This window comes from Nyctereutes procyonoides, unplaced genomic scaffold (assembly GCF_905146905.1).
Source record: "Nyctereutes procyonoides isolate TBG_1078 unplaced genomic scaffold, NYPRO_anot_genome, whole genome shotgun sequence".
In the NCBI taxonomy this organism is placed as follows: Eukaryota; Metazoa; Chordata; class Mammalia; order Carnivora; family Canidae; genus Nyctereutes; species Nyctereutes procyonoides.
The window spans coordinates 67,318,144-67,390,047 of NW_026575126.1; the positions used below are offsets into that span (position 1 = coordinate 67,318,144).

General features: G+C 46.6%; 1 protein-coding gene across 1 annotated transcript; it reads left to right on the forward strand.

Moving 5' to 3' along the window:
* Window positions 1-30,363: 30,363 nt before the first annotated feature.
* On the forward strand, window positions 30,364-41,519 carry NPTX2 (neuronal pentraxin 2). Its single transcript, XM_055341208.1, has 5 exons — window positions 30,364-30,920; window positions 32,515-32,731; window positions 37,286-37,530; window positions 38,966-39,145; window positions 40,071-41,519. Exons 1-5 carry the CDS (start codon window positions 30,486-30,488, stop codon window positions 40,296-40,298), a joined length of 1,305 nt encoding a protein of 434 aa, XP_055197183.1. The 5' UTR covers window positions 30,364-30,485; the 3' UTR covers window positions 40,299-41,519.
* The last annotated feature ends 30,385 nt before the right edge of the window (window positions 41,520-71,904 follow it).

Sequence of the window (71,904 nt, forward strand, 5' to 3'; positions counted from 1 at the left end):
CAGGTCAAGAAGTACAGGTGACCCTGACTTGTCATTCTGCCTCTACTCTTCAGCTGAAGAATGAAGTATGTTGGGGAAGAGCATGCAGAGGAAAAGATCAAGTGTTCTCATTTTTATTTTCAAGTTTAAGTTGTTTTAGGGTCATCATATAACCTTTATAGAACCTTCCCATAAAGTAGAGAGGGCCTAAATTAGATGAGCAACTGCAGGTTCTAGACAGAGGAGAGGTCATTACTTGGGAACTGGGCCCATTTCCTAGTCTGCCACATGACCTCATGGCCCAGGGGTCCCCTGAGTCATCTCTTTACCACTCAGTTGGCAGATGCCTATTGTCTGCTCTGTGTGTTTGGCAATGTGCCATAATCTTGGAAAAACAGTTTGGGGATTTTTGCACTCTTTCTGTATCAGTCTGCTCTAGCTGCCATAATAAAATACTACAAACTAGGCTTAATTGACAGAAATTTGTTTTCTCGAAGTTCCAGAAGCTAAATCTAAGATAAGGTGCCATTAGGGTTGGTTTCTGTTGAGACCTTTCCCTCCTGGCTTGTAGACAGTCACTATCCTGCTGTGTCCCCACATGGCCCCTCTCCTGTGCACATGTGGAAAGAGAGAGATCTACGGTGTCTCTTCCTCTTCTTATAAAAAACACTGGTTCTATCAGATTAGGGTCCTACCCTTATGACCTCATTTAACTTTAATTGCCTTTCCAAAGGCCTAATCTCCAAATAGTCATATTGGGGGTTAGAGCTTCAACAAATGAATTCTGGGGGACACAATCTTATCTGTAACACTTCACTTCTGGAATTTTAAGATTTTTATTAGAAGTTTGAATCACAAACATATTTGGTCTAAGTGAGATTTTACCTATTGGATTACACATCTACCCTCACCTAAAATATTTTACCCTCACCAGATGCCTGGGCAGACTAGATTTAAGGACTCTTAACCTTCCAAATAATTGGGTGTAAGCAATGAGATGGATCCACACAGTTATCACACCCTAGGGCCAGACATAACTTATAGGGTAGAGAGTCATTTCCACAGTCCTGCCAGAGATCGTGTATGCTCCCAGCATGGCATCCTGCACACAGTGGGCACTCCATTCAAATGGGCTGAGTGAATAAATGAACAAATAAGTGAACAATGATGATTTCCACTGAATATGGGAAATGTCAGAGATAGAGGGTTTTAGTAAAAGGAGGCTGCCTATCTCCCTTCTGTCTGTCATTCACACAATTCTGAGTTTGAGTCTTGAGCATCTTATCTTTAGCTCTGGGTTTATTTTACTTCATGTGCTTCAGGAAGGGCAGGGCTCCCTCCAAGTCTTTGTGAAGTGAGCCTTAGATAAACTGCAGAGGTGTGAAAAGCACCTGTCTAAGAAGATCTATATGATGTCTCCTGTAGGTCTTTAATCTGATTCCTCCAGGGTGCGTGGCATTGGCGGTTCATGGAGGTTCAATCAAATGCAGACAGGTGGGAATGGATTTCCTCTTTACGCAGCTGGCTAGATGGTGAATCTCTTTCTTTTTTTTCTTTTGCTTCGCAATGCTCACAAACTTATTTTGAGCTCTAAGATGGCTGGGACTCCAAAGGATCTGAACTACTGCCGTCTGATAACCAAGGAGAAGGTTATTTTAAAAATCTGCTTAAGGAGTCTGCCAATTTAAACTACATATGAGCTGCACTGCAGAGGAGAAACATTCAGCCTAGGTCTATTTCATGATGATTACATTAATGACAAAATATTTCATAATTTTTCGAGCTATTTGGGGTAAATTAAGCAAATTAAGTCTACCTTGCAAAACTGGAATTGGAATAAAGCTATTAGAGTACTATTCCTACTCTAGCAAAACTATATAATTAAATGTAGAAGAGTTAATAAATATTTGATAAACTTAATACAACTTAACATCCACTGAGTGCCTACTATGTATGTATAAGGCATAATGCTTGATGCTACAAGGTCTGCAAGAAAAGAATAAAATAATTTCTCAAGTAGCCTTAGCTTCCTAGTATTTTATGTCACAATAATATGAAAATACATAATGTCTTTTTAAAAATCAGCTTGTGCATTATATCTTTAAGGACTCAGCACCCCCTATAAACAATTTTAATCCTACTGTACCTTAGAGGAGTTCTGTGGACACAAACAATTATAAAAAGTTCTGACCTTAAGAATAGCTTATAAAATGGTACAGCTTACATAATGCTGTTAAAAACATTAATTTAAACAGGGTATTCTAGCTGAGAGCCAAAACAAAGGCACGAAATTCATTTATGGGCTTCTCTGCCAGGGGTACACATACACTGTCATTTGCTGATCTAATTCTCTTTTCGTCTTGAAATGTTTTCCCTAAGCTCACACAGAGAAATCTACCAAGAGAGAAGAGAGTTCTCTCACCTACAAAACTCAATCTGGATTCAAGAGCGGATGGATAACACTGGTTCCTCTCAAAAAGGCTCTTATTACTGATAGTATTCTTTCCCCACCCCCTTCCTGCACTCACCAGAAGGCTCTATAGAAAGTCTCCATAATTTGCTCCTTTGTGTTTCTCATTAGGGCTTGAGAGGAACCCTATTGAGCTTCCCTGACATTATCTCGGTCCACCTGATGCCTGGGTGTTTTGAAATGTCATATTGTTTGAGGGATAATACCAGCCCTGATTATGTCAGTCATAGAGCTGGGCATGGAATAAGTAAGTGAAGAGGGACCACAAGGAAGAAAGTCAAGGTCATTCATACACGTTGAAGACTTTGGGCCCTTGGTACTCTCCAGGACCTTTCAGGGCCAAACTGGCATTGGTATTGCAATCCCAGGGTGAATTCTATGTATGCAATTGGCAACATGCTCCTTGGCCCCAGAAGTAAGTTTGAGCCCCTTCATCACAAACGGGGAATCGGGGGGCACTGAAGCCTCATAACTATGACAACCACAGACAGCAAAAGAGAGCAGTGAACTGGATCTGTCAAGGTTGACACCAGCACAGTCAAGGCTAATCTGCTCCCGGGAGAATGGGGTTGAAGACCACAGGTAGCTCCCACTTGCCCAGTGTGGTAACTGTAACTGTAGACTTGGCCAAAAAGCATAGGCACTAGCTTCTGCTGGTTACTGATGAGTAAATGAACAAATGAGTAAGTGAACAATGATTATTTCCACTGAATATGGGAAAGTCTCCTTCTCATTGTGGGCATGCCGACCATTGCTCACAGTCATAATGAGAGCAGAACCTCGCACCCATCTCCATTTTCCCAATCAGAACACATCGCTGCCTCCCTCTCCCTGGCACTGTGCAGTGGGCAGTCCTGGGCAAGGCCAGCCAAGTGTCTATGATCCCAGGACACTAAGAACATGCAGAACCAGCAAACCGCTCTAGTTCCCTCCTCCACTCTGCCCTCCTAGGGTCTCGCATCTCCTCAGGGGAGTCCAGGGGGAAGTAAACACAAGTGACATGGGTCTCAGAGACAACTTAACGCCAAATCCACAAATTCAAAGCCTGCTGAGATATGTGCCAGGTGAGCACATACATGGATAAATCAGGCTTATGGCAATAAGGAGGTGTGGGCCCAGTGTCTGAGCTGACTCTCTTAAACAAATGCAAAATTACAACACCCTGAAAAACCAGATCAATACAAAACAAGGCCTTATAGCCTCAATAAAACACACCTGCGGGCTTCTAGGGTCCCATAGCCCACTACTATGCAATTCCTGATCTGGTTTATGCCCTCTTCTTATGGACGGGGAGACTGAGTCCCAGGGGGGAAAGTTACTTGTTCCTGGGTAGGGCTAGAATCTGGGCTACCTAAATTTCCACATATGGCTGGTGACCTCACAAAACCTGCCTCATTATTTATTGGGGGCTGGCAATGGATATTGCTAGACTTCTAAGTCCCAAACCTTCAGGTGTGTGGACACCAAGCCCCACCTGACCAGGACTGCCTGGGAAAGGTTGAGCCACCCATTGTGGGCATGGTTCCCAGATAGACTGGATAGCCTCTGGCTCAGTTTCTACATCTTTAACCTGGAGTTGAAGCTTCCCAATCTGTCTACCTTCTGTCATGAGAGGTTCCTTCCTTGCCTGGAGGATCAGGGTTCTACATTCAAGGCTGCTGACCATGGAAAGTCCTGAAAACAGTGCCTGATACACAATGATTGCTCATTAAGTGTCTGTTAACATTGTGGGGTTCTTGTATTGGTGTTATTATTTGATATGGCTAAAACACCATTGGTAGGTGAATGAATAAAGAAGATATGGTAATTATATACAATGGATTATTATTCAGCCATAAAAAGAATGAAATCTTGCCTTTTGCAATGACATGGATGGATCTAGAGGGTATAATGTTAAGTGAAATCAGTCAGAGAAAGATAGATACCATATGATTTCACTCATATGTGGAATTTAAGAAACAAAACAAATGAGCAAAGGAAAAAAAGAGAGTCAAACCAAGAAAGAGACTCTTACCTATAGAGAACACAGTGATGGTGACCAGACAGGAGGTGGGAGGATGGGGGAAATAAGTGATGGGAATCAAGAAGTGTACTTGTGATGAGCACTGAAGAATGTACAGAATTGCTGAATCACTGTATTGTATACCTGAAACCAATTTAACACTGTATGTTCACTATACTGGAATTAAAACTGAGAAATAAATAAAATAGAAGATACAATACCATTGATAAAATTAAAATGTTACCTGGAAGCCTAACTAATAGGAAATGACTCAAAAGATGCTTAGTGTGTGATTCACACAGCTACTAAGGAAAATTACAAGGAGAGGAATTACGTGGCCCAGCTAGGAAAACAGAAAAATGAAAACCAAGCAGCAATGCTATCCAGGGTAAACCTTTTCACCAGCCAGGAAGATAAGAATTAAGCAAATTTGTTCTCAAGAAAGATATAGCAGAGAACTTTTTCTGAAAAAGAAAAATTGAACAATCTGCTTACTAAGTCCTCTTAGGAAAGAAAATTTCTTTTAGTAAATACTCCATGTTCAGAATGATCATGAGCCACAAAAGTCATTTTTCCTCAAGTGAACTAAGATAGAGTTTCTTGTAAATTGAAAACTTTCCCCCCAAAAAAAATTGGAAGTGGAGGCAAATTCATCTTGAGCTATTAAAATGAACATACCTTCCTGGCCATTTTAAGTTGTTTTTTGAAGCTGAGTTTCGGTACGCAGTTAGCATACTGGGGAATGTGCACCTCCAAGCCTTTGACCCTTGCTTCCTCATCTGCCACAGTGGCACTGAAATTTCTGCGTCATCTAATGTGCACCACTGCTGTCTCCAAGCTTCCAAGATCTATCTTTGCAGCACTTTGGCACTTTCTCCAGGGGTCACATGTGGTATATGGATATAGAAGTGCTTCCACATCAACAAACTCTCCCTTGTGCAATCTTGTGCCCCTATCCCTGGGTGGTCCATACCCCCCAGGATCCAGGCCCTATGGACTCTTCTCCTGGGGACAGTCACTTCCATCCTTTGGCAGGTGTCTTACACTTCTCCAGCTGTGTTGTTATGTTAAGACTTGACCCCTGATTTTGGTCTGGTGCTGGGAGGAGAGGCAGGTGTACATCCTGAGAGGAGTATATAGGGCTTTAAAAGGCAACCACTTCTGTCTGCATGGTCTTCCAGCTAACCTCTAGCTGGAGGGGTGGCCCACCATAGCAGGGTCATGGGGTTTCGAGGGATCTGGGGCTTCAAGGTTGTCAAGTGCATCCACCAGAATGACACCATCTCAGTCCTCAGGGTGCCTCCTTCCCACCTCAGCTCCTGAATTGATACAGCAGACCTGCGGGGGTTAAGAACTCAATCCATTTTGGAGGATTGGGGCCACTCCCACGACAAAGTCCTGGGCCTGACTTTTCCCACCTCGTGGATGCAGCAGATAGGAGTCTCTTTATATGCTGTTGAGGAGGCCCTCCAAATTTCATACTCTGCTTTTTATGGTCTTTCTCTAAGGCATCAATGACACCCATTAAAAAGCATCTCATTTCATTGGGATCATTCATTTCATTATAATATTATTCTAGGCCCGTCACATCTCAAGAGCTGGAGATATTTCCCCTGCCAGGACTCATATCCCCAACCAAGCCCCATTCACCTTCATGAATGTCTCCCAGTTTTACCCTCGGCACCTCAGAACCAGCAGAGCTCCACCTTTCACTGGTTCAGCCTTAGGCCATCCCACTGGTGGGTGATTAAGGGCCAACATCCCACTTCAGAGTCTTCTTCCTTGGATCTGATCCCAGTGTCTTAGGCACAGTGTCCCAGGGAACAGGCTCTGAGAGTCTGAGATTTGTGGTCAGGAAGTTTACTGGGGAGCCTAGAACCCCACACATGTGGGGGACTGCAGGCTGAAGGCGCTGAGTTGTGATGTGGCCTCAGGCTACTCCATTGCAGCTCTAGAGCTGGATAGCCTTTCATAGTCATTCAACCTGCCTTGAGACAACCAGGCCCAAACCCTGAGACTGATCCATTGACCTGTCATTGAATGTGGCTGCCCTGGGGAACAGTGTGACTTTTGCTGAGGCAGCTGAGGACAGTTCCCAGAGAGGTTCTCAGCTGAAAACTGAGGAAGGTCACCTCCCTGAGCAGTAGAGGAACAAGTGTCTTGGCCCGAAAGGTACATGCATGGCACACTCTTCTTTGGTTAATGCAGATGATGCCTCATTACCTCCCTTCTCCCTGGGCCCCTCCACACTGCAGCTAGGGACGTTTCCAAAATGCAAATCTGATCACATGATGGCCAACCTACCTAAAACCCCCTTATGGCCTCCCAATGTCCTCAGAATAATGTTCAGTTGCCTTAACAAGGCTCATAAAATTTTGCATGATCTGGCCTCTGCTTACCTTTGTGGCCTCATTTTTCAACGCTTGTCTTGAATGTCTTGTTTCTGACCTTAGGAAAGTCCTTTAATTTTATAGCTGTACCAGGCCTGTGCATGTGGTATGCGTTCATGTGTGCCTAGGGTCGGGGGAAGTGAAGGGTGTCTGCCTGGGACACTCCTTCTGCCCCCACCTCGTCCCTTCCCATGACCACTCCCTCAAACACCTCCGACTGACTCACTTCTTTATCCTTTACTTCCTACTTTTTACTTTCTCTTAGAAGTCTTCCCTGATTCTCCAGTGTTAGCTGGTGTTCCTCTTCTATGGTTCTCATACTTACTGTACTTCTGCCACCATGCTGTTCATAATGTGTTTTAATTGTTTGCTATTCAGTCTCCCTGAGAGGACAATGACCATGGCTGTCTTGTTCACTGTTGTATTTCTAGATCCTTGTGGGGTGCCTGGTGCATAGTCTCCTAAACAAATGAATAAATATATGGCCACTGGGGTGGGGGGCACATGTCGACAATTTAAGAGAAAGAAAATATGGAAATAAACCACTGAAGGTAATTACACTTTTGGTCAAACAGGCTTAGACAGAGAGTGGAACTAGTTTTCAAGGGCAGATCCTCTCTGAGCACAAAGGCCAGTGGTATCTATCAAGCATGTGACAAAGGTGAACTCACCCAGCGGAAATGGGATTCAACACTGACCTTTACAGAAGAGCCACTCTGGATGCAGGAACTCCAGGGTGAAAAGGCCAGATATCTGGAAGGAATCTCAAAGAAAGCCAACCAAGTAGTCAGGGAATTGAAGTGATTCCTGAGGAAGGAGAGAGAGATTGGACAGGTTAGGACCCTGGCTTAGAAGGTTTAGGCCAAAGGGCACAGGTTGAAGTCTCCAGCAGAATTCAGGATATGAACCAGACTAATGCACGGAGGCTGAAACACTGGAATTAGAGGTATTCTGGAAGCCTACATGACACTGATACACAGATGTAAGGAAAGTTCCTTACAGAAAGCAGATATGTAGATTTCACTTCCCAAAAATGACAGAGGCAAAAATGGGGATGCTCATCACTTTGAGAAAACCTCGGTAGTCACAGCACTATCTCGTCTCTCCGACCACGTGGGAGGACTAGAATAGAGGGATCACCCTTCTCTCACTGGACCTGCTCCTCACAATAGCTCCACACTGTCAGGGCTGCATCCAGAGTAGGCATCTAGGTGGTGTTTGCTAACAAGTCCTTCAGTTAGTAAAAAGACATAAATAATTTGGCAGAATACTTTGGTTTTTAGTAGGAAAAAAAAAATGAACTCAAAGTAGGATCCTTTAGAGCACAGAATGCCTTCTGAATGTAACATGACCTCTCTGGGCAGCCATCTATTGTTTTGTGCCCCAGTTTCCTTCTCTGTAGAATTGGACTGTCACGAGGATTAAAGAATTTACTATACGTAAGAATGCAGTCTTGGCCAGCCATTTACTGCTCTGGCATCTTTATATACAAGAAAGAAAGAGGTGATGCCCCATGCAGGGTTGTTATGGGTATCAAATGACAAAGCACCTAAGAAATTTCTGCAGATGTTTTAAAGTGCCGTCTGTAAATTAGAAGATCAGAATATGGGATCCCTGGGTGGCGCAGCGGTTTGGCGCCTGCCTTTGGCCCAGGGCGCGATCCTGGAGACCCGGGATCGAATCCCACGTCGGGCTCCCGGTGCATGGAGCCTGTATCTCCCTCTGCCTGTGTCTCTGCCTCTCTCTCTCTCTCACTGTGTGCCTATCATAAATAAATAAAAAAAAATTAAAAAAAAAAAAAAAGAAGATCAGAATATGTGTGTGGGTGTGTTTGTGGTTAGGTGTGTGTGTGGGGGGGGGGCGTGTTCCTGTAAGCAATTATGTTGTAGGTCTGTGTTTTTCAAGCATAATCTCTCAACACTTGAGTGGTGTCTGGTATGTGTTTCCTGAGGGGATGAGTGGGTGGTGGAGATGCCAAACTGACATGGACAAGCCCATGCGCAGACCCGGGTGGGGGGTGGGGGAGGAAGACAGCGTTTCCGCCCCCTCTGTGGATCAAGGGCATAGAAATCCATTAAAAGAGGAGAGATAACACCTCTCTTGTCTGTTGCCATTCCCAGGCTCACAGGCCCTCAGTGACCCCCACTCGAGGACAACAGCTGTGCCCTGCCATGTGCTGGTTGATGAGGAATCCTTCTCTTCTTACACCAAGGTGCCAGATGCCAAGCAAACACAAAATCACATGTCAGATGTGTTCACTCTTATTTGGAGTGTTTTTGTTACCTTTTTTTTTTTTTTTTAGATTTTATTTATTTGCTCATGAGACACACACACACAGAGACGTAGAGACATAGGCAGAGGGAGAAGCAGGTTCCCTGCAGGGAACCTGATGTGGGAATCCCAGGACCCCGGGATCACAACCTGAACCAAAGGCAGATGCTCAACCACTGAACTACCCAGGAGCCCTGCTTTTGCTACCTCTTGACAGCAGATGTTTGTATCTGAATTGCTTCCAGACATTAACCAGGTATTTTGCCTGATATGTTTACAGTGTTGCAATGCAGTAAAGGACAAACTCTAAAGCCATGAATTGCCATGAATTAGTATAGGATCATCTCCTAACTCATGCTCCCTCTCTGTTCTTCTCTTAATATATACACCTGGTATAGACAAATCACACCTATAAACTGGGTACTTGAATCTTTTCGAGATGCTCTAAGTATGATGTTAACAATGAGAAATAGAAAGAGAAGGCTTTCAAACCTTGAAGCTGTGTTTCAGAAATAGTTACAGATAGAGATAGAAGCTATTAGGCCTTTTCCTAAAAGAACATGAGTAGAATGAAAAATCTATCTCAATATGGATGAAAAAATATATATAGGTTGTTTTTGTTTGTTTTTGTTTTCGACAGAATATTGGTATAATAAGGGGCAAACTGAACCCTAAGCATGTACACATCTTTGGCATTTGTGAGCTACCAAATCCAAATTGCTCAATGACATCACTTTATTAGACATCTTCATTTTATTGCTACCACTACTAGCACTAAGATTACTATTACTACTAGTAACTAATGAGTGTGGCTTTGTACCAGGCACCATGCCCTCAATTTAACAAACATAGTATTTCATCTAATCCTCACAAGAACCTCATGAAAAGAGAGTATCCATCCCATTTTAGGGGAGAGGAAATTAAATCTCAGTGGTTAGGTAACTGGCCCCAAGTTACAAGAAGATAGTGATGCCATGAGGATTTGAACACAGGCTCTGTAATCTAAAACTGGGATTTTTAAACTCTATACAATGCCACTTCTGGCTGGGGGCTTTCTTTCTCAGGATCATATTCATAATTTAACACAGTTTTTTTTTTTTTTAAGATTTTTATTTACTTGACAGAGAGAAAGAGTGCAGGGGGAGGAGGAGCAGAGGGAGAGGGAGATAATTTCCAGCAGACTCTGTGCTGAGCACAGAAGCAGACTCAGGGCTTGATCCCAGGACTTTGAGATGGTGGCCTAAGCTGAAACCAAGAGTCGGACACTTCACTTAACCGACTGAGCCATCCAGGTGCCCAAACACAGTTATTTTTCACATGATGAGAGGTACTGGATTCATGGAGATAGAAAACAGAGCTCCCCCTGAGAACTGACTGGCCTCTCCAGCTAGCAGGCTGCAGTGTACCTGCTTCAATGTGAGCATCAGTCACACTTTTGCCTGAACAAAACGAAATGTATAACGTCATGGACTTTCAGAATAAAGTCTGTGTCTCCTCATTCACTTGGGCATTAGCCAATGGGTTTCAGACATTCTCCATCCTTTGTTAGGTAGAGTTCCGGGCTGGAAATAATGTTTCTACAGAATTCTGAAGGTGATGCTGCACTGCCTTATAGAGTTAAGTGTCACAGCTGAGAAGTATGCTGCCATTCCAATTCCCGAACCTTTGTGTGTGAATTGCCTGTTTCCTCGGGAGTTTTGCTTCTAGGGATTTCTCTTTGTCTCCAGTATTCTGAAATTACATGATTATGTGCCTTAGTGTAGGTCTCTTTGGGCACTCTTTTCTTGCTGGTCTCCCCAATCTGAGCACTAAGATTTCTTGGAACATTTAGAAAAATAGCTTTATTAAGGGGATCCCGGGGTGGCTCAGCGGTTTAGTCCCTTGCCTTTCGCCCAGGTCATGATCCTGGAGTCCTGGGATCGAGTCCCATATCAGGCTCCCTGCATGGAGCCTGCTTCTCCCTCTGTCCGTGTCTCTGCCTCTCTCTCTCTCTGTGTCTCTCATGAATAAATAAATAAAATATTTTTTAAAAAAGAAAAATAGCTTTATTGAGATATAATCTACATACCATAAAATTCGCCCATTGAAAAGATACAGTTCAATAGTTTTTAGTATATTTACGGAGTTGTGCAGCTATCTCATAATCTAATTTTGGAACATTTCCATCACCTCCAAGACAAACCTTGTGCCCATTTGCAATCATTCCCTGGTCTCCCCCACAGCTCTAAGTAACCACCCATCTACTCTGGGGGCCATTCTTTTGAATTATTACTTTAATAACCCTCCCTCAATTGTCTTTGTTCTCTCTTTCTGGAACATCTACTACTTAGGTTTTGGGTATCTCTGATTGAGGTCTTATTTCTTCGCTTTCCATCTTTCTTTTCTGGTTCTGTTCAAGGAATATTTCTTCAACTAAACCACGACACCTTTTATGGAAAATTGTATTTCAATCAGAATATTTTTAATTTGCAAAAGCTCTTTTTTATTCTCTGAACATTTTTTGGTAATATCCTGTTCTTTTTTTCATGAATGGAATGTCTTCTTTTATCTTTGAAGATATAATTTACAGCTTTTTAAAAACTCTTCTTCTGCTCTTTGCATTACTTACTTCCTCTAAGTTTTTTCCTTCTATTGTCTCAGTTTCTGACTTTCATAGTACAGATTCCTCAGACATTTGGTGACTGCCAACTCATACTTAGGAGTGAAGCACTCAGACGTGTTTCTGTGTGTGTGGCTATAGCTTATTGACTGCTGATCTGCACTAGAAGTGGTTCTCACCCTGGGCTGTACATTCACATCACCTGGGGGCCTTTAAAATCAATACAAATGCCAAATTCCCACCCCTGAAGCATCTGATTTAATTGGTTGGGGCCTTGTCATTCATATTTTTAAATGCTTTCCAAATGATTTTTTAAAAAATATTTTATCTATTCATGAGAGACACACACACAGAGAGACAGAGACATAGGCAGAGAGAGAAGCAGACTCCATGCAGGGAGCCTGATGTGGGACTCGATCCCAGGACCCTGGAATCATGCCCTGAGCCAAAGGAAGGTGCTCAACCACTGAGCCCCAGGTCTCCCTTTCCAGATGATTCTATTGTACAGGGGGGAGAACCTCTGCAGAGGGAGGGTGGGAGTGGGGGGACCATCTCCTTCACTGGGGAGTCCACAACTACCAATGTAGGATATATTTTTCCTCTGGAGTAATCAGATTCCTCAGAAAGGACACTCCATCTCCCAGTTTGGAGGGTAGGCATCTGGCTACTCACATCCTGAGACCCTCCTGGAAGAAAGGGCTGAGGGTCTCCCAGTCAGTATGTCAGTACTCATATGACCCTTGTTTTCTGTAGGCTGGCTGCACCCTTAACTTTGCCCTGCATGCCCATGTCTGGAATCAGAAAGGAAATCTCTAGCCCAGTGGTTCTCATTGTATAGTGTCTAGTAGCAACATGGCCTGGAAATATGTTAGAAATGCAAATTGCCAGGCCCCAGGCTGACCCACTGCACCAGAAATCCTGGAAGTGGCGCAAAAATATCCAGGGGATTCTGATGCCTGCTCACACTTGAGAACTAGTCCTCCCAGCTTCTGCTGGGGCCCAGGGGTGGGGGGCACACGGTTGTTCAGAGTGGGACAGGGCTCTACTGATCAGGAGCTCATGTGCAGGCTCTCATCCCGTCTCTGGCATCTCCTGCACATCCACTTTCTAGAAGCACCTGGCCCATGACCTCCACAGCCTGAGATTTTGAATTGGAAAGCAGCGATTTGGAGACTTTCTCCAATCTTCTGTTTTCATTTCTCCAGGTTCCTAAGACATTTTCGGCTCTTCCATTTTGCTTTCCAGGTCCCAGATTTTATTGTTCTCTTCCCCTTTGCTGTGCTCTTTATCCTTGCAGCTCATGTCCTTTTCAGTCCCTTGGCTGCCATTTTAAGTGAGGTTGCAGGAGGGTATTTAATCCAGCAGGCTTAACTGAAATCTCATGATACAGATTAAGTGAATAAAGCACATTGAGGGTGGAAAAAAACCCCTAGTTTCAGTATCAACAAAGGAAGAAAGGAAAAGAAGAACAAAACCATGATATATGACTTCATATATTTGCATGTGCTTGTATATGTATTTTATTTTTTTTAAAGATTTTATTTATTTATTCACGAGAGACACACAGAGAGAGGCAGAGACATAGCAGAGGGAGAAGCAGACTCCCTGAGGGGAGCCCAATGCAGGAGGCTCGATCCCAGGACCCAGGATCACATCTGAGCCGAAGGCAGATGCTCAACTACTGAGCCACCCAGGTGCCCCTTGTACATGTATTTTAATATATGGTGTGGAAGGGATCCCTGGGTGGCGCAGTGGTTTGGCGCCTGCCTTTGGCCCAGGGCGTGATCCTGGAGACCCGGGATCGAATCCCACGTCGGGCTCCCGGTGCATGGAGCCTGCATCTCCCTCTGCCTGTGTCTCTGCCTCTCTCTCTGTGTGTGTGTGTGCCTATCATAAATAAATAAAAATTTTTAAAAAAAATATATATATATGGTGTGGATGGATATACTTCCAGCTGTTAATTATTACCTGAGGGGAATTGTGTTAGGGAGGTGGGGAAGGGGGGGGGAATAGGGAGGGACACTATTACATTTTTACTTACTCCTGAATTATTTGAATTATTACAAAGAGCAAATATTACTTGTAAGAAATTTGTTTTTAAATGTTGAAGATGTATTTGCTTTGCACTAACTGACCTTTTATAATTTACACAGAGACCTGTATAACCCATCCAGGGGTTGGAGGGCCTAAGGTTTCAGGGAAGAAATCACCCTAACCTCCAGATGTCCTCTTAGATTTAGGCTGGACCTGAACAAAGCCAGAAAGATCCAAATATTCAAGTGCCTGCTTCTATCCTTATATTAGGCATGGAATAAAAGAAGCGTTCTCACCCCTCACTGATTTGCCTGGAGTGCTGAAGCAGCAACAGAAACAACAGAACAGGGCAGCCCCAGTGGCTCAGCAGTTTAGCGCTGCCTTTAGCCCTGGGCGTGATCCTGGAGACCCGGGAGACACAGGATTGAGTCCCACATTGGGCTCCCTGCATGGAGCCTGCTTCTCCCTCTGCCTGTGTCTCTGCCTCTCTCTCTCTCTGTGTCTCATGAATAAATACATAAATATTAAAAAAAAAAGAAACAACAGAACACCCCACTGCCCCATCTTTGCAATAACTAAATCCCAAGTGATTCTAATGTATAGCAAGGCTTGAGACTCACTTAAGGAGATATTATTTTAATCCCTTTTTAAAATCAGAAAGATCAGCTCTCTGATATCACTCAGATCTTAAAAACAGGTTGCTTTACTAGATTTTAAAAACTCTTCAACTTTTTGACATCACACAGCACAACACTAGGGAAGCTTTTTAGTCTGTCTTAAAATATTGCCTACTTTTGGCTTTGCTAGAACCACAGTGATCAATTGAGCAGTATATCTCATTGCATTTGCAAGCTGGATGCTCTCTCATGGGCCTTAGAGATAATGCAACTCTTCATTTTACAGATGAAGAAATGTTGCCCAGAGGTATTCCTTTACAAATTTACTGGGGGGCAGGGGGTGGGGCGGGGAGAGAGATGTGTGTGTGTGTGTGTGTGTGTGTGTGTGTGTGAGAGAGAGAGAGAGAGAGAGAGAGAGAACTTTTACAAGTTTATGTAACTGGTTTATTCTGTATTATGTCAGGAATGTTCTCTAAGGATCAGTTTTACTTAACCTTGAAAAAAATCAGTCAAGGTCCAAATGAATTGAGCATTGATCATCTATTCTTCCTTGTGGGTTTATACTAACTCAAGTCCTGGCCTTGGCCTCTTGCAGAAAACAAAGAATTATTTTCTTTAAAAAAAATTCTGTATCTTTACCCAATGTGCTTCTCTAAGCTGCTTCTTTGCAGCTTTACTGAAAGTATTTTGTTTCAGAGAGAAATCCTCTTCGCTTAACCTGCAATGTCCCAGAACAAATGGTGTACTATGTGAACAAGGCATTAGATTGTCAGCCTCCGTGTCTGAGAACCAGGGAAGGCTCGAGGTCAAGGTGTTTTCCTTATTGAGATCAAAGTGAGGAATAAGACAAGGTAGTTCACAGTAGGAAACAAGTTACTCATGTCATGAGCCAGGACCCTAAGTTCAAGAGGGAGGAAGGAAATTCATGCTTACTGGATGAAAATTTGTTCTTGAGTTTTCCTCTGTTAAAATCACGTGTTTCTGTGATGGGCCATTACAGATGTCCTATCATGTGATATGCGATCTCAAATGTATATTTATGGCTTCTCAAGCATGTCTGTTAACCTATATGTACATATCAGATGCTTACATTACTTAGATGTACATATTCCCGTATATATGAAAGTATGATCTCATACGTACATTTATTTGTATTGCATCACATGTATACATGATCACTGGCATATTTATTTTTAAAGATTTTATTTATTTATTTGAGAGAGAGAGCATGAAAGAGAGCAAGAGAGAGCATGATGTGAAGGAGAGGCAGATGGAGAGGGAGAGACATAATCTCTGCTGAGCAGAGAGTCTGATGTGGGGTTCGATCCGAGGACCATCATGACCTGAGCCAAAGGCAGATGTTTAACGGACTGAGCCACTCAGTCACCCCAGCATATTTATTTTTTATTAAGCTTTATCGCAGTATAATTTACATGAAATAAGCCTCACGTTATTTGAACTGTACAATTGGGTAAGGTTTTGTTTTGTTTTATTGGGGGGGGGGCAGGGGGAGAGGAAGAGAGAGTCTCAAGCAGACTCCATGTCTAGCACAGAGCCTGACTCAGGGCTCCATCTCATGACCCTAAGATCATGACTTGAGCTAAATCAAGAGTTGGACACTTAAGTGACACTGAACCACTCAGGTGCTCCTGGTAAGTTTTTCATATGTATATACAAATGAAACCATTACCACAATCAAGATAATGAATACACTCATTATTCCCAAGTTTCCTTTTGACCATCTGTAATCCCTCTTAGCCCCTCCCCATTCTTCAGTTCCCCCTGCTGACCTGTTTTAATTTTGTGTTTTGTAGAATTTTATATAAATGATCATGAGTATTACTCTTCTTTCTCTGTCTCCTTTCAGCCAGCATAATTATTTTGAGATTCATTCATATTGTTACACATATGGATAATTCATTCCGTCTTGTTGCTGAGTATTTACCACTATTTATTTATTCAACCACTTATTGATGAACTTTTGGATCGTTTCCACTTTCTGTTAGACACAAAGCTGTTATAGATATTCACATATAAGTCTTTGTATGAACACAGCTTTCATCTCTGTGGTAAATACCTTGAATTAGAGTTGCTGGTTCATACATTAGGCATAAGTTTAACTTTTTAAGAAACTGTCAAACTTTTCCACAGTGGTTGTACCATTTTACACTCCTACACCAGTACACAAGAGTTCACCCTTAAAAAAAAAAAAAGATTTATTTATTCATGAGAGACAAAGAGAGAGAGAGGCAGAGACACAGGCAGAGGGAGAAGCAGGCTCCATGCAGGGAGCCCGATATGGGACTCAATCCCCGGACCCCAGGGTCACAACCTGAGCCAAAGGCAGATGCTTAACCACTGAGCCACCCAGGTGTCCCACGAGAGTTCACCCTTGCCAACACTTGGTGTGGTCAGTCTTTTTTAATTTTAGACATTTCAGTGGATGTGTAGAGGCATCCTGTGGTTTAAATTTGCATTTCCTCAATGACTAATGATGTTGTCTATCTTTTCATGTGCTTATTAGCCATCTGTATATCCTCTTTGGTGAAGCATCTGCTTAAATCTTTTGCTATTTATTAATTAGGTTGTTTGTTTTCTTATTAAGTTTTAAGAATTTTTATATATTCTGGATATAAGGACTTGGTCAGATCTCTAATTTGAAAAATATTTTCTCCAATTCTATGACTTTAAAAAAATTCTTTTAACAGTGTCTTTTAAAGAGCAGAAATTCCTAATTTTTGTGAAATCCAAAGTATTACTGTTAAAAAATGGATTGTGCTATTGGAGTCATATCTAAATCTATTGGAGTCATATCTAAATCTTTGCCTAATCCAAGATCACAAAGATTTTGTCCTATGTTTCTCCTAGAAGTTTGATAGCTTTAGGCTTTATATTTAGACCTATGGTCCATTTTGAATTATTATTTTAATATGATGTGAGATACAGGTCAAAGTTCATTTGCTTTTGGCATTAGATATAAAATATTTAAGAAAAAACTTTCCTGAGATGCCTGGGTGGCACAGTTAAACATCAGACTCTTGATTACAGCTCAGGTGGTCATCTCTCCTAGTAAGATCAAGCCCTGTGATCAAGCTGAAGTTTCTCTCTCCCTCTGCCCCTCCCCTCTCCTCACGTGCCTCGCGCGCGTGCGCGCTCTCTCTCTCTCTCAAATAAATAAATCTTAAAGAAAAAAACAACTTCTCCACTGAACTTATTAGCCCCTTTGTGTAAAATCAATTGACAATAGATGTGGTTTCTGTTTCTGGATTATTCTGTTCCATTGATCTTTTTGCTTATTACTCCAAAACATTATCCTGATTACTGTTGCTTTAAAATAAGACCTGAGGGATGCCTGGGTCGCTCAGCGGGAAGCATCTGCCTTTGGCTCAAGGTGTGATCCACAGGTCTGGAATTAAGTCTCCAATCAGGCTCCTTATAGGGAGCCTGCTTCTCCCTCTGCCTATGTTTTTGTCTCTCTCTGTATGTCTCTCATGAATTAAAAGAAAGACCTGAAATCACATAATGGAAGTCCTCCAACTTTATTCTTTTTTTCAGAAGTGTTTTAGTCGTTCTCTAGGTCCTCTGAATTCTCATATTAAATTTAGAAGTAGATTATCAATTTCCACAAAATAGCATGCTAGAGTTTTTATTAGGATTGCATTGAATCTATAGGTCAATTTGGGGAGAACTGACATCTTAACAATGGTGAGTCTTCCAATCCACAAACATGGCATATTTCTCCATTTATTTAGGTTTTAATTCTTCTCAGCAGTGTTTCACAGTTTTTAATGTACTACTCTTGCACATCTTTTGATGCATATATTTCTAAGCAATAGTTTTGTTGCTATCATAGATTTTTAAATTTCTCTAACTGCTGCTAGTATATAGAAATATCACACACTTGGATCTGTTGCTCTTGAATCCTAAAGTCTTCTTAAATTCACTTACTCGTTCTAGTAGCTCTTTCACAGATTCCGCAAGATTTTCTCTGTAGGCAATCACATAGTCTCCAGTTACCATTTCTGGTGTTCATTATTCTTTCATTACCCATATTATCACTTGGAATAATTTTTCTTATGACTGAAGATTACCTTTAATATTTCTTATACTGTGGATCATCTGGTGACAACTTTTTTTTCCTCTTTCCTTTTTTTGGTTTTTGTATGTCTGAAATGTTATATTTTGCTTTCGATTTTGAAAGATATTTTCACTGGATTGTAGAATTCTACATTGACAGATTTTCTTTCAGTAATTAAAGATATTCCAGCTGCTTGTATGATATCTCATCAGAGATTTTTTTTTTTAAGATTTTATTTATTCATAGAGACACAGCTAGAGAGAGAGGCAGAGACACAGGCAGAGGGAGAAGCAGGCTCCATGCAGGGAGCCCCACATGGGACTCGATCCCGGGTCTCCAGGATCATGCCCTGGGCTGAAGGCAGCACTAAACCGCTAAGCCACCGGGGCTGCCCCCTCATCAGAGATTTTAAGAAATTTAAGTATGATGTATCTTAGTATAGTTTCATTTATGTTTATTGTGCTTGGGGTTCATTGAACTTCGTAAATCTATGAATTTACCATTTTCATCAATTTTGGAAATTTTTAAGCCATTATTTCTCCAAGCATTTTTTCTGTTCCCTTTCTCTGTCTTCTCCTTTGTTTTTTTTTTTTAATTTTTTTTAAATTTATTTATGATAGTCACAGAGAGAGAGAGAGAGAGAGAGAGAGAGAGAGAGAGAGGCAGAGACACAGGCAGAGGGAGAAGCAGGCCCCATGCACCGGGAACCCGATATGGGATTCGATCCCGGGTCTCCAGGATCGCGCCCTGAGCCAAAGGCAGGCGCCAAACTGCTGCGCCACCCAGGGATCCCTGTTTTTTTTTTATATATATTTTATTTATTTATTCATGAAGACAGAGAGAGAGGCAGAGACATAGGCAGAGGGAGAAGCAGGCTCCTCTCAGGGAGCCTGATGTGGGACTCAATCCCAGGACCCCAAGATCATGTCCTGAGCCAAAAGCAGATGCTGAGCCACCCAGCTGTCCCATGTCTTCTCTTTTTGGACTCCAATGACCTCAATGGCTTATTTTAGATTACCTAAAAAATAAATAACTGTAGCCCACAGATGGAACATAGAAAAGGTAATATAATTGATCTTTGATATATCCTTGAAGATGAGATGGAGAGAGAAGTAATCAAGGTGAGATGGTTATTATGCTGGGTGAGAAGTCAGAAGTTTTTGTTTGAACTGTACCAAAGTTAACTATGCAACTTTAGGTTAGCTTCTTTATTTTTTTTTGGACCTCAATATTTTCAATAGTGAAATCTGGGAGTTGTTCTAAAGGACACCTGAAGTTCTCTTTAACTATCACCTTTTTTGATTCTGGGTAAATTTTGGTGACAGGAAAGGGAAAAGAAAGGATGCATTCATTATCAGATCCTCACATATGCCTAGTATCCATTCATCTTCTCCCTTCTTAGTGTAACGAGTGTGAGCAATCTGAGCTCAACAGAGTTAGGTAACTTGGTTATTTGGACCAATCCTCTCATTGAAAACAACTAAAAGTTGGATTTTTAAAAATTCCTTAAAAACACCAAAGACCCTGACAAGGCTGTATGGAATTACTAGGTAAATCAAGAACTTAGAAAAATAAGAAGTAGACTGAGGCCACACTTGCCTGTCCAGGGAGTTGATTTATTATTGGCCTAGATCCCAAAAGATAGGGATGTTCCAGTGACTGAGAATTTGATGACATAATTTATCTTCATCCAATGTATGGGATAATGACCTAAGGAACAGGATCCATTTCCACAATGAATTTCTTATTTAATATTAGTTATGTTCAAGGATTGGATGTTCTGTCTGGAACAAAAACTGTCATTATATAACAGGGCTCAAGCTGAGCTTTTAGATCATCAAACTGCTTGACATGACCTCTAAGTTCTTGTTTCACAGCCAGAAATTCTTAAACCATATTCCCTAGTCTTTCCACAGGTACTAGAAAAGACGCAATTTCTCTAGCCAGGCCATTCCCATCATTCTGCCATTTACTTTCCCAGTTGCTTTCATTTCTTCCAACAATAAGGCATATTGTGAAACTGAGTTTCAGTATCATTCTTTTCCAAACCGTCAGCTCAGATACTAATCATGAAACAGATCAATGTGCTAGTTCTTCACAAAGCATTTGTTTTAGATTTGATAAAATAGCCTCCTAAAGGCATGAGCTTATGATGATGATGAATGATTCAACAAAACTTCCTTGGCATCACTTCTATCTTCCAATTGTCAATATTGGCCCACAGGGGTAGGGAGGTCATATGAATAACTCCCAGGTCAACCCAAAGATTGTCTAAGTGTTGTGCCTAGAGTAAACCTTATAGCTCTAGAATTATGGTGACCAGGATATAAGCAATGCTGGAGGTAAATGTTCTTATTCTTTTGCTTTGTGTTTCCAAGATTTCATTTACAATGTCTGTTACACGTACATCTATGTGTCTTGGATGGTAACTGAGGTTCGATAAGGTGTGTTAATTGCAATGATGTAGAAAGAATAGTTGAGGCTTATTCTAGTGGGAAAGCCTTTTTAGGCCTGTTCTGTTTTCTGCTCCTTCTCCTCAAAGGATGCCCTTTTAAAGTTTTTATTCTCTGGATCGAGGCTATTTTTCCATTCTCTAATTCCCCAAGAGGGAGTCAAAGTTGCGAGGACTTCAGTTTCTGTTGTTTTTCTTGGACTCAAATATTTCCAATATATAGTTAAAACTGCAATATAGTAGTCTCACCTATAGTTTTCAGAAGCAAATTAAGCTATCAATAAACCTTCTAGATCAAGAAATTAGGAATCTTTTACTCCAAATCGGTATGCTACCTATTTATGGGAATGATGTTTTGTGAGGCATATAGCCCCTCTACCACAACACGTTTCTTTTTTTTTTTTAAGATTTTATTTATTCATTAATGAAAGACACACACACACACACACAGAGAGAGAGAATGAGAGAGAGAGAGGAGAGAGAGGAGAGAGGCAGAGACATAGGCAGAGGGAGAGACGCAGGGAGCCCCACGTGGGACTCTATCCTGGGACTCCAGGATCACGCCCTGAGCCAAAGATAGATGCTTAATGCTGAGCCATCCAGGCATCCCCCAACAACACATCTTTCACAGTAAATACTGAGCATTTACAATCTGCCAGGCACTATTCTAGAGTTGGAGACAGAAGTAAATAAAAACAAACAAAAAAAGAAGTAAATAAAAACAAAGTATTTATCCCTTATCATTATCAGTTGAGATAATATTTCCTGGCCAGTTTACTCTGTGAGTATAATCTTCAAGACGTGAAGCATTGTGAATTATATTCATGTAATAATTTGAGGATTAACAGTGATCTCAATTTTAGAGGAAATTGTAGTCTCCACACCTCACTACCGACCCTACCATATCACCTAGTAAACACATATATTCTTTATATTTCTTGTCTTAGGTGCTTTCCAAACCAGGACTCATGCTACTTTTTATTTGTTTAAAAATAAATATTAAACATCAAAACATGAGCTGCAGTTTCAAGTAGCATACTCAATGCATATTTATTTTGTTATAGGGTTTGGAAATAGAATTCTTTTTAGTGCCAAAATAGCAAACAAAAATATAAAACACAGTAAAAAGAATGAAGTCTAAGTTTTGACCTAAAATGCTACACATTGACTCCGATTCTTTTTGCTTTCATATGCCATGAGAGGTTTTTTCTTTTGGCATTAAATTGACCTTATCTGTCAAATCCAAAGACTCAAGGCTGCAATACAGCATTACGCCTTTGTTCTCATAACCCTTTTACTACCTTATGTAGTTTTCAGGAAGCTAGACTTAAAAACCAATCATAGCACAATAGCTTTCCACCAAAGATTTTTCCTTCATTTTAAGAGTTTTTATTTTTTATTATTTTTTTAAAGATTTATTTATTTATTTATTCATAGAGACACAGAGAGAAAGAGAGGCAGAGACATAGGCAGAGGGAGAAGCAGGCTCCGTTCAGGGAGCCTGACGTGGGACTCGATCCTGGGCCTCCAAGATCACACCCCAGGCTGCAGGCGGCGCTAAACCGCTGTGCCACAGGGGCTGCCCCATTTTAAGAGTTTTTAAATATTTTGTAATGAATTCCAACTGGGATTCATTTGAGTTGGGCAGTGAAATAAAGATCACTTAACTGGATCTTCTTGAAGAGGAAAAAAAAAAACCTTCGTAGAATTTATTTATTTAGGCTGCTATGCTTTTTTGTTTTTGTTTTTGTTTTTTTTTAGGCTGCTATGTTTAAGGGAAATATTCTCCATCTCCTTCCACTCAGATGGGCTATTCATTAGCTAGACTGAATCACATAGCAAAAGAAGAAAGAATCTGGTTGGAATAAGCTGCCACCTCTGCAACAAAAGCAGCCAATGTACATGAAGGGTTCAATTCACTTCATGTGGTCTAGGGCTGAGTGGAGATGGCAATGGGATATCTGGAACATGGATGAACATATTTTCTGATAGAGGGTGGTAATAGTACAGTTCCTCTCTGATTAGCAATCTAAAACATGCAGTCTCTTTGCACCTTTCATTTAGCAAAGGAGAGGCTGTTCCAGGTATGAACATCAAGATTCCAGGGGGAATAAATAATTCAGCTGAAATGAAAGAGGCAATAAGAATTTTAGCTCAAAGCTCAAGGAAGCACTGCACCTAGCATGTTGAGAATCAACAACACTGGAGAACTTGTTTTAGCTCTGACCTCCTATTATCAATTGCTCTTAGGGCTCAGAACATCTGATAGTGCCAGGAGAGAGGTTCATTCTTTTAAATTTCACCTTAACCCCCACCAAGTGGTGTTATACAGCCAGCAGAAAAAAATGCTAACCCTCCCTCCACCATTTCTGTAACACTTCCATCTGGGTATCCATCTGGGAGAATTTCAGAAAGTCTGGAATGTGTAGACATTTCAGATACAAATTCCCACTTTCCTTTTGCTCAATTAAAAACTGAACATTGTTACTACTTACACTTTGTTCATTCTTGCAAGTAGCTACTCTGGTCACCTGGCCAAAATAATGACCCTGTCTTTCCCTATGGAGGCTACGTGAATGATATCTACCAGAAACAAGATAAATTTATCCTAAGGTATCCTTGGAAACAGAGAACAGATTTGAACAAAGGACTAAAAGTCAGACATTACTAACTTATGTTTTTCTCCAATGGCTTTGACTTTTCCTTCTCTTGTCTGCTCCTTCAGATACCCAACACTTCCTATCAAGTACACCTTCCACATGGGATCCCTGGGTGGCACAGCGGTTTGGCGCCTGCCTTTGGCCCAGGGCGCGATCCTGGAGGCCCAGGATCGAATCCCACATCGGGCTCCCGGTGCATGGAGCCTGCTTCTCCCTCTGCCTGTGTCTCTGCAACCCCCCCCCCTCTCTGTGACTATCATAAATAAATAAATTTATAAAAAAAAGTACACCTTCCACGATATCTTCTAAGGGCCAATTTGATTCCCAACTTCTCCATGAAGATGTCCCCTGCCAATCTAACACAGTGACTTTCTTCCTGCAAAATCGTAAAACAAACCACACATTGAGCAAAATCTTGTTTCTCTCCCACAGCACTATCACTGTTGTGCATATCCAACAAGATATTTTTTGAAAAGAGAATGTATATTAGACCTAGGTGTTGTTCTCAAGGAGCTTGTAGTCCAGCAGAGAAAATAATTATAATACAGACAAAAATAGTAAAAGAAATAAAGAATGCAAAGATAAACTACTGTTCTTCACTATTTCACTTTGGATTGAGCAAAATCAGAGTAAACTTCATGAAGAAGGTAATGTGTGCACAGCTGTGAAGGATGAATGGGTTATGTGGTTCTAGAATTGGCAGAAAGGTCATCTGACATAGGAAACCATGTGGGCTCCAAATCTAGAGAATGGAAAGTGTGGATAGTGTGTGAAAAGCACCAAATAGTTTCCTGGGATTAGCATGAAGTGATCAAGGAAGATAGCAGAAAATGAGGTTGGATAGGAAACTGGGGGGCACATAATGGAGACTGAAGAGTTTACAAATTTGCGTTCGGAAACACAGAGGTCTTCTGAGTAGAGAAGCTAAATGCTTCACGACTGTGCTTCAGGAAAGGTGACCTGGCAACACAATGTATGCTGAAATGGAGATGAAAGAGTTGGAGGATCTAGCTAGGAAGCCGTTGTATAGTTTAGAACAGGAGCGATGAGGTTGTAGCAGTGAATGTAGAGCTGACATACTGTAGAAGGACACCTGGAACTTAGACACTGACTAGAATTTGAATGGACTTGGAGGGTGGGAGAGGAGACATAGGTAACTCCAAAGTTTTCACTTCGGATGACTTGGAAAGCACTGATACATCACAACAGGGAATACAGGAGGAAGGAAAGAGGGATGATGAAGAGAACACTGAATTTAGTTGAGGACATGTTGAGTTAGAAGTGGTGGTAGTATTTTCTTGACATGTCCAGCATGCAATTGATTTTGTTCTGGAGCTCTGTACAGATCAGAGACAGAGTTACTAACCTAGAGATCATAGCTAAAAGCATAAAACTTGTTAAGGTAGAGAGAATAGTGAGAGAAAGGAGAGAGAGAAGACAACTCAACTTTGGGCACATGTATTGAGGGAGTAGGTAATGGAAAAAGACCCAGGGAAGAAAGGAAGGAAGGAAGGAAGGAAGGAAAGAAAGAAGGAAGGAAAGAAGGCGGGAAGAAAGGAAGGAAGGAAGGAAGAAGGAAAGAAGGAAGGAAAGAAGGCAGGCAGGCACGCTCTGAAAACAAAGAAGAAATCCAGAAAAACACAATATTATAGAAACCTACAATGGAAAAGTTTTAATAATTAAAAAAAAAAGCCGTAGCTGAGCAGCCCAGGTGGCTCAGTGGTTTCGTGCCACCTTCAGCCCCGGGCGTGATTCTGGAGACCTGGGATCGAGTCCCACATTGGGTTCCCTGCATGGAGCCTGCTTCTCCCTCTGCCTGTGTGTGTCTCTGTGTCTCTCTCTCATGAATAAATAAATAAAATCTTAAAAAAAAAAAAAGCCGTAGCCAACAATGTTGAAAGCTGTAATGAGTTCCAGGAGTATTATAGAAAAATGGATGTTGGATCTGGTGTGGCAAATTATTAATTTTTAAGAAAGTTGTTTTTGAAGAAGTCAAGCATTTTAAAGGGTTAATGAGTAAAGTAGGGAGTAGTACAGAAGAAAGACCCCTTGATTAGGAACCCAAGAACCTGAGTTCCAGCTTGGTCCTGCTGTTAGGTAGCCATATGACCTTTTACCATCTCATAAGCTGTTTCCTAGTCTTCAAAATTCTATAAAGTCTCTTCTGACTCTCACTGTCAAAGATTTAAGCAAGCTAACCGTGTGCCTAAACTATACGGAAGAGTGAGCTACAAATCTTAATCAGATATAGGTCAATTTCACTACTTGTGAAATTTGTGTAAAAGTGAGGCACTTTCTAAGTATTTCCTAATACAGAATAATTCAAACTATATTCTTCAAGTATTTTCTCCAAGTAAACCTTCCTCTACCCTCCTTCCATCACCAGTCTACTATCCTTTACTTTTAAAAACTGAGCTAAGATAATATCCCTAGTTTATCCAGCAACTTGTTCTATCACTTGAAATCAGAGGGTACCACCAAAAGCCTTTTCTGTTTGTTGAAATCTGTTGGGTAGTATTCACAATCATCTCCAAATCATGGCTTTCCAGCCATGTGATCATATACTTGTACAAGAACACTGCTGGAAACTCAATGTCTCATATCACACATTCCCCAAATTAAACCAGAAATATGTTATTCAAGAAGAACCCAGATGCACTGAAGAAAGAACATTTGCTGCATCTGGGGGCCTCAACTCTATTGAGATCCCATAACAATACAAACTCAGAGTCACTGAAATGTTGACCACAAATCTTTTAGTTGGGTTCAGGCACATGGTCTAGTGATATAAATTATCACTATGATATTGACTGAATCTTATGATTAAAGTTTAAAAATACAAAGCTTTATTTTAATACACACACAGGCACACACACATACACACACAATAGGATAGGATAACTTTCTCTGAGACACCAGCAAATTTTCCTAGAGTTCTCATCCCTTGCCTTTCCTCCAAACAGGTATTCCATTCTTTCTCAAGAGTTCTTGCTTTATTTAATTCCAAATGAATATTGTAGAAAATAAAGGAAAAATTTAAACTTTGTTTCCAAAAGAACTTACACAATTCAGCTCTGAATACAGTGGGGAAAAGGAGAAGAAAAGGACAATTAGCATCTCTTGTGCACCTGCTATATGCCAAACATGTTCACATACATTATCTCACTAAGCTTGACAATAATACTTTGTAGTAAACTTAGCTTTGGAGTTAGAGATAAGAAAAATGAGGCTCAGAGAGGTTAAGCTATCCTCTCAAGGTCAAATGGCAAGTTATAAAACTAGGATTGAAACAAGAGCTGAAACAAGACTCCCAAGCCCAAGCATTTTCCACTCTACCACGCAGTGAGTTCAGTTTAGTGAAAAATTCACTCTTGAAAAGGTCTTAGCATTTTAGGCATTAAAGAGTATTTGTTACAATTCACTAGAGCCTCCAAATTCTGTTGTATCTGCACTGAATCCTACAAAAAAAGAAAAAGAAAAAAACAAACAAAAACACCCCCAAAACATCACATTCTTAGTTCTCCTCCCAATTGAAATTCAGCAGTGAGGCCAGTTCCTGAGTCATGTTCGCAAAAAGCTGTCCTTGGATTCTGTTACTGAGCTCACACCCCCATTCTTGACTTCCCAAGTGGCACTGAGAAAGAGGAGGAAGAAATGTAAGAAAGTATAAGATGGGATCCTCTGACACCATGGTGGAAATTAGCACATTTCCCAGAAGACCAAGATAAAAATGCATGTGAGAAGAACAAGGGAACCAAACAGATGGGGCAATAAAATGGAGGCGGAATGAGCTCATCAGGATTTCCAGCACACGGCTGAAGTCCATACTGGGCTCGCAGCTGACCTGAGAGCCAGGAGACATAGTGAATGAGTGGGTGGTTACTATGCTGCAGCATCAGTTACACTAAAGAGATTAGGTGGAGCTGATTCACTGCTGCAGATCTGCACGACTTTTCAAGTGGAGGAAAATCTGTGGGCCCTGGTCTCTGCCACTCATAGAACAGTCCTTATGGATAGTGTGAGTCAGATATATAGCATCCTTCAGGTAGGCAATGTTGTGCTGTGAGTAAACCGAGGGCAAGCTTTCCTGTCTCAGGAGCAGGTCTCAACCACAGCTACCGGGCATATTTGTGTGAAGGTTTACCTTCACAAACACCCTACCTTCCCAAACTCATCCTTGGCTACAGGTGGTTCATTAACACAAAGGACAAGGCTCCAGAATATTCGTCACATGGAACAGTGCTTTTTTTTTTTCAAGCTATCAGCTCTTGAGCATAACCAGAAGGGGTCTTTGAAGAGTCTAGTCTATGCTCCTTATGTCATACACAGGAAACTGAAGTCCAAGGAAGAGAAATGACTTGCCCCAAATCACCCGGCTAGTGACAGAGTTGGCACTAAGACTCAGTCCCTCTGTTTCTAAGCCAACAGACTTTTCCCCTGTGCTAGGAAAACAAAATCAAACCCTAAATAGCATATAATACCCTTGTGAACTAAGCCCTCTAATTATACTGCCTCCAAAGGAAATAACATCTTTTAAAATGCCTCGGTCTCTCCATCTTGGGCAATTTCACTGATCATTTCTCATATTAGAATCTCTTTTGAGCAATTTAAGAGTAATTATTTTGGGATATCTGCTTTGTTATTTTTATATCTTCTTATATGCTTTCTTTGTTCAGGAGAAAATTAGAATTCTGGAAATACACTTGACTATTTATTAAAGGAAGGAGCATCTATTTCAAGTGGTTGCAAGTATCAATGTATCAGTCTGCGTCAAGAATGGATATTTGGAAGAACGTAGGCTATGCTACTCTGTTTCTATATCCAGTTAAGAGCCACCTAGGTAAAAAAAAAAAAAAAAAAGATCCACCTAGGTCTCAGTTAAAAAATAAAAAACAAAAAACAAACAAAAACAAACTACATCAACCTATGAGTGAAAACTGAAAAGTCAAATCTTCATCTGGGTAAATCTGAACATGTCTGGATTTAGTGCCTTACGGGATCATCAAAAATGCAATATTTTATAACATACTCTGCAACCTTACTGCCTTCATTATTTTGCAATCTGTGGATATATGGGCTCATGGGAACTTTTGGAGTTTTCAAGGAGCTGAAATGAGGTAGGAGGAATGAGCCTGTTCAAGGTCATACATACTACGCAAAGCTGATATATTTCCTGGTGATAGGGACCAACAGTGGCCTTAGCCCATTACCCACTCCCCCTCATCCCCACCTCATACCTTTCCTGAACAAATATTCGAATATTCTTACCTGAACCACCATCACTTCCATTGTCCTCTGCCTTGGGTGTTGTGTAGACCGGATTTTCTATCTCTAATGTTTATCCACGGGGAGATTTTTCACGAATAGAACTTTTCTTCTAATTTAGTAAACGTTGTCCTTGAAAACCCCACAAGTATTTACATAACAGTAGCTATTGTTTTGAAGTGCAAACAGGTCAAAATTTGGTTTCTGGAGATTAATCACTGTGGTCTATTTTATATTATCATAATAATTTCATTTATTTTGATACGATTTGTTTTCAGAATCAACCTCGGCTTCTGTGCTCAAGCGACAAATCCATTTGTTCCTGGGATAATGGATAAGGTGATTAATGACCTTGCAAACAGGATTTCTGAAAAACACAGAGGGGAAAAAAAAAAATAAAGTTTCCATTTAGAATGTGCAAGTCAACCAGCTCAGTCTGTAGCTGTGCATCAAAATCTCTCCGAACTTGTTGGCAAGCCACCGCCAAGATTTTTCACGCAAACCTGCCCCTGCCTTTCGGGGTTTCCGTCCATATCTGGGCTCTCCAAGAACGTGGGGACAGGGGCCTCGCCTTGGGAAACCGGACCTTCGAGCGGCGAGCTCTCGAGGGTGGGGCCCTGCTTTACAGCGCGGGAGCACAGCGAGGGCCGCGCTCAAGGAGCCCCCGGGGCACAGGGCTCGCAGGGCAAGGTCAGCACCTGCCGGGCTGCCGGCCGCCCAGCCCTGGACAGCTCCGCGGGCGTCCGCGTGACTTGGGCCGCCCCGCCCCGCCCCGCCCCGCCCAAGTCTCCCCAGGTGGGGGCGGTGTGCGCGCGAGGCAGTGCGGGCGCCCCCTCCGCGCGTTTCCGGTCCCGCCGCCCCCGGCCGCCGGGGAGGGCTTCTCAGGGCGGCGGGAGACCGGGAGGCGGACGTGCACGCGGCGGGCGCGCCCCGGGGCGGGGGCGGGGGGCGGGGGGGGCGGCCGTCGTGCGTCCCCTTCCCGCCTTCGCGGCGAGGCGGCGGGCGCGGTCCTGCCAAGGAGGCCCGCGCGGCCCGCGGGGGGCTCTCGACGGCAGCCGCGAGTTCGAGGTCCTCTGGGCTGCCCCCCACTCTTCTCACTCGGGAGTGAGTGAAGCGAGGCCTGGCGCCGCTCCAGACGCCGCTCCGGGAAAGCCGCCGCTTCTCCTCAGACCGCGACGCTCGCGTCCTCGGGGGGGTCCGAGGGACACCTGGACACGCCGGCCGAGGCTCGAGAAGGCACCCGGGGCGGCTCCGCTAGCATTATTATTTTTTTCTTTTTCCCTCCGTGCTCTCTTCCTGGGGAGCCCGGGGAGCCGGGACCCCGCGCTCGCGCCCCCGGCTCCGGCCCACACACGCGCCCGCCCGCCCGCCAGCCGAGAGAGGGCGCCCCCGCCCCGCCCCCTCGCTGACGCGCGCCCAGCCGGGCCAATCAGAGCTCGCGGCGCTGCGCCCCACGCGCCGGCCCCCCCCACCCCCAGCTTAAGAAAGGGCGCGCGGGCCCGTTCGGACCGGAGCGCTGCGCCGGGCGGGCTACGTGAGGGCGGCGGCTCCCGCGCTGGGGCTGCCCTCGAGCTGCGCGCCCCGCCGCAGCCCGCAGAGGAGCCGCCTACGCCGCGCGCCCCGACGGCACCCGCCGGCCGATGCTGGAGTGAGCGCTGCGGCGGGGGGATGCTGGTGCTGCTGGCCGCCGGCGTGGCGCTCGCCGTGGCCGTGGCCGCCGCCGCCGCCCAGGACGGCCCGGCGCCCGGCAGCCGCTTCGTGTGCACCGCGCTGCCCCCGGAGGCGGCGCGCGCCGGCTGCCCGTTGCCCGCGATGCCCATGCAGGGCGGCGCGCTGAGCCCCGAGGAGGAGCTGCGGGCCGCGGTGTTGCAGCTGCGCGAAACCGTCGTGCAGCAGAAGGAGACGCTGGGCGCGCAGCGCGAGGCCATCCGCGAGCTCACGGGCAAGCTGGCGCGCTGCGAGGGGCTGGCGGGCGGCAAGGCGCCGGGGCGGGCGGCCACGGGCAAGGACACCATGGGCGATCTGCCGCGGGACCCGGGCCACGTCGTGGAGCAGCTCAGCCGCTCGCTGCAGACCCTCAAGGACCGCCTGGAGAGCCTCGAGGTAGCCGGGTGCGGGGATGGGAGGTGGGGAGGGTCCGAGGCGCGGGGCGGAGATGGGGCGCGTGGTCCTGCCCGCCAGGCGGTGCCGGCCACAGGCGAGCCGGTCTTGGGGTCAGGCGGTTTCTCGGCCGGGCTCCAGAACTCACTGGCGGGGCTCACATCCCGCCCCCACCGTGCCTCTTGCTGGACGGAAAGGGTTAAGCGTGCCCCCACCCCCGGACTGGCCGCCGAGTGGCCGGTCGCTCCCCGAGGTCCGGGTGAGCGGACCGGGACGGCCTCTTCTCCCTTCGGGGAAATCTCCCCGTCCCCCGGGGCCGGACGCGCTCCCGGAGGCTGTGCCGGGTGACCAGAGGCCGCCGCGTGCGGTCAGCTGCCCCCGGCGTCCCGTGTTTCCTTTAATAAATCAGGTCGGGCTGGACCCGAGGCGGCTGAGACCAGAGGGTCTCGGCGGGAAGGCGAGCGCGGGCGGGTCCCGGGCCACACACTGGTGGGCGCCTTGATGGGAAGCTGGTTTTAACTTCAAAGCCTCTCTGTCCGCCAGTCGCGCGGTTCTTAAGGTGCCCTTACAGGCTGCTTTGGGGGAAGGGACCTCATTCCGTTTCCCTCTTGGAAGGTGTATGCAGTTTGGAACTTTGCAAGAGAAATCCTCATTTAACTTCCATCTGTACTTTCGAGCCCTTTTTAAGAAGCGGGGACGTTTCTGTCAAAAACGTTTACCAAAATGCTTCATTAGCAAAACTAGGTTTCAATTACAGGTGGTGATTATTGCGAAATTATTTGAGGATTTCCTGTGGCATGAAGGCTAAATACAGTATTTCCAGCATCTGTATATTGCTTGAATCCTCATGATTAATAGCAGCTAACATTTCTAGTTTACTAAATATACAGCAGGCGTGTTATCTAATTTTAACCCTTGCAGCAGTCTTTTGAGGCAGATCCTCTTAACTGCACTTTACAATTTGGAATGCTTAGGGGGGGGGGGGGGGTGTGAATAGCTTGCCAAGGATTCATGGTGAGGCAGTGGCAGACTGCCTCCAGAGCCAGCATGATGGTCGAGGAGTAAAAGACATAGGAAGTGAGGATTTAGAAACAGCATTCAAAGCAGAGATTCCTGGAATTCAGAACTGTCGTGTTTTAGGTCTCTCATTTCTCAGTAACATCTCTGCAAGCGTAGTTATTCACCTTTGTGCCATATCAGGGCTCGGGGGCTGTTTTCACATCTAGATGGAAGCTTTGAGTACCATTTGGTTAACTGTTTTGTTGTTGTTGTTGTTGTTTTTTAATCTCAACTGTGTTGTCTTTACCCGAGAATGATAGTGCTTAAATTTTTTACTTTTTATCAAGGGAAGGAAAATGAAATTCATAAGTTTCAGATATTGCCACAAAGTAATTGTTGTTTGACTTTGAAATCCTTCCCGTACAAACAAGAAAAAAGCATCAATGTAGTGCTCCCCTTCGTGCCTACAGCACGATTTAGTACTCCCGTTCTGGAAGCTTCTCCCTGGTGTGGTTGGGCTTTCAGAGCTACATTTCACAATTTCTTTCTAAATGGCCTTAATACTTCTCCCTTATGTGTCCCTCTCCCCATGTAAAAGCACCAGCTCCGAGTGAACGTGTCCAATGCAGTGCTGCCCAGCGACTTCCGAGAGGTGCTCCAGCAGCGGCTGGGGGAGCTGGAGAGGCAGCTGCTGCGCAAAGTGGCGGAGCTAGAGGATGAGAAGTCCCTGCTCCACAATGAGACCTCCGCTCACCGACAGAAAACTGAGAGTGCCCTGAATGCTCTGCTGCAGAGGGTGACGGAGCTGGAGCGGGGTGAGTTCTGGGTGAGCTCCTCTGTTGCCCTCTGGCTGGTGTCCCTCCCAGCCCCCCACCCCATTGTCTTGGTGTTGGGCTGCAGTGTGAGCGCCAAATAGGCAGCAGCAGAGAAGGGGGAATGGTGGGGGTGGCCTTACAGACTGGCCGCTAGGGCCCTTGGGAGTCATGACCCCTGCTTGCTGACTCTTGGCACTCAGCTCTGCTGCTGTTCGCTGGGACCAGCTCTGAGGCTGCTCTTGGGTCCGCTCTGAACCTCCCTGTCCTAGGTGCGGAAAACCACAGCGTTCCTTACCAGTCCGGCAGCTCTCCACTTTGCCTTCTCTGCTTTTCAAATCAAGTGTTGCTTTTTCAGCTTGAAGCATCTCCCGGACGCAGAGGTTTAGGGTTTCTGCCTTATAGTTGCCCAGCTTAACGGCCAGGTCGACACATCTTCCGACTTGGACACCCTAAGGGGCCTATTGTTGCTGGGAGTGGCCTGGCTTCCATCCCTTGCAGGCAGACCCAGGGGGTGTCTGCAGGGACATGGCACCTTGTGGAGGTGACTTGTGGCTGTTTGAACAAACAATAAGCATGATTGAGGATGGTCCTCTCAGGAATGAGACCCAACCACAGCCCGCTGGTGTTATCCACGGGAAAGCCAGTGCCCTCAGGACCAACTTGGACAAACAACCTAACCCCGCCCTCCTGCCTTGTGGACCTTTCAGCCACTTTTTAGCTAGTCCTGGAAGTGGATTCTGAGTATCACACTATGGTGGGTAAGTTCCTTCCACAGGACACAGGAAAGGAGGGATCAAAGGGCCCTAAGTAATCCACACTGCATCGTCAACCCCCTAGACTGCCAGGTGGCCCAGGAGTGAAGTTTTAAATTTGCTGGTAGTGGCTATGAGATTGTAATCTTTTCAGATTCACCAACGTGACAAAGACAGTTTCTCATTACTCTATTTTATGAACTGATAGGAGAATGTCCAGTTAGGCCTTTAGTGATGCCTGCAGAGGACAGCCAGATGATCAGAGGGAAGGTATTTCTGTTCCATTTTAGAGCAGCTCCCCAGAAGTCACAGGGTCTCCTTCATTACTTTCCTGTTTTCTTCCTCCAGAAAAGTTTCTTCTTCCTTCCTTGTCCTTCTCAGAAAGGGGTGGGTGACTTAGCTGTTAGACTTGGATTCTTGAGTTTCTGAAAAAACGTCCTCTCTGCCTCACCTCCGTTGCTGGGTGACCTCAGGAAACTCATTGTCTCAAGAGCCTTCCCTGAAGGCAGAGCCTTGCAGACAGGAGAACAGAACGGCCGCATCGGGTCCAAGGTGAGGGTGACACTTGCCTTGCCGTTCCCCTGCCTCCCCCACACTGGGGACATGCAGGGGTCCCGAACAGGCACACTACAGTCCCTTAGTATCTTGCCTGGGATAGCTGTAGAATGAAAAGAGAGCTTCACCAGAGAACTTGGTGGCTGTGTACCTTGCTTGGCATGGTGGCTTAATTGCTACCAGGATGTAGGGTTAATAACCTGCTGAGTTAGAGTGGAGTGGTGCCAGGCAGCATGCCAAGCACATCACCCCTGTGAGATAGGGCTTCTCTTATATCTGTTACACAGATGAGAAAAATGCTCCAAAGCTTTCAGCTGGAGGGTGTCCTCTGGGAAGGGGAACCGAGGTGGGGCCTGGGCCGGCAGCTAGTGAGCAGCCACATGGCTTTGACCACGCAGGAGCTGCCACCTTGTGACTGTCCCTCCCATGCCCAGACCGATTCCAGCACCCACACTCTTGATACCTAGGTTTTACAGGGAGCTCTCAGCTCATCTGGCACAGAGAGGCGGTCTGTGGTCTCACTGGGGCCTGGCTCCATAGGCCAGGGCCTCTGACTGGCCTGCTTATGAGCCTCCAGGACCCGGTACTCACCCACCTTGAGAACTCTGGAATCCTTCCGCGTGCTCCATCCAGCCCTGGGATGAGGAAAGTGATCATTTGCCAACCAGTTTGTCTTCTGGGTCATTCTGAGTTTATTTGTGGAGAGAGTAAAGGGATATATAAACTCCCAGCCCCTAAATCTAGACCATGAGTGGAACATACACTGTTCCTCAAAGCATTCTGCGGAGCCCAGAGGAAATGGACCTCAGGCATATGCAAAGTAGGGGGCCTTGGGGACTCTGGCCTCTATCCAGCATCTCCGGCCTGGGAAGCGCCTGTTCTGGGCCAGGCACCAGGCTGTGACTTCCACACTCTGTATCTTCTTGTAACCCTTACAACAACAGTGTGAGGTCAGTATTAGCTATAGATGAAGGACTGAGAGAGCTAAGTGATACATGTATTCACGTGTCCAACAGAGCTGGGGCTGAACTTGGTGGGGACCCCAGAGCATGAGAGGCCCGGGAGCTGCAGCCTGGAGCGGCATGCTAGCTCCAGCCCTGCTGAGCAGGAGGCTCCCCAGAGCCCAGGGTGAGCAGCCAGCGCTGCATGCCGATGCTTGTGCTGCCTGACCCCAGGGGTGCTTGTTTTCTTTGTCCTAGGACCCGGCTCATATGCAGGAGTCTGTAGGTTCCGGGCCAGCTGGCCAGGCACAGCCCACCTTCAAGTTGACATAAACATTGCCACTGAGAAGAGAGAACCCTTTTCTTTTTGGCCCCAGCTGCCCCCCGTTTTCACTTGTCTGCCACCTGCAGCCTCTGATTTATTGGTCAGGCTTTTTAATGCCTTAATTGGTTTTGACGAAGATTCCTCTGAACCTCCAAGCTGTTGGATATAAATAGAGGGCACCAGCTTTCGGGGTGTGGGCCTGTCCTCTGCCCCTTGGCTCTCCCAGGTCTAATTAAACCTATCTGTTGTCACCTAGCTAATGATATTACAGACACCGAGCCTTATTAAATCAGCAGGACTGCCCACCTGCAAGGATAGAAGCCATTTCTCTTTATTAGATAATCATGCCTTCGTGAAGAACATGACCATTTGCAAATTAAATATTAGCAGCCACATGTGGTCGAAAGAGGGACTTCAGCTCCCTGCTCTGTCATTCGTTAGATTTGTGGCCAGGGGTTAGTCACCCCACCTCTCTGAGCCTTGCTGCCTTGGCTATACTGTACAGCCTCCAGGATCAAGGGTGGGGCTTTCTAGTCTCCCTCAGCCTAACATGGGGTCAGTCCCAGCCTGTACCCTGCCAGGTCCCCTGTGGCTCCCCCAGGGTGACCAAGTCTTCCCAGCCTTTGCAAGGTACCCGGTGGCTCTGAAGACTGGGAGGTAGGATGGGCCAGGCAAGACTGTGCACGCAGCAGATATGAGTGAACGGTACCCATGGAACCCAGATTCTAGTATTTCCCTACTGCTTATTTCAGAGAGGTTGAAGGGGTGATGCTGGGCCCTTGGCTTTTCTTTGCGGGTCTTCCTTGGATGGGTGTGAACCGTGGCACCCAAGAGCTTCTCATGTGTTTGTTACTATGAAAGCAAATGAGTTTCTCCACTGCAGTGGAGGAAGGCTCATCCATTCTGGCTTCCATTCTACGGAAGGGGCTGATTCATCCACTCAAGACACAGGCACTTTGGTTCCGTCAGCTCTGGGTTCAGAGAGCCTGCCTGTTTTTCACACTGAGTCCAGCCGGCCCCTCATGGATAGCTGATAAATACTTGTGAACAAGTGAAGGGTGTTTGGGCTCCTTCATCAGAAGCATCTCATTTGGTGTCTCTGCTATGACAGCTCACAGAATCAGGTGATACTCTGCACACTTCAGAATCTATGATAACTGGAGACAGGGAATCGGCTTCCATGTGTTTATTTTTGTTGTTAATTTTGAGCTTAAATCAAAACTACTAAAAATTAACTTAGACTTGTTTAAGAGTATCCGTCGCTTTCAAAGACCATGGAGGCACCATTTAATTGAGGACAGTTGGGGGTGGGAGGCTCAGCTGTCCCAGGTGGGCCCCAAAGGCTCAAGACTCTGACCAGGGTCATTAACCTCCCCAGGAAGGTTACCTCTCTATTTCTCTGCCTCTAACTGGTTCCAAACTGTAGGAAATGCTCAACGGACACAATCTTCTCTTGAGGCAAGGGCAAATTATGTGCAAAGTGGTTCATGGGAGGGATTTTGTCCAAAAAGCCACTTCTGAGTTAGTGTGCAGACACCAATGTGGACTCTGCCTGGGTGGCAGTGGTTCTTTAGGGTGAGAAGTGACAGGGGCTTATAGGCTTGAGTGTGCATTGAGTTCCTGGGTCCCTGCTAAGACTTCCTGCCTCTAAGCTCAATCCAGCGGGACTGTGCCCCTATCCTGGCTAAAGGAGCTGCAGGGGCCAGGATTTCAAGAAAAGAGGTGAAGAAGGGTTTTCTGGCTTAATTTAATCAGAAAGTTAGATCTAGCTTGCCTTACCCCCTTCTTCAAGCTCTCCAGAGCAAGGATGCTCTTGTTAACTCCTAGATTGCAGCACTTTCAACAGGGGCTTCCCAGTAGCTGATGCCCTGTTGCTTGAAGGACCAGCGTGGGGGGAAGTTGGGGTCCCGCTGAGCTGTCGCTTGGGCTGCTCTGGCAGGGAGTAGACTAACCCCCTTGGCCTCTGTTCCCCACCCTCCAGGCAACAGTGCTTTCAAGTCTCCCGATGCATTCAAGGTCTCCCTCCCTCTCCGCACAAACTACCTGTATGGCAAGATCAAGAAAACACTGCCTGAACTGTATGCCTTCACCATTTGCCTGTGGCTGCGATCCAGCGCCTTGCCGGGCATTGGCACCCCGTTCTCTTATGCAGTACCCGGGCAGGCCAATGAGATTGTGCTGATAGAATGGGGTAACAACCCCATTGAGCTGCTCATCAATGACAAGGTGAGGTCTGCTTGGACTGCCACCGGGGTCCCATTGCGGGATGTGATGGCATCTGACTGCCAGCTGTAGGGCTATCCTCCTTGGGGTGGGGACAGCTCTGCACTGACTCAGCCTCACCCTGGCCAGCTGACCAGGTAGGGGGTAGGGGTGGGCATCTATAGCTTATAGAGATCCAAGCTGTGAAGTCTGCCCTGGACCCCGTCTAGCTACCCTTAGTCTGGCCTAGAAGTGGCATGGGGTCCAGGCCAGACATCATGGAAGGAATAGAACTCAGGTCCCTGTGGCTATTCCCAGGGCCATACAGATTAGAGGATCAGATATGTGTGTCTCCCTCTGTGGGATATTTATCAGTGTATCTTTTTGGGTGGTCTATTGAGATAAAATATATATACAGTAAAACTTGAGTTTTTGGTGAACAGTCTGACCAGTTTTTATAGCCACATGTGGTTGTGTGACCACCACAATTAAAATCTGCAAGTGTTTCATTCCTCCCCCTCCCCCCACCAAATCTCCTTGTTCCCCTTTGTAGTCCACTCCTGCTCCTCCTCCACCCATGACAGCCACTCCTCTCTTCTGTCCCTGTAGTCTTGCTTTGACCAGAGTAAATGTCCCTTTCTAACAGACTGGCTGGTCTTGACATTCAAGAGTGTGATCTTCTCAAGGACTCCACCCTGGGCACCTGCAGGACCTCCAGGAGCCCCACTTAAACTTCATTCTGAAGTCAGACTCAGTGTCACCAAACAAATGTGTCCTCACTAGAACCAAGCATCTGCATGGATGCTCCAGTTCCCTGCTGCCTCTATCCTGGCCCCTCACTCTGCTATTTTCCAACTGGCCTGGGTGTAGTTTAAGTGGGAAGTGCTGTGGAATCTCCCTGCTGGGCCCCTTCTAGCGGTGACCATGTCCCAGGGATTGACAATTAACCAGGGATTAATTGTTCTAAATAATGCCCTTGAACACAGCATGGCCCAGAACCTTGTTTTCCTCTTGGGTTAGGTGGCATGTAAACAGCCAGTTCCCCGTGTTGCTAGGACACCAGCAGTAACAACAGGATGGCACCCAGCTGGGCGGGTCTGTAGTACTCCCGGGACTGTGAGCACATGATGTAGGTCAGAGATGCCCTCCCTCTGGTTCTCAATGGGGGTCCCTGTGTGTACCCTCCAGCACACACTCCCACATAATTGCAGGGTTTTGGTCTCCTGCACAGGAGTACATAAACACACAGTCCCAAGCGCCGTGATAGAATTTTAGCCCCTGCCTAGAGTGTAGATGCCTAGTCTGTTTCCCAAGGGACAGATTTGCCTGTGTTGTCCACATAGAGAAGGGGAAACCAGCAGGGGCCCTGCCTAATGGGAGCAGCAGGACCTCCGGGACCTCTGCAGGTCAGACTTCTGGAGACCCTATGGGGCCCTCACCTGCATGTTGCTATCCACAGGTTGCACAGCTGCCCCTGTTTGTCAGTGATGGCAAGTGGCACCATATCTGTATCACCTGGACGACACGGGACGGCATGTGGGAAGCTTTCCAGGATGGGGAGAAACTCGGCACTGGGGAGAACCTGGCTCCCTGGCACCCCATCAAGCCAGGGGGTGTACTGATCCTTGGGCAGGAACAGGTGAGTGCAGGGAGTGTGAGATGGGCGTGCACTAGCCAGCCAAGCCCACAGGGCTGTGCTTGCAGGCTGCCCCTCTTCCCTTCGCCCACCCCACATCCATCTCCTTGTCACTCCCACCCCCCAACCCCCATTCCCCATCCTGCTGTCTGCCTGGCAGATGTGGCTAGTGTGGCTTGAGAGCCCCATGTGCTGACTGTCTTGTGGCCTGAGGGGCAGAGGGTGGGGGACCAGGTTGGTGTGGTGGGTTCAGAGAGATTCCAGAATGGAGTCCAACACAGGTGATGAGGAGTGTCTCTGGGGTCATGCTGTCATGGAGTGACTGGGTTCTCTTCAGACATTTGCCCTCTACCAGGCACAGCATTGATTCAGGGTGCCAGGGGCTGATCTGGCATCTTCCATGAACTGCTGGCTCTGTGTTTTGGGGCACTTAGGGCATACTGTGGGGTGCTCAGCCCTTTGGGCGAGATAGGGGTGGGAAAGTGACTTCAGAAGCTGCCCTCAAGAAACCCCTCTGGGAGACAGAACTGTAAGGAGTTTGTTTGCTCCTGGGCAGGTAAGAGTTGATGTTTCAGCCTGTGTTTGAGATTTGCTGACAGCTGGTTCCCTGCCTCACTTCCCCATTACTTCCTGCCTGGGAGAGGCTGGGAGTCCGGACACCTGGATTTCATGCTAGCTTTGGGACCTTGGGCACATGTCTTTCCACTCTAGCTTTGAGGTGCCCAGAGCTTCAGAATGTGCAGGAAGGAGGTGGGTGTGGGGGTGGGGGAGTGGCCAGCATTGGAGGGAGTTGGGAAACCACCTCAGGCTCCACCTCTCCCTCTATAGTTGGCATCCCTTCCCAGTGGCTGGCCGTTCACAGTCCAGAATTAGCGGGATGTCTGCTTTTTGACCTGCGCCAATGAGGTTCTGTTTCACCTCCTTCTAGGACACTGTTGGGGGCAGGTTCGATGCCACGCAGGCATTCGTGGGGGAGCTCAGCCAGTTCAACATCTGGGACCGCGTCCTTCGTGCACAGGAAATTATCAACATTGCCAACTGTTCCACGAACATGCCCGGCAACATCATACCCTGGGTGGACAACAATGTTGATGTGTTTGGAGGGGCTTCGAAATGGCCTGTGGAGACCTGCGAGGAGCGTCTCCTTGACTTGTAGCTACTTTCTGCTCTGTCTAGGAGGCCAAGGTTGGGCTATTGCCATCGGAAGTGCAAGGCCACCTCCTCCCCCAGTTAAACTGTGTAAAAAGCCCCTGCCAGAATGGGCTGGGGCCCCCAAAGCTCATTCCCAGGGAATCTCAAAGGCCGAGGCTCTGTGGCAGCGCTTGTCACTGGATTCTTTGTTCTTTCCTGAGATTGTGTTGTGGTCAGGGGGGAGGGGGAAGAAGCCTTGAGCTGCAGGTGGGCAAATCTGACTGCCTACTGGGGGAGGGACGGGGGCGCAGGGGGATCGAGGCCCCCAAGGCTCCATGCAGAGCCCCTGAAATTGCTAGTGCACTGTAGCTTTGCCCGCCCTCCTGGATCCCCGATGTCTCGTGTGCACCTTCCATCTGTCGCTTTTAAAGGCTGTGCGGCCATCCTGCTGGAGTATCTGTGTCCCTTGTGTGATAAGTGTACCCTGCTGTCCCCTGAGCACGCAGCAAAGCAGCCCCCGCCGCCCACAGAAGGACTTTTCTCTTGGTGTTCTTTACGCCGTGAGGAACTCTTCCGCTGGAGGATGGAGGAGGGCAGGCTGCCCAGACATGGCCCTGCCTTAGCCAAGGTGGCGGGGGCTGGGAGCAGAACCCATAAGGAGTTCTGGAGGAGGGCCGAGGCAGCTGTCCCTCCCAGTCCGTCACCTCTCCCTCAGACTGATGCTTTGATGGAATCAGCGCTGGGAATGGCTTCTTTGAAAAGCCTCTTTTCTCCACGGTGCCAAAAGTTCAGTTGCAGCTTCTATAACCATTCGATATGGCCAGGGGGGATTTATTTTTTCCCAACAGAGAAGAACAGCCATTAGCAGCCTTCCATTTTTGATGTCTCCCCCCACTGTGAGGAATGTGCTAGTTTTAATTCACGTTGATTCCTGTAAGCATTTGACTGTCTCAAGTATTTCCCCCAGAACTTTTTCAGGAAATGGAAGTCATTTGGCTGATATTTGCTTAATGACTCCAGACTGCTTAAATTATTGGATAGAGATAGTAATTTATTTTAAGGACAAAGTGACAAAGTGGGGAAATTTATAAAGCTAAATATTATATATTTTATTTTTCATACATGTTTGAAGTGCAAATCTGTGGAAATTCCATTTGTAGGACCAAGTTGACATGCCCATCCTAACGTTGTATGCTACAAGAACTCTTCTGATGGTGGAATTTTGATTAAAGTGCAATGGAAGATGCCTCAGTTTCTGTTTGCTCTGTGTCTGGGGCTGAGGGTAGGGGGGTGGGGCACTGCCACAGTTGGCAGGTCTGGCGCCTGTGCCTGGTGGACCCAGGACCACTAGCGGGCTTGGAGGGAGTCCTGCCCTTCCCTCCTCAATGCCAGGCCAGGATCAATGCCAGGCCCAGACTGCAGATGTCCCCCAGGTTCTGCCCAGCCCCCCAGTCTCCAGCCGGCCACTGTCTTCTCAACCAGGAATCACACTTACCTAGATGACACCCCCCTGCCCCAGGCCTGACATCTGTTGGCCACCTACTCTCTTCTACCATACGTCCCCGTTCATTCCTCCAAAGAGCCCCCTGAAAGGGAATCCCAGTTTACATGAATACATGGAACGATTAAACAGTGACTTGGATCACATGGCTAGTTAAGGGTCAAGTGGGCCTGTGGCTCTGGAAGCCTTGCCCCTGTTGTGATTACCATCATGATGGCATGGCTGACTGGGAGCCAGGGCTCACTGCTGCTGCTCAGCATCACCAGTATTATACAGAAAACTCAAACTCAAAATGGTTTCTACTGAATGTATGTTGCTTTCACACCATCATGAAGTCAAAAAATTCTAAGTCAAGCCCCTGTAAGCCAGGGACCATCGGTACACTGAAAATTCTATAACACTATTATTTGATTTTCCTGTTTTAAAATATAGAACAATAATTTGAGAGAAATTAAAGAGGACCTAAAAAAACCGAAATATATCTGTGTTTGTAGATTAAGACAATACCATCAGGATTGCCGTTGTGGACACGTGGTGGGATAAATTTGATTCCAATATCCAGTCTGATGACACCCCACACACCCCAAGAGGGTATGAAAAGGTGGATCCTATAATGAGACTTTCTGGGGAGACCAAGGTGGTGCCCACATAGGTCTGAAAATGTCTTGAGAGAGCAGAGAATGAAGACAGGCTTGGTTTCTTCTGGTGGTTAGGGAGTACAACCAGAGTGATGCTTTCACTGTGTGGTTTGTACATCCTCCCCCTCCAGCCTCTTTTTCTAAAGGAAAAAGAATTGAGGCTCTCATTACCCACCCAGATGTGGGGCATGTCAGGAAGAGGAGAGGTGAGGCTTAAAAGCTGTCAGCAGTCAAACATCAAAAACTGTAGGCATGTTATTACAATTCACCTCAGATGTTTGATTGATGGCTGACATATGCCATGTTGCATTTAATCAAATTTGAACTTGTTGAAGTCATTATGAGGTCTGTAGTTTGAAGCAGGTAGGGGAGGTGGGAATTTGGTTGAATGCCCGTTCAAGGGCCCAGAACTATGTATTTTGAGAAGTGCAATGAGTATCTTAATGAGTATCAATGAGTATCAATAATCATCTTGATTATTAATAAGATCTGGAACTCTGAAGGAGAGGAGTATCTTGGAAAGAGATCTTGTATTGTGGCTTTAGCAAGTAAGAGAGATATTTATGCTCTTGAGTTATGTTTTGAGTATCCGTGAGACAAGAGATTCCCAGAGTTCTTTACTCTAAAAGGGGCAATCTGGCTCAAGAGTCAAAAAATATACACAGGGGTCACTTGTTGGTCAGGGCCTTCAGTGCTAAGATGAGTCTGAAGTTTAGGGTCAGCTGTGCTTGAACCCTGGGTCCTAGTATTCTTTAGGGACATCCTGGTTAAGGGATAAGAAACAGCAGCTCCCCATGGAACTCTAGCAGGTGTCACGGTGATGATGCCATCTGTAAAGCATATGAACTCCCTTTGCTATGTACTCAGCTGATGGCAAACGACTTCAAGGGGTATGAGAGAGGGGTGACCTTCAGCACCGAGGCATCTGAGAAGGGGACTGAGGACAGGAAAGGCCACCCCCTACTGTAGATGGGATGTGAGAGGGCCCAGGGTTAGCTCTGCTTTGTGGCAAAAAAATAGCCTGGGTGGCCATGCCGAAATTATTGCCAGGGTGTTGCTTTTATGACCCAAGATATATGGACAGCTGGGTATGAGGTCACAGGCCAAGGCCTCTGACGGCTTCTATTTCCAGCATCTCATGGTATGCAACCCACAGTTGCAGCTCTAATGGCATATAGTGCGAGGCCAATGAGTTTCTTGTATCTGAAGCCCATGGGTAATGTAGACGGTCCAGAGGCCCCAGGAGTCATGAGAGGAAATTGCTGAAGCCTCTGTAGTGAAGGACCCTCTGGGGACATTGTTGGGAATGCCTGTATTGCAATTCCGATGGATTTAGAACCTTTTGTTGGGGGGCCCCCACCTGAGGAGGGAGATTTGCAAGTAACAGCACAAGTGAGCTTAACAAAATTTGCAAATGCAGAATGCGCAGCTTCCAGAACCCAGAAGAGTCCTAGAAGATGTGAGGCTGGTTTTAATATTTGGATGCTGAGAAAGACGGTAGCTTTTTTTTTTTTTTTCTTTCAGTGTCAGAGATCTAGAGTGGCTTTCAGTTTATCAAAAACATTTTTTGGGATTTAGCGGAGGTTTCAGGGTCTTGTGCTAGTGGGGGAGGAGGGACAGTGATCTGCTAGAATTGAATTAAAGCACAGGATTCAATTTGACATACACGACTAAGTCTGTGCCAAGACATATGACCCAGGGCCGTTTGCAGGATTGGTCCTTTGCCAATCTTACATTCCTGTCGAAAATGCCAATTATCTAAACTCCGACTTGGACCAGTTAAATCTACAAGGGTAACTCCCAAACTGGGCTGCAATTGGCTTGAGGGCAGGGAAGGGACACTGGCTTGGGATTTTAATGACAGCTATAAGGTGGGACTGGGGTGAAGTTTCTGTGTATAGTTTGAACTTCCCACCTACACTAAGGGAGAGCACTCCTGGTCTTTCTCATCAGAGAGAGGGTGAGGCAAATGTCAAAAAATGCAGTTAGAGGACTTACTACAATAACAGTACTCCCCAAATGAATCTACAGATTTAACACTATCCCTATTAAAAAGCCACCCTTTTTTCCCCCCAGAAACTGATAGGCCAATCCCAAAATTGGTATGAAAAAATAAGTGACCCAGAATAGCTAAAACAATCTTGAAAAGAGAACAAAGTTGAAATTTTTTATTTCCAAAGTGACTGCAAAGCTATACTAACAAGACTGTGTGGTCCTAGCTTAGGGATAGACCTATGGATTAATGGAATAGTTTCAGAGTACAGAAATAAATCTATACATTTATGGTCAATTGATTTTTGAAAAAATACTAAGACCAGCCAGTGAGGGAAGAAGAGTCTTCAGCAAATCCTGCTGGGACAGCTAGATTTCCACATGCAAAAAAAATGAAGCGTCCTGGGATCGAGGCCCCTGTCGTCAGGCTCCCAGCATGGAGCCTGCTTCTCCCTCTGCCTGTGTCTCTGCCTCTCTCTCTCTCATGAATAAATAAATAAAATCTTTTAAAAAAAAATGAAGCTGGATTTCTACCTCACACCATATATAGAAATTAGCTCCATAGATCAAAGACCTAAACTTAAGTGCTGAAACTATAAACCCACAAAAGAAAATATAGATGTAAATATTTGTGACATTGGATTAGGTACTGATTTCTTAGATATGACATCCAAAACACAAGCAACCAAAAGGAAAATTGACAAATCGAACTTTACCAAAAGTAAACTTTTTCTGCTTCAAAGAACACTGTGAAAAGGTGAAAAGACTACCCAGAGAATAAGAGAAAATATTTGAATCGTATATCTGATAAGAAACTTATATACAGAGTATGTAAAGTACTCAACAGCTCAATAACAAAAGTGGACAAGTAATCCAATATAAAAGTGAGCAAAATATTTTAGTAAATCTTGCTCCAGAGAAGGTATACAAATGACCAACAACATAGGCAAAAATACTCAATATAATCAGTCATCAAGGAAATGCAAATTAAAGCCACAAGGAGATACCACTTCATATCCACTGGGGCAGTTCAGTTGTAATTTAAAAAAAAATAAGTAAATAAGTAATGTGTTGGTGAAAGGGTAGAGAAATTGGAACCCTTGTACACAGTTGGTAGGAATGTAAAATGGTGCAGCCACTTTTGGAAAGCATTTTGTCAGTTCCTCAAAAAATTGTGAACAGGGTTACCATATGAATTCAGCAACTCCACTCCTAAGTATATACTAGAGAGAATTGATAGCATATACCCACGCAAAACTTACACACGAATGTTCACAGCAGTGTTATTCACGATAGCCAAAAAGTAGAAACAATCCAAATGCCTATCAGCTGATGAATGGATCAAAAAAAATTGTGATGTATTCATACAATGGAGTATTCTGCAATAAACAGGAATGAATTACTGATATATACTATAATATGGGTAAACCAGGCACAAAGAGTCACATCTTGTATGATGCGTCTATAATAAAATGTACAGGATAGGCAAATCTATAATCGATTAAGCAATAATCGTCTAATTTCTATTCAACAATAGAAAAAGTAGATTAGTGGTTGATGTGGGCTGGGGTTAGGTGTAGGGATAGAGGGAAGTGGGGAGTGACTGCTCATGGATAGGGAGTTTCTTTCTAGGGTGTTAAAAACATTCTCAAATGGATCACGGTCATGGTTGCAAAAATCTGAATATTTTTAAAACTACTGAATTGTACACTGTAGAATTAAGGGTGCATTTTATGGCATGCAAATTATATCTCCACTTTTAAAAAGAAAAAAGGGAGGTTTTGGACCTAAGCAGGTGGTAGATGGCATTTCCTGAAATGGGGAGATAGAGGAGGACAAAATGCAGGTTTGAGAGGGAGGAGAATCAAGAGTTCTGTTTTGAACACAGGTCCAAGATGCCTAGAACACATTTTTGTGGAGCTGTCTAGTGTGCAGTTGGCTTTTGCAAGAGGTCAGTTGTAGAAATTAAAATCAGAGTTAAGGGCAACTCCGGGTGGCTCCGCGGTTTAGTGCCGCCTCCGGCCCAGGGCCTGATCCTGGAGACCCGGGATCCAGTCCCACATCGGGCTCCCTGCAAGGAGCCTGCTTCTCCCTCTGCCTGTGTCTCTGCCTCTCTCTCTCATTCTCTCTCTCTCTCTCTCTCTCTCTCTCTCTCTCTCTCTCTCTCGTCTCTCATGAATAAATAAATAAAATCTTAAAAGAAAATCAGAGTTAAAAACGTGGTGCCCATCCTCTGGGCACTCCCAGTATGATTACTCAGCCTCTGTACTTTTTGAGAGTAAATGTAAAGAAACATAGGTTTGCTCATTCTTAAATAGATGACAGGCTCCTCACGGGTAGGGACCATGCTAATACACAAGCCAGTCAGTTTAATTCAACATACATTTATGGATCCTGTTGTGAGTCATATTTAGAAGGATGGAACATGCAGTCTATTATGAGACAGACAATTAAACCAATTAAGCCAAATAAGCAAAACATTGTCTTCCAAAACCTATAGGTGGCCAATGTTGAGGTATGAGGATTTTCCACATTCAGCTTAAGACTGAACCAACCGAATCATTGCCCTTAACCTCAATGGCTCCTAGAGCAGCCAGTTGACTCTGCCTGGGGCTGGCATTGGGCAGTCCTAGAGAAGCGACTTGAGTGTTACTAGGGATTCAATAGGGTAGGGAAATTTGTCAAGGATTATGCATGTTTGGTTATAGGACTTTGTCCTTGACAGGCTTTCTATTGTTTTCTCAAGGAAGCACAGGACAAATTTACCAGGTAGTTTTACTTCTTTCTGCAAAGCAGTCCTGCTCTCTGTAGTTGTCAGGGCAAATATTCACGAGCACATTTTAAAACCCTGTTCAAGCAGAAATAAGCCACAGAAGACTGCAGCTTGTGGGTAGATTGACATTTCCTTGTCACTCATCATCATGTACCAGAGAACACATCCCGAGGGAATAATGCAGTCATATCCTGGCTTTCTGTGCTTAAGGGAATGGCATAGATCATGAAGGGTCTGTATCTCCACTCAAGATTCAGGTCTTGCAAGAAATACCACATCTGTTTCCCTCCAAGACTGCTATGAGACATCTTATATACAACAGACTAGGTGTAATGCACGTGCACAGTTTAAAAATAACCACAAATGAAGATTAGTGTACCAACCACTCAGTTTAAGAAATATTTGGGGGCGCCTGGGTGGATCAGTTGGTTAAGCCTCTGAATCTGGATTTCGGCTCAGGTCATGATCTCAGGGTGGTGAGATGGAACCCCGAGTCAGGCTCTGTGCTGCTCATGGAGCCTGTTTATGATTCTCTCTCGCCCTCTCCCTCTGGCTTTCCCTCTCCCTCCCTCCCTCTCTCTTGCTCTCTCTCCTTCCTCCTCTCTAAAAAAATTAACTATACCTGTTCAGGGCCTACTTTATACTGGATATGATTCTAGATATTTGGTGGATATCAATGAATGAAAAAAAAAATTCTTCCTTGTGGATCTAATATTCTGGAGGGAGGAGGTCAACAATAAATACCAGAGGCATGAATAAACAAATTCTATAATTTGTGAGAAGTTGATAAGTGCTCTGGAAACAGGACAGGTGAGCAGAGCAGGGTGACTAGGAGTGTGCTTATGGAACATGGGCTTTACCGTCAAGGTCGGTTGATGGCGTAGGCTTTATGGAGAAGATGACTTGTGAGCAAAGACTTGGAAGGAGATAGGAGAACTGACCATGCAGGTCTTTACTGCACAGTCAGACTACAGGTTCTTCTGGGACTTTTTTTTTTAATAAATTAATCTGATGCTTTTGTTCTTTCTCCAGGATAGTGTGTGTAGCTGTAATTCATTAATTTTCACCACTATATGTCTTTCTTTAACACACATACTGTATTCATCTTCTGCTGTTGAACTTTTGGATGATGGATATCTACTTGCACAATCTGCAAGAATTTTCTCAGGATCTAGGCTGAAACATCGGATCATCTTCACATTGAACCAAGTGCTATGATTTGAATTATGTCCTCCCTCCACCAAAAGGTATTTGAAGCCCTCATTGGCAGGATCTGCGAGTGTGCCCTTATCTGGAGATAGGGTCTTTGCAAATGATCGAGTTGAAATGTGGTCATTAGGATGAGCCCTAATCCAATATGACTGGTTCTCTTCTTCTTCTTCTTCTTTTTTAAAGATTTTATTTATTTATTCATGAGATACACACAGAAAGAGATAGAGAGAGGTAGAGACACAGGCAGAGGGAGAAGCAGGCTCCATGCAGGGAGCCTGACATGGGACTCGATTCCGGGTCTCCAGGATCAGGCCCTGGGCTGAAGGCAGCGCTAAACCGCTGAGCCACCCAGGCTGCCCTATGACTGGTTTTCTTATAAAAAGGAGGAATTTAAAAAAAATAAAAAATAAAAAAAAAATAAATAAAATAAAAAATAAATAAAAAGGAGGAATTTGGTTGCAGAGACACACTAGTATAGAGGGAAGACAATGTGAAGATGTAAAGAATGCCATCCGTGTAAACCAGGGAACACCTGAAGCTACCAGAAGCCAGGGGACAGACCTGGAATGCCAATGACAAGTCCCATGTTGTCAACTGTATTTGTGGCCGACTGGCTATAAATTGGGGTCCCTGTGACCTGCTCTTTGGGTTTGGTAACTTGCCAGAATGGTTCCCAGAATTCAGGGAAACATTTACTTACATTTATTGGTTTATTGTAAAGGATATATAGTACAGGATACAGATGAAGCGCCAGATGAAGAGACACAAGGGAGGAATCCTGAGCCCCTGGGTTTTCTGTCCCATGGGGTTGGGGTGCACCACCCTCCCTACTCGTGGATGTGTTCAGTGACCAAGAAGCTCTCCATACCTCACACTTTGGGGATTTTTACGGAGGCTTCATCACATAGGCATGACTAATTATAAACTCCATTTCCAGGCCCTCTCCCCACTCTGAGATAGAGAGGGATGACATTTCCAAGCATCTAATCATGACTTGGTCTTTCTGTGACCAGCCCCATTCAGGAGCCTCATTAAAACAAAGACTTAAAAACAAAACAAAACAAAACAAAAAACAAAAACAAACCCACAAAGACTTGCCTCATTAAAACAGAAGATGCTCTATTCACCCAGCAAATTGCAAGGGATTTAGGAGCTCAGTGTCAGGAAGTGGGGTCAGAAACCAATGCATATATATATTTATTTATTATTTCATAATGCCTCACTTAGCTTTTTTGGACATACAGAGCAGAAAAACTTTTTGGACCTATCAAAGAGTTATAATTGTTTTAATGTCCTTGTCTTTTTATTTTAATATGTATATCAATTCTGAGCCCGGCTCCCAGGAGCCCTGCCCCCACAAGTCCTCAGGAGTCCAGAGAGGAGGGCGGTCTGTCTGCTGTCTCTGACTCTGTGTCTGCCCCTCTGTCCAGGGATGGTCTGTCTGTCCATGGAGGGTGGCAAGCCTGACTGGGAGGAGCTCTCTGCTATCCTTCCATTGGGCACATGCACCATGAACCCCCTTGACTGCTGCCTTTTGGAATCTGGCCCCCCTGCAGCTGGGAGGCCCCTGCAGAGGTGGCCATGTGCATGACCTTCCCTGTAGGCAGGGAGTTGTCCCCCAGGACTGGGCCACTGCTGTAGACACAGCCCTTATTGTCACCAGGGCAGCACTTCAACAGGCTCCCAAGCAGCCCATTAGAAGAAGCCAGGGCCTCTGGCAGAGCGGAGGGGAGTGGGGATCACATTGTCCTGGACCCAGGCCAGGTCTGCACTCTATTGGGGTGTAGGGGTGAGCTCAGGTACCTTTACCCTGTGGGCGGCAGAGCCCCAGCTGCCTCTTGGCCCTCAGAGAGGAGCTTCCGCCTAGGACCTGTCTTCACAGCCCCACCTCCTGTTCTATTTTAGGAGACTCCAGTGCAAGAAATAGGAAAATGGAATAAATACATATATTTGTGTTCCAGCAGAGAAAGGAGGCAGGGTGTAGATGGCTGCAAGGAGACTTTGAGAACAGTGTCTCCTGAGAATGCTCAGACTCCCTGTTAACATGGAGGGGAAACTGAGGCTCCAGCCTTCCAAAAGAGCCAAGACTCAATCCCAGACCTCTTAGGTATTGTATTCTGTGCACCTTATTCTCTTAATAATAGGATGTAATCTGCTTTACTCCCTAGGATGTAACTTAAAAATAAATGCAGCTTTTGGCTTACTTTCAAGGTGTGTTCATGGACCTGTTAACCGGCAACCCGCGGGGATTGAGGATGGCCCACAGGGAGAGCCCCAGTCCCTTCCTCATGCTTCTGCAGGAACCTTCAGCCCCTCCCTGATAGTACAGGGCCGTTGGCTCTGCTTCCTTGCCTCTCTCTGCTGAGACATCTTTGGCAGCTTCTGTCCACGTGCCTGGCACACCCCGAGCCCTGACCCAGATTGTGGCTAAGCCCTGAGCATGTCCACAGGGCAGCACGTTGCTACTGTCATTCACAGCCCCTTTAGCTGGTGACAGCTGGTCAGGGAGGGCCTTGTGCCCTGAGATGACAGCAGGACTGGGTGGTTGGGTTCTGGGCTCAGCTGTACTTGCTGTGTGGCCCACAGAAAGCTGATTCCCTCTCTGGGCTATCTAAAATGTGGCTGGGAGATCTTGACATCCCTTTGTCCTGGAATCCAGCGAGGGACAGGGACGGGGCGGGGGGTGGGCGGTGGCAGGGAGGGGAGTGGTACAGAGATCTTTATGACCATCTCTCCTGAGGATGTCCCAGGGGTCTGGAATTCATTTAAGCCACATGACGTCCTTGAAAAGGCAGGCAGATTTGTTATTCCCATTTCACAGATGAGGAAGCAGACTCAAGCAAGAGAAGGGGCTTACTGATGCAGAGGAGTACCCCCTCCCCCAAATCTGGCCTCAGACATGCTGTCCTGAGGGCATATTTCATGCAGAGACTCAAGGGAATGGGGGCAAGAGGTGGGCCACCTACCCTAGCCCCCCTGTATTCCTGGAGGCATCTCAGTGTCCTCCTGGGGACAGCCCCCAGCCATCCACAGGCCCCCAGGGCAAAGCCCCATTCCCATATCCTCAGGTCTCTTTTCCTTCCTACCTGGCTCCCTTGCTCTTCTTCAGCAAATATTTGCTATTGCTCAGTGAGGTGCTGCCATGGTTACAGGCATCCCAGGAGCTAAGGGTGCAAGTTGGACTTTAAACCTCTTTAAAATTCAAGACCTAGAGTAAACAGCTGCTTCTTGAAAACTCAGTCCCCCTGGTGACAGTGTTCCCATCGCTGCAGGCTGAGAGCCCTGCACAGGCTTCGAGCCCTTTGCTGGCTGAGGGGTTGAGAAGGGTGAAGGAGGCGCTCCAGGGTTTCACCAGGCCCCACAGCCCTGGAAGGGGGAAGAAGCGCTTGAAGCCACATGGACCTCCCCTAGGGGGACACCCAGGACTGATTTACTCTCTGAAGAGGTGCCTCCTCTGGGCAGGAGGGACCCAACTTCCAGTGACCTCAGGTGCCTGGGGCCTGGGGCTTGAGTTCTGACTGGGCACCCTGCATTCCAGCTATTTGAGCCTGATCAAGTCACAGTTCTCTTGAGTCTCAGTTTCTCCATCTATACAAAAAGGGCAAGTAGCCCTCCAGGCTTTATTTTGAGGAATAAAGCCCTCAGATGAGGACATGCTTCGGGAGTAGGAGTGTTGTTGTCAGGGGACGGAAAGCCCGGAGGTCTGGTCATATGTGATGCAAACACCCAAGTTGCTCTGCCCCAACCTCCCCTCAGGGTGACTTGGGGCCGGTGACTCCAAGTCTCCCAGCTGCAGTGTCCTGCCGGTAGGATGCACAGCACAGAGTTGTTCCAAGGACTGAAAGAGCTAAGATGGGTGTATCAGTTATCTGTTGCTGTATAACAAACTACTACAAAATCTAACATCTGAAGCCAGCAAACATCTATCATCTTACAATTTCTGTGGGTCAGTAATCCAGGAGTGGCTTACCTGGGTTGTTCTGGCTCAGGACCTTTCACAAGGTCATGATTAAGATGCTGGCCGGGGCTGCAGTCTCTGAAGGCCTGCCTGGGCTGGAGGGGCCCAAGATGGCTGTCGGCAGTCCTCAGGTCCTCCCCCATGTGGTCCTCTCCAAAGGGCTGCTCACGACAGGGCGGTAAGCTTCCCACAATGAGTGATCTGATAGCACTTGGTATCTGTGGTAACCTAATCTCAGGAAGGTGACATGCCAGCACTTCTGCTGCATTCTACAGGGCACACAGACCGACCCTGGCGTGACATGTGGCCAGGTGGGGGTCTACTCAAGGCTGTGTGTTTGGGAGGCAGAGATCGGGGGTGGGAGGGGCGCCTTGGATGTTGGCTACCACCCCAGGAAAGGGCTCATCCAGTTCACCCAGTGCCAGCACAGAGTGTATGGGAGGTGATACAGTTGTCATGCAGGACTAATTCACTTTCTCTCAAAAAAAAATTTTTTTTTAAAAAAGCATAAGAAAGATATATAGCATAACACATATAACCTATGTCACATAAGAAAGCATGTTAAGAAGAAACATGGTAGATATAAAAACAAAGAACTAGACTTTCTTTCCACAGATAAGAATCACAAGGTCTGAGATAAGCCATGAATTCTATATCCAGTGACTTTGGGAATGAAGGGGAAATAAAGACATTGTTTGATGCAGGAAGACTAAGAGAATTTGACATTAGCAGACCTACCAATAAAGACTACCTGAAGAAATTCTTCAAGCAGGAAAGATATAATATGAGGAAGAATCATAGAGCCTCCAGAAGAAGGAGCTCTAGAAAGAACAGACATGCGTGTGACATCCAGTAGACCAATTGTGCCTCTTCTCGTGTGTTTTTAAATCATATTTGATGACTGAGACAAAACTGTAATACCATTCAATACTCAAGGTATTGACATCTAAAAGCAGGGAAGGTAAAGGGACTGAAATGGAAGTAAGGTCTTCACATTTCACTCCAAGTGGCAAGCTATAGATACCAGGGGGTTATCATAAATTACACATGTACATCATTTTTTAAAGATTATTTATTTAAGAGAGAGTGTGTGTTGCATGAGTGGGGGAGGCAGAATGAGAGGGAGAGAGAATCCCAAGCAGACTCCCCACTGAGTGTGGAACCCAACGAGGGGCTCAATCTCACAACCTGAGCTCATGAAACCAAGAATCAGATGCCTAACAACTGAGCCACCCAGGAGCCCCAAATTATACGTGTATATTATAACACCAGAACAACCACCACAAAAGCTGTACACAGACACTGAGTAAATGTCTGAGTACTGAGTAAAAAGCACTGTGAGTAAATCAAGATGGAATATTACACAGCTCTTCAAAACAATCTGATGTATCTGTATGCACATAGACATGGAAAAGACACGTGATAGTAAAGTAAAACAAATTTCCCAGAAACATATATAATCTCTTTTGTATAAAAGTCATGTCTGTGCGTATGTGTTATCTTAGGTCCTCTAAGACACACCAGCATGAGATTAGATGGGATCCATGTGCAAGGAATGTATTGGTGACATGTCTGTGAGGGAGGACCAGGGTGCTAGCTGATGCCAAGGAGAAGAGGGAGGGAGGAAGAGAGATTAGGTAAGGCAGAGGGTTGCATAGTGTCCCCCAAAAAGATACAGCAAAGTCCTAACCCTTGGTACCTGTGAATATAACCTTATTTGGAAGTTGGGTCTTTGCAGATGTAATGAAGTTAAGGGCCTGGAGAGGAGATCATCCTGGACTAAGGATGGGCCATAAATCCAATGACTGGTGTCCTACTAAGAAGAGGGAGAGTGAGATTTGAGACATAAGGGGATGGCCACGAGAACACAGAGGAAGAGGTTGGTGTTATGCAGCTACCAGAAGCTAGGATGCAGCCATGGGACAGATTCCCCCTGGAGGTCTCCAGAGGGGACCACCCTGTCCACACCTTACTAGGACAGAGCAAATCTCTGTGGTCTTGAGGCACCCAGCTGGTGGCACTTTGTCACTGCAGCCCAAGGAAACTAGTATAGGTGAGGGAAGTCTCAGACGAGCAGTTTCCCCAAAGCAGATGGCATGTCTGGAAGCCCGAGAGTAGGCAAGTGGAGTCCAGATCTGTCTCCCAGAAGATTACTGTTGATGTCATAGAAGCTTTCTAGTATGACAACAATCAGTATGACCCAATTGTGTCCTCCACCAAGTTCATGTGTTGAGACCCTAACCCACAGTGTGGCCATATTTGCAGATAGAGACTTTAAGAGGTAATTAAGGTTCAATGAGGTCATAAGGAAGGGGCCCTCATCTGATAAGGTTGGTGTCTTATAAGAGGAGGAAGAGACACCAGTGCTCTCTCCCTCTCTCTCTACCAGATGAGAGAGAAGAAAGCAAGTGTCTGCACAGCAAGAAAAGAGGCCTCAGAACAAAACCTACTTGACTGGCACCTGTATGTTGGACTTCTTGTCTCCAGAGCCATGAGAAAGAAATGTCTGCTGTGCAAACCACCCAGTTAATGGTAGTTTGTTGTGGCAGCCCAAGCTGTATAAGATGGTGATGACTTTGGCTAACACTTGGGACATGTACAAGGTGCCAGGCACTGGTTAGATGCTGAGGATGTAGAAGGAAATGAAATAAAGAGAAATTCCTGCTATCATGGGGTTGTATCCTAGTAAATAGACATAGCAATATACATACAGAATCTATAGGGTATCTCTCTATCGATCGATCATCTATCAGTAAGATATACAGTAAAATAAATATGGTAACTGTATTCGTCAGGGTTCTCCAGAGAAGCAGAAGCTTCAGGATATATGGGCAGAAGGAAAGCAGGTGCATTGACCCTGAAGGGAGACATTCTCAAAGTAACATAGGGTAGGCAGGACCCATGTGGCAGGATGAGAGTGGTGAGACACGGTCTCTGGGGCTGCAGCTTCTGGGGCCTCGTCACGCTGGCAAGGACTTGGGATTTCATTCTAGTATCATAAAAAGCCACTGGAGTATCCAGACAACAACACTGTCCAGCTTAGGTTGTAACAGGAGCACTCCGGCTGCTGCAGGGACAGGCTCTAGGGCCCCAGGGAGAAGGCAAGGAGAATGGGGAGCCTGTCAAACAATTTTGGACAGAAATGGTGCTGGCCAAGCCCAGGGTGGTGGCAGTGGAGTTGATGAGTAGGGCTTAGCTTCCAGACCGACTTGGAAGGTCAAGCCACTGGGGTTTCCCTGCAGGTTGGCAGTGGCTGCATGAGGACGGGCCGTGAGGATGACATGGGTGTGGGCCAGAGCTGGGGCCTGGTGATGCTATGTGCTACACAGAGAACAGGGGCAGTGGGTTAGGGATGTGGCACAGCCAGTGTGGGCACTGGAATTGTGGAGGTGTTTCTAGGCATCTGGTGGGGGTGTGCATATGAGTCCAGAGGTCAAGAGTCAGGTTGGGGATAGGAACGTGGGAGCTGAGACACAGAGGTTGAAACGAAACCACAGACCACCTAGGTGGTAGAGGGGACACTGGGTCCTGAACACCCTGGGTTAGAGGCCAGGAGGGTGGAGGAACCGAGTGGGAACAGCTGGAGACAGGAGGGAAACGCACAGGGTAGCATCCAACACACCTCAGGAGGGAGGGAGGCAGGTATGCTAGGTTGAATGGTGTTCCCCCCCCCCCAAATTTGTGTCCACATACACCCTTAGGATGTGACCTTGGCTGTAGGGTCTTTGCAGGTGTATTAAGTTAAGATGAAGTTATCCTAGATTTGGGTGGGCCCCACATTCAGTAACCCGTGTCCTTATAGGAAGAGGAAAGGACACAGACACAGAGGAAGAGGTGATGTGGCCACGGAAGCAGAGGTCGCAGGGCTGCAACTATGAGCCAGGGAATGCTGAGCACTGCTGGGAGCCACCATAAGTTGGCAGAGGGGAGGAAGGGCTCTCTCCTGGAGCCTGCAAAGGGAGTGTGGCTCTGAGGGTACCTTGATTTTGGACTTCTGGCCTCCAGAATTGGGAAAGGATAAATTTCTGTTGTTGGAAGCCACCCAGTTTTGTGGTGCTTTGCTCCAGGGAACTAACACAGATGGATACCCAGAGTCCCTCTGTCCCCAACTCATCCCCCAGGGGACATCCAGAAGGTTGGCACCTTGCCCCACTCTGCCTTGTCCCCCCTGTTCCCCTCCTTCCCTGACCTACCATAGCTGAGACATCGAGTGACTCTCCATGGGGAGCCTTGAGATGTGACCTCTGTGTCCAAGGGGCCAGGGTTGAGTCCTGCTCTGCCACTTTTTTAGCAAGCCCCTTCCCTACCCAGAGCCTAGTTTCCTTACCTAACAAACGGGAGCAACAGTATCATGGAGGCATGCATGCCTAATTCACACCCAGAGGGCCTGGATGGCCTGGCACAAAGTAGGCTCTTTTAGTAAATAGCTTCTACTCCCCTCAATGACACCCTAGGTGGGGATGTGATCTGTGGAATTCACCATGGAGAAAGATCCCAATCCCTTACCCCACAGGATGGAGTAGATAGAAAGAAGGAATGGCAGGAAGGCTGTCAGTGGGTCTTGCTGTAAAAGAGAACTTCTCCTGGACCAGCTTTGGGAGTGGCAGGGCCTATGGGCTGCATTCCGGCTTTTGGCATCTGGGGACACAACACACCACACTAGGATTGACAGTTAAATACAGGGCGCCTAGTATAATTAGAATTTCAGATAGATCACAAACAATTTTGTAGCAGAAGTATATCCCATGCAATATTTGGGATATACTTATACTCAAAGTTATTTTGTTGTTGTTTATCTGAAATTCAGCGTTAATGGAACATTTTGTGTTTTTATTTGCTAAGTCTTGCAAACTTTGACTTGCTAAAGCATGTCTCCCCTCACCTAGGGTTTATGGCCAGGCCTCATGAGAAGGCCCTCCAACCACCTCTTGACTAGAGAAACACAGAGTCACCCCCTCACCCACCTTGACACCTCTCTCCACTCCCACAGTTTGGTTCCTTGTCTGCCATGTGCAGAACCCTCTTTCCTATTACACTTACATCCCCAAATATGAGGAATCGATAACAATTTTAGGGAGAAAATACAGTTGTCATGGGAAAAAAATTGGAGTGAATTCAGAGTTCATTAGGCAAGTTAATCAAAGTGTCCAGCCGTGCCTTGCTGCTTCTTGGAGCCATCTGGCCCTCCTGAATCAATGCAGGCCCAGTGGGAGGTGTTCTGTAGTGGAGGAGGAGCACAGAGATGCCAGCGGGTAACAGGGCAGGAGGCCCTGCCAGAGAGGCTGGGCATCCCACGCAGGGCAAGGCGGCTTCAGTCAGGACCTCCCACCAACCCCCATTCTCCTTTTTCTCTTGAGCTGCATGCACACAAGAGGAGCAGAGGGCTGCCATCGGCGGAACAGCATCTGCTCTCCCATCCATGTTTCTTGGGCTCCCGCCACGATAGCCACCCTTCCAGGCAGCGAGCCAGGCAGACCAGGTTCCTGTCCTCATGCGGCTGACATTCCAGGCCAGGAGAGGTAGTCAGCATGGGAACAAGGGCTTGCAGAATCACCACCTTCCAGAGCTGCAGGGCTGCTATGACCCCCACCACATTCCCTGGCAGGCCCAACCCACTCCCATTCAGAGGGGTGAGCGATCCATTGTCTTGGTGGGTGCCAGCACCAGGCAAATCCATCATTTGCTTTGCTCTCATGTCAGACCCCAGGGTTAGGAAGCAGGCTCAATTGTCCCCCAGAGCTCACCTGCTCTGGATTCGCAGGAATTCACTCCCACCTTCCTTCTCCCTGCAGAGGGTACTCTCTGGACCATGGTGCCAAATGGTCACCCAGAAGTGAAAGCTCCTTGGTCACCCTCCTGGGTTCTCTTATCTGTATGTGTCTTTAGTTTCTGTTCCCCAGAAGCGGCCTTGGAAGAAGAACCCTGGTGAGGGTGGGGGTGACAGGGGAAGCGCTCCAGGAAGCAGGGATTAAAGAACAAGGAGAGCAAAGCAGAGGAGACAGGGAATCAGAGAAGGATGCGTTAATAAGCAGGTTCCTTGGGAACCAGTTCATGGGAACTGGGACTCATGGTTGTCCCACCAAGAGATTATTTCCTCAGGCTATTTATACACCTTGTCCCATTCCTCCAAGGCTGATGCTAATTCCAGAAGTGTCAAGTCCCTGGACTGCCTGGGCTTCCCTGCGCATAGGCTGAGCTCCCTCCCAGGCACCAGAGGGGAAGTCACCAGTGTGTCCAGGGGCTGCCCATAGGTGCAGGTGAACCCTGAGTCATCTTCCCAAAGTGAAATTTTGGCCCCATTCAATGCCAATTCCTCTTCCCCCTCCTCCAGCCCCTGGCAACTCCCATTCTACTTTCTATCTGAATTTGATGACTCTAGGGTCCTCGTAGAAGGGGAACCATACAGTATTTGCATTTTTGTGACCGGCTTATTTCACTTAACATAACGTCTTCAAGGTTCATCCACACTGTAGCTGGTGTCAGAATTTTCTTCCTTGGTAAGGCTGTGTAATATTCCACCGTATATATACACCACAATTTGTTTATCCATTCATCTGTCTAAGGACACCTGAGTTGCATCCACATTTTGGCTATTGTGAATGATGCTGCGATGAACATGGGTGTACTCATCAGGGATTTTTAAAAGAAGCTTTTGAATGAAGGGTTTAGTTTACAGAGTTAGAGGCAAGATTGAAGAACCAACAAAAATGATGATACACCCAGAGACTCCTAAGAGTGGAATGGAAAGTCATTACCACCTCCAGGCTTGATGGACAAGGCCAGGGAACGGTGTTAGCAGAGTCCTGGGAGTGTTTGGGGCTGCCCAGCAGGAACAATAGCGTCTAGAACCACAACAAGGCAAAGAGGGAGCAGGGCCACCGGGGATGGGGTAGTCATATCCTGACATCCTTCCTCCAGCTCTCCGATCTGCTGAGGGCTTCCGATGGAGTGTACTGAGTGTAGGGTCAGCTACTGCCATTAGCAGGCTGGTAACAAACGACCCTGCTATTCAGTGGCTTCAAACAACAATCATGTGTTCTCATGTCCATGGATATTCAGATCAACTGGGAAAGCTCTGCTCCACGTATCTTATATTTCATTCTGTGGCCCAGGCTGGAGGGGCCCCAGCTGCCCAGGATGGGTCCTTATCATGGCTGTGCAGACACACAAGGAGGCAGGTCCAACTGTGCCAGCACATCCAAGCCTGTGTTCCTCATGTCCATTAGCTTCCCATTGGCCAAGTCAGTGAGTGGAGAAGATCGCTGTGCATGCTACCAAGCCATGGCAAGTGTATGGAGGTACATTTCTGCTGCTGGGGAGTGAAGAATCGTGACCAAAAATCCATCTGCTAGGAAGGAGAGGGATGGTCTTCAGAGTCAGGCTCTGGATGCCTAAGGAGGGGTGGAGAGTGGATGAGCAAGCAAACAGAGAATAGCCAGTGGGCCCCATCCCTCCGCAGCCTCACCCCACCTCCTCTCCAGGAGGTGAGTCTGCAGGATCCCTGCTCCCAGCCACCAGCTCACGCGTCCCACAGAGGGACTCAGCATGTGATGCTCTCAGCCGCCCTGGTCAGAGGCCAGGAAGGGTTAACTGGGGGAAGTGCACCGAATCATAGAGAGAGACTTTTTCAAAGACTTGATAAATAAATCACCATTCATGTTTAATTCAAAGGCCCCACTGCCTACAGAGAACACAGGGAAGAAGTGATCTTTCAATTAAAACAGCTCTGAGGGGCTTCTCCTGCTCTCCTGGGGCTTTGTGGCCTCCCCCCTGGCTGGAGGCCTGGGCAGGGAAGGCCAGCATGATCCTGCAGCACTCCCAGAACAGCTTAGAATAGAATGCAGACCCCTCATCCAGGCCACCCAGGGCCCCAGCCTTGGCTCACCAGCCATCCTCCTCCCTGATCTCACCATTCCAAATCCCTCTTCTCTTCTCCATAGCTCTTGCCCTTATGTGAAGGTTTTATAGGCTTTGCTTGTTTCTTTAATGTCTATCTCCCCAGCTAGCAGGTCATCTCCGTGACAGCAGAAACTGGGTTCGTCTCTCTCTCTGCAGAATTGCTAGCATCCAGGACAGTGCTCAGCACACAGTAGGTGCTCAATAGTTGTTTGTCTATGTTTGCACCTTTCCTCTTTGAGGCTAAACACCCCCAGATCCTCCAGTTTAGAGCACAGGGCAGGAGGCAGAGCATCTGCTTGGGTCCCTGCATTTCTCAGATGCTAGGTTTCTGAGGAACAGCAAGAGGGCCAGAAGAACAGAGGGACTCCCATTTATAGGAGCCTGCAACAGGCCAACACCATGCCGAGCACTTTGCATGGATGGACTGGCTTGTTTTCACCAGAGCCCATTTGACAGATGAACAAACCAAGGCACACTGAGATAAAGTCACTTTTGTCAGGTGGCACCATTAAGTGTGGTGGAGGTGGGACTTGAACCTAGCCTGCTAGGGCTTCTAGAGCTGGCACCCTGAGTCACCCTTCTAGAAGGTGAGAGCTTTTTATAACCACCAGGTGCTGTGAAGGATGAGTTACCACACACCTCAGGGAACCCCACGTGGCAAAAGTCAGACTCAGTGACGAAAGAAAGACCAAGTATTCTTGTAGGCTGAGATCAAAATAAGCTCTCAATCAATATCTTGGACTTAAAACCTATTCTTTCACATTGGTCAAAAATATATCCTGTTCCCAAAATAGCACTCTCTTTTAGGAGTGGGTCTAGGTGCCAGCATTCAGCACACCTTGAGTGATTTATCTCAGTAATATCATGCAATTGATAGTTTCAATCTCTACTTTCTCTGTAAGAAAACCGAGTCCCCAAAAGACTGAGTAACCCAGTCACCCTGCGAGGGAGTGTTGGAGTTCTGACCCCAGAATCACATTCTCTCTACAGAAATCCCACAGTGATCGTGCCGTTCATTGCAATCATCATACGAACCTTGAATGAACACTTTACTATGTGCTGGACCGTGTGTTCAGCAATTAGAGTTATTAACTCCTTTGATCTCAATTGCAATCCCAGGAGGCAAATATGTCCTTTCTCCCCCATTTTAAAGATGAGGAGATTAAGGTCCAAATGGTTAAGGAAGTGTTTTAAAATGCAGATGGTTAAAGATGTGTTTTAAATTTTTCCATGGGCAGCCCGGGTGACTCAGTGGTTCAGCACTGCCTTCAGCCCAGGGCATGATCCTGGAGACCTGGGATCGAGTCCCACATCGGGCTCCTCACAGGGAGCCTACATCTCCCTCTGCCTGTGTCTCTGCCTCTCTCTCTCTCTCTGTCTCTCATGAATAAATAAATAAAATCTTTAAATAATAAATAAATAAAATAAAATAAATAAAATAAAATAAAATTTTCCTTCAGGGGGATCCTGGGTGGCTCACTGACTGAGTGTCTGCGTTTGGCTCAGGTTGCGATCCCAGCATCCTGAGATTGAGTCCCACATCAGGCTACCCACAGGGAGCCTGCTTCTCCCTCTGCCTATGTCTCTGCCTCTCTCTCTGTGTCTCTCATGAATAAATAAATAAAATCTTAAAACAAACAAACAAAAAAAACCCTTACTGTTCAGGTGTGATGAGGCCAGCAGATAAGGACAAATTGCCATTGAAGAGATAGCTTGGTACTCATACTTCCCAAGAGGCAGGGGCACGCCACACCATGCTGGTTACCCAGGGAAATACCAGCATGTCAGGAGGCAGAGGGAGTCAGGAGAAAATATGGGCAAGAGACTTTACTGTGATTTCTAGGAGGAGGCAGGCTTAGGACTGGCTAGTTTGGATAACTGCAGAGGGTTCCGAAGTGTAGGGACTGTCTCTAGTTGTCTGGCAATTAGGGCAGAGGGGGGTAGAGGCCCAAAGGGTGAGAGCCTGATAGAGGAGGGGGTTGAAGGTATGAGCTCTGGATTAGCTGGTTAGCATATAAAAGACACACTTGCAAGGTGGGCACCTTACTGTCTCCAGGATTTGGCTAGCCCTGGGACTAGGGTGGTCTCTCCGGGGTCAGCAGGCTCCAGAGGTCAAAACGTCAGGAACACGTGCTTTCCCCAAGGTGACCCAGAGCAGGACTGGAAATCTAGGGCAGCTCGTTTCAGAGCCCCCTGCTCTCAGCCACTCTCCAGTGAGGTTTCCTCTCTGTGGCAAATACCTGCGAATACAGCATGGGAAGAACTCCGAAGTTACAACACTGGCATCTGGACAGAGATGAGCCCCCGGGCAGAGGCTGCAGGTGGAAATGGGCAGGAGCCAGGAAAGCTGTTTGGAGCTTTTTTTTAAAAAAAGATTTTATTTATTTATTCATGAGAGACACACAGAGAGAGGCAGAGACAGGCAGAGGGAGAAGCAGGCTCCATGCAGGAAGCTGGATGTGGGACTCGATCCCAGGACCCCGAGATCATACCCTGGGCCAAAGGCAGATGCTCAACCACTGAGCCACCCACGTGTCCCTATTTGCAGCTTTCTTCAGCAAAACCAAGAATCCCCGAGAGGGTGGTTATGAACTGGCATCCCTGTTGATCCTATCATCATTCCCATTTGGGAAAAAAACATCAACACCTGACAGAAATTTGAATCCCACCCCATCACAAAGAGCCCAGATTGGATCCAACAGTCCCCAGTGCAGGGATCGACCATGTCCTGATTTTGTTCTGATGCAGGAGTGCCGCTACCCTGCTTCCAGATTACTTGGATAATATGCCTTATTTGGGATAGCAGCTGGAAAGGGAGGCACAGCTTAGATGAAAATAGCAACATCTGTTGGAATCTCCCAGGAGAAAAATTCTCCTTTTGTTGTATATTAAGCCATTAAAACACAAAAAAGAAAAAGGGACATTAATTTCCCCACCATATGCAGACAATATTTTAATGCAAGTTACCAAGGGAAGTGCTGCCTGCCTTTGGCTGACAGTCTGTGGGTGGAGTGTCAGGGAAGGGGGGAAGGGGGTGACCCTCCACAGGAGTCATTTGTCCTCTGCAAGGAAGGTCCAAGGGGCCTATACTGGCTCTGCTCAATCCCATATTCTGAGTTTCATTTCATTTCTTTTTTTAAAAGATTTTATTTATTTAATCATGAGAGACACAGAGAAAGGCAGAGACATGGGCAGAGGGAGAAGCAGGGTCCCTGTAGGGAGCCTGATGTGGGACTCGATCCCAGGACCCTGGGATCATGACCTGAGCCAAAGGCAAACGCTCAACCACTGAGCCACCCAGGCACCCCATATTCTGAGTTTCTTTCTGCTTCCCGGGCCTGAGCTTGGCTTAGGGCCCCAGAGACCACACTGGGGTCTCGGGCTCTGGCTTACATCCTTGTCCCAGATCATATTAGAAGCCACAGTCATTCCCTGGGCCTGGGATCCCAGCCTCCTGGGTCACTGAGGTAGGGATTCCCCTCCTAGCTGTCTAGCCAGATGCCAGCCAACACCTCCTGGACCTCCATGAGTCGTCTGCTAGAAGGAGGTTAAGTTTGGGGTCCTGCACACCTGTGTTAGAAAGCCTGCTTCAGCCACTTAAATGGCTGTGTGACTTTGGTTGGGACTTTGGCATCTCAGAGCCTCCATGTCCTTATTTGTGAAATGGAGGCCAATGGATAATACCTGGCATCATGGGGTCTAGAGCCAGTGCTGGCATCTGTACGTAATGGGCACTTCCATTGCTGGGGAGCCTGGTGGAGGGCTCACCTATTTCCCCCCCTTCTGATGGATAATCGATGATGCTCTTTCTTCCTGTGTCATGGTGCTCACCTGGGGTCACTGCGAGCAGAGTATGCAGCAGCATCGTCCGTGTTGGCTCATGAAGTGTTACCTTGTCATGTGGCCCCCATTGCAGGGGCTTTTTGCCCCACTGCTTCTGATACCTGGCACTGTGCACAGCGATGATGCTGCACACCCAGGTGGGCCACTGCCTGTTTCTGTATCGAGGGAGCAAATTACCCATGGGCTCTTGCCTTGTCTTCTGCCTTCTCCGACCTCCTGGGGCAGACAGAGCATCTTTCCCGCTCCGTCTCCTTCAGCACAGGGGCCCCATCTCTGCCCTGAGCTGGATGTCTGCCTGTTGGCTTTGGATGTCCAGAACAGCTTCCCCGGGCAGTGCTTGGCAAAGTCTGTTTGCATCCTGTGCATTAGCGCCCACACAGCCACTGCCTTTTGTGCACCTGGGATGGTCCTCAGGAATGGACCAGAATCAGCATGCTGGGCCAGGGTATGGGAGAGAACGTGGTATGACTGCTGTCTCGCCAGAGTGGGAGAGGGTCAGTGATGGTGGCAGCCCGCCAGGGCGCAAACGGAGATGGGCACGAGACTCCCAGCTCTCACCTGTGGGGATCAGCTTCTCTGCAGAGACCTCAGGATCTTTTTTTTTTTTTTAAAGATTTATTTATTTATTCATGATAGACAGAGAGACAGAGAGAGGCAGAGACACAGGCAGAGGGAGAAGCAGGCTCCATGCCGGGAGCCCGATGTGGGACTCGATCCCGGGTCTCCAGGATTGCGCCCTGGGCCAAAGGCAGGCATTAAACTGCTGAGCCACCCAGGGATCCCCCGAGACCTCAAAATCTTTGACCCCAGTAATGACATGGTTGACCCACTGAGGAAATGGAAATATCCGCCCCTAAAATTATCTGGACACTCTGGTGGTGTTTTGTGGGTCAGAATCCTTGGCTTTTGACAAATTGAAGTTCACTCTGATGCTGTTTTCCAGGACCCAGCCCAAAGCCCCCTTTATGGGCAGCCTCAAAAGTGTGTGACACCATGGGCTTTGGAGACCTGATGTCAATTATTTTTGTTTGCTCATAAGAAACTACAAACCCAATAAATGGTATATGAAATAAGTAAGAAATATTTTTGCTTCATGAAACAAGTGATCCTGGGGAAGGCAATCCACTGATGTCACCAGAAACCCAGATATTTCTACCCTCCTACTCTGCCGTCCTTGGCATGGGGATTCGACCTCATGGCTACAAGATGGCTGCTGTGCCTCCAGGTATCATACCTGAACTCTAGACAGAAGAAAGGGCAAAATGCCAAGGGATGAATTTGTCCCAAGAGCTTCTGCCTGGTTCTTTTTTTGCTTACATGTTGATGGCCAAAACCTGGTTACTTGGCCACTTCTAGCTGCAAGGAAGTCTGACAAGATGAGTATTTTAGCTTTCCACTCTCTTTAGAGGAGGGAAAGCAGGCTGTGAATGGCTTTGGGCATCCGTTCCCTTCTGGCTGCCAGAGACAGGCAGATCCAGCAACATCACTTAGAATGACCTTGCACAAAGTATTTATTTGAACTTCTGTTTATTCATTTGGAAAATGAGGACACTAACAGTACCTCCCTCCCAGCGTTGCCATGCCTGGAATACAGTAAGTGTTTAATACATGGTAAATATTATTATAATTATTATAATGGGAAAACAATATTTATGTAAAAGGCAAGCAGCAGGCCCAGTTAATATATTTCTGGAAAATTACTGAACTATCCCAAATTACACAGAAATATATTCCAAAAATCCCTGTAGAGGTAGCTCAGAGATCTATTTGAAGAGGCCTGAGGGGTGAGGGGGGGACCGCTAACCTGCTTTCCTGCACAGCCTGTAGGGGAACAGAGCAGGGAGGAAACGGAGGGCGAGTGTGGCCAGCAGGCTCCCAGGGCCATGGCTCCGAGCCTGCCAGGCCCCCGTGGGACTCGGAAGCAGACTACAAGATGGGCAGAGTGACAGATCTGGAGTAACCCAGCTGGTGCCTGACCCACCCATTCCCCCCTGTAGAGCTGGGACCCCTCCAGCCCCACTCCCACTGACTGTGATGCATTTTTTTGCTCTGAACAAACAGATGAAAGATGAAAGAAAGCTGGGGGTGGATGGTCCTGCCAGTGGGAATATTTCTGAGCAGGAAGTAGCAGTTGAGCTGATTGCCCTTTGGAGCTGCAGGCTGCAGCTCGGGCTGCCCGGGCCCCTGAGGTCCCGTGAGGATGAGAACCGGGGAGTGAGAGGAGCAGGCCAGCAGAAGCCCCACCTAGGAGAGCTCTGGCCTTTGCTCGTCTGGCCCAGAGAGCCCCCACCAGGATTCAAGAGTGGGAGAGTGGACGGGACCCACTGTTGGGCCACCTAAGACCACTCCAGTTGGGGCTTGTCTCCTAGGAGCCCGGGCAACCCCGGGCCCCGAGGAAGTGATGTGGATGTGTCCCTGGGGTCATGTAGAGGCAGCAGCCACAGCCCATGAGGGTCGAGGGGGTATCGTGGTGTCTGGGACATGCGAGGTGCTCCAGAAATCCAGGTTGGGGTGGGAGATGCCAGGCACCGCTCCAGGAGACGCATGCAGCCACTCTTGGGTTGGCTGGACGCCTGACCTGACGCACTGTGATGAGTGGCCTCCGTCCTGCCACCTCCTGGCTGGCCCACCTCGTCCAGTGCTCCTTTACAGCTTCGGAAGGCCTGGGAGGAGCTAGACAGGGCATCGTCACTGGTGAGGTCATCCATGCATATTGAGCGTACATTACACACCATCTGTGTGCACAGCCCGGGGCCAGACAAGGTCACTGCCCAGGGTCGGAGGCTGCCAAGTGTCTGCAATCAGCTCTTGATTTTCATTTAAAATCTGCTGGTTTTCACCTCCAGCACATTCTTCTTAGAGATGACTCGTGGAGTTAATCACTCAGAGAGACACAAAGGAAAAATTAAATTAGGAGTACTTGTGTCCTAATGACAAATCCAGACACCAAGCTGCTGGTTCTCCTGGGGAATCAGCTTCACCACCTGGGGTTGGTTGGATTTGGGAAAGAAGTCAGAGGCTGTTGCCTGACATGTGTTCCCCTTCTGGGGCCTGTGGGATAAGCTGGGATGGGGAGTAGTTGTCCATTAGCCCATCCCACTGGGCTAGGGGGCTCCCCCGTGGCAGCCCCCACCCACCCCCAGATTTGACTCATTTATTTGATCTTCTCATTAATCTCCAATGTCATTCCTGCCTCAGGGCCTTTGCATTTGCTTTGCCCTCAGCCAGGGAACAGGTTCTCCCCCAGATCTTCACCAGGCCTTTTCTCAGGCTTCAGCTTTTGGCATAGATGTCACAGTGTCCCAACGAGAGTGGTCACTCCATCTCCTCCTGTTTTCTTCCTTACCAGCATTTACCTTGAAATGTCTCCTTCTTAGCTGCTTACTTGTTTGCTGTCCTTCTCCTTTCCCTTGGGGGCAGGTGCCATGACCTCAGTACCTAGAAAGAAACGCCACACAGAGCGGGGCTCAGTAAACATTATGGGGCAAATGAAAGAAACCCATTTGGCAGATGGCGTAACAGAGGCCCAGAGGCTAATGGAGTTGCCAAAGTCCACAAGATGGGTCAGCGCCGGGATTCAAATCCGAGTCTTGGGTCTCCATGTCTTATGCTCCTTCCATCTAGACCCACTCTCTTGTGGAAACTCCAGGTTTCTTCTTGTTTCTCTCACAACTTACCCCTCCTGGATCCTACTCCCTTGAGCTCAGCAGTGACGTAGAGACCAAGCATCCCACCTTCCTGGGAGGCATTTGGTGCATTGACTGGGCCCAGGGGTTGGGCGGCTGGCTGTCGAACGCAGTTCCACCGCTTACAACTACTAGACCTTTTACATAAGTCACGTACCATCTTGTGCCTCAGTTTCCCCTTCTGTACACTGGGATTGGTTGTCAAATTGCCTATTTTAGAGTTTGCATAAAAGGCAAATTAAATCATACACATAAAGCCTCAGAACTGAGCCCTACACAGAGGAGCAACAAACAAGCATCGCCATCCTGACAATGACCTCCCAGCCACCTTGTCGGGAAGGCCACGTGGTGTCTCCCACCAACTCCCCGCCCCTCCCATGCCACTGTTCCCTTCAGCTGCAGCACCTGGCACGATCCCTGAAGTCAACCAGCATCATGAATCACGTTCTTCTGCCTTCTTGCCTTGGAAAATCCCTCTCCATAGCTCTGTCCTCTGAGAAGCCTTCCTGGATTCCTGCGGAAAGACACCTACCTGTTCCCTTTGAGTCCCAGCACGGAGTAACACTGAAGTGAAACCACAGGCGGGCCAGGTGGCAGGAAATCAACTCACAAGCCCTGAACCATTTTAGGAGCAAATCCTCTGGCCCCAGGGGAGACTTGCTCACCTGCAAGCTCCTGAGATCTTAAGCCCGAACTGCCCTGCTGCGTTGCTCCCATGTTCCTGAACCACAGACAGCAAGATCGTTAGTGCTCTCATTGTAAGGTAAGCGTTGGGATGAATTTTTAATGTGGCAGTAGACAACTAACTAGCACCTAAAAACCCCACCAGATAGCACTGAGCTTTGATCCATCAGAGGTGAGGCTCTGTGAGGTGGGGCTTATGCTGGGTCTTGGGGTCTCCCCACGGGATTAATTCCCAAATCTCCATACTCTCCCCCCTATATTTGCCCCTCCCAAATAAATCACTTGTCCTCAATTTCTTGTCTCTGAGTCGCCTTCTAGAGGTCCCAACCCAAGATACAGGGAATGTCAGAGGCTCTACCGTGTGATTTTGCCTCCCCTTGGAGCATCACTGCTCTGAAGGGAGCCTGGGTATGGCCCCTACACAGGGGATGATGTCTGGACACAGCTCATCCAGTCCCAGGGACCTACTTCTTCTATGGGTCTCCTGGGAAACTCACCTCCTCTGTCCTGAGTGGAAAAATGCCTCCTGGATCCAAGTTGGTGTCAGCACTCAAGGCCCAGGTATCCCAAGGGCATTCCAGACCCTTCCTCCCCTCTCCTGCAACCCAGCATGCTGCCGAGAGTTCCCACCAGGGCTTCTCCAGTCTGCCCTCCACCCGCACTCTGCAGCTGGCACAAATACAGTCTCCCCACAGTGGATTGGTTTTCAAATGTATGGAGATGCTGTGATAAATAACTTTCAAATTGTTTTTTCAAATGCGCCTGATTTAATTCACATCACTGTTTGTCCTCTACTGGTGTCTCCATCGCATGCACTCAGAGCACCACCACCATCCTCTGATGGGTGGATTTCTCTGACATTACAAAGGGGTCCTCCCACTGAATAAGAATGGGACCCCCTAGTGCTACACAGGCCATGTTAACCTACGGTAGTGATGGGGGGACAGCCGTGGGCAGTGCTGGGTCAGGACAGAAATTGAGAGGCTACCTCACAGATGATGTCCAGGTTTTCTAGAACAGCTGAGACTCCAAATGGGGCTCTTGCTGTCAGATGCAGTGCCTGACTTTTATCCTAAAGCTGAGGTCACTGAAGCCTTGGTGGTAATTGCATTGTGTCAGGACACCACCCCCCTGGCCCTCTCCTGCCCCCCCACCAGTTATTTACTTTTTTGCTCTTGATTTGGGGAGCTACAGCATCTGGAACCCCCCATAGGTCTGCCATTGACAGTGATGCAAGTTATAGACACGTGGTCCTGAAAGACTCTGCACAGTGATGGTCTCTTCCTGTCTTCCTGCTATTTTGATGCTTGTTACTCGCTTGTCTGTGGCTCCCCCAACCCAACCTTGAACTCCGAGAACTGAGACCTTATCACCTCCGTACCAAGTGCCCAGCTGAGCCCAAGCCATCAACACTGCCACCAGAACCCTTGGGTGAGCCCCACCTGTGATCTAAATTCTCCAGGAGCCACATTAAAACAGCAAATGCAACAGAGGAGATACATTTGAATACTAAATTTTATTTAATCTAAAATACCCCAAATGTTTATCATTCCAACATATGATCAATATAAGATTTATTAATGAAATGTTTTACACTTACTGCATATCTTAACTTAGACCCCTAAATTTTCATCAGAAATACCCGGTCTGTATTTAGACTTCCTACTGCAAGTTTGCAGTTGAAAAAGCAGATTCAAATGTCCAAGTTGTTCCAAACATCCTTGAGAGTTTTCCAAGAACTGTGTCAAGCAACTACTTTAAAATTTAAATGAATGGAAAACAAATGAAAATTTTAAGCGAAACATTCAGCTCCTTGGTCACAGTAGCACATTTCAAGTGCTCAGTAACTGCAAGAGACCGCTGGCCATCGTACTGGGCAGCACAGATAGAGAAAATTCCACTGGGCAGAGACTTTCGTTGAATGGAACAGATCCCAGCCTCGTGTTTTCTTTGGGCAGAGGCATTTATTAACAGTGAATTAACAGGACCCATCTGGATGCTGCCTTGCACCCTTCACTCACCTTTGAGGGGCTTGGGGTGGAGACACATGCTCCACGTGGTTCCCAAATGCACCCCCATCCCTGAAACTTGTACTTTTGCAAAAACCCAAACGCAAGTCTGCAAACAACATGGGCAAAAAAAAAAAAAAAAAAAAAAAGCCCAGAATGAGAAGGCAGATTGATTCAATATTCCCCCTAGACCTTTCTTTGTTTTCCAGACGGGGACTTGAAACCAAAAAATTTCAATAAGCTTTTCAGAGACAAATGCTTTCAAGAACAAGGGGAAGAGCAAAGCCTGAGACAAGTAAATCTTTATGCATTTCCCGGGCGGGACCCATCTCGTTCATTTTTGGTGACACTTAAGGGCGGTGAGGGGCTGTCAGCGCATTAAGCCGGCCACAGGCTGCCGCTCTCATTTATTTGCCGCTATTCTAGGGCCCTGGTTCGCTTGTGCAGATCTCCTCTTAGCCTCAAACAAATAAATAATTCATCCCCAAAGTGGCACATTTGCTGGTATTGCTTAGATTAAAATCCCTAAAATATGTATTTAATTTGGATTTGGTGGAGCCGTTATCAGCCTCAGATAATACGGAAACTGAAATAAAATCTAGAGCTCTTATGAGATAACCCGCAAGTCAACTCCGGACGTTCTCTGCAACTGGACTCTTCTTGCTGTGGTCTCTTCTAATGACCGGTCTGGAGACGGCAAGTGGCAGTATTTTTATCATTCAAGCTGGTCTCTGGCCGAGTCTGCTAATTACTGTGTTGGAGTGCATGGAGCACCTGCTTCCTGGCTTGCAGAACTGAGGAAATGTGCTATGTAATATTTATGGTTCCTGTAAAATTCACAGAATAATTTGTGGTGGCTGGCATTTGGGGCTGTTTTCAAAAGAGGCTCCCAGTCTCGGCAGAGATGTGCTCCCGCCCCCTGCCACTGTCCCTGGGGTCAGGTGCACATGCCCAGGGATGGTCCTCTCCTTAGGGTAGTACGGTGGGGCTCTCCTGGCTCACACTGGCCTGGGAAATGGGGTCAGTGGTGAGATTAAAACCCCATTTAAAGGTGCTCAGAAACATATTAGCGTCCCGCAAGCTCATTTGGAATCCTCACTACTTTCCCGTGTTGACCTTTATTGTGTGCCCGGTAGAAGCCAGATGAAACCAGGGAGGAGGGGATGGTCTTAAAGATGGTGAAGGTAGAGGGCAAAGGGGTACCCCAGGGAACACGAGGTTCTCCTTCCTCCCTCTCTTCTTCCTCCTTTCCTGTAATATTTAAGAAACACCTACTATGTGCCAGACACCCTTAGAGATGCCAAATACCACCAATGATGGAGCATGTCCTTGCCCTCGGGAAGCGTACAACCTGGAGGAGGAGGAGAGGCACTATCCTTGGGAATCCCACGTGTAAATTTACAATTGTGCCAAGTGCTAAAGAGGAGCATCCAAAA

Bases quoted from the DNA above. Each gene is read 5' to 3' on its own strand.
- NPTX2 (XM_055341208.1), top strand. From the start codon at position 30,486: ATGCTGGTGCTGCTGGCCGCCGGCGTGGCGCTCGCCGTGGCCGTGGCC. The intron at 32,732-37,285 runs GTGAGTTCTGGG...CCCACCCTCCAG, and splicing joins GGTGACGGAGCTGGAGCGGG to GCAACAGTGCTTTCAAGTCT. The intron at 39,146-40,070 runs GTGAGTGCAGGG...ACCTCCTTCTAG, and splicing joins TGATCCTTGGGCAGGAACAG to GACACTGTTGGGGGCAGGTT.